Source organism: Gymnogyps californianus, chromosome Z (assembly GCF_018139145.2).
Source record: "Gymnogyps californianus isolate 813 chromosome Z, ASM1813914v2, whole genome shotgun sequence".
Classification (NCBI taxonomy): Eukaryota; Metazoa; Chordata; class Aves; order Accipitriformes; family Cathartidae; genus Gymnogyps; species Gymnogyps californianus.
Window position 1 is genome coordinate 67,331,317 of NC_059500.1, and position 72,089 is coordinate 67,403,405.

The following is a 72,089-nucleotide window of genomic DNA, read 5'->3' on the forward strand; positions in this document are numbered from 1 at the left end:
ATCTAGCTACAGTCTAACAAGGTCTTGATGATTCAGCTTCAGATACTGAAAGCTGCTAAGCACCATCCCTGAAACATATCTGAACTGCCACCTCAAGAGGTTTTCAGTCCCTTTTGACTGGTTCTTCCTTTTCCCAGTTCTTCTCACATATGCGTTAGTTACCTTTTCACAATTTGAGTGGATTTTATAAAAAGCAAACCTCCAGCCAAAGAAACTGCTGGATCAGGTATGTCCTTTGGTTATTTTACTGTTTTAGTTATTAACAGAAATAAATGAATGCCAAAGACTGGGCTTTGAGAACATAGACTTAGTTGTTGGAGAAAAGGAGCTGTAAAAGTACAAATTATCATCCAGATTTTTCTTCAGCCAATAACCAACATGGCACAGCAATTTTCAGAGTTTCATTTACTTTCCTTCTGCCATGAAAAATTTTGGCAAAGATCTTCCAGCTGAATAAACCAGCAATTTCCCTGTATCAGAGGCCTTATTAAATATAAAAGTTTTCTTATAAGCCAGAGTATGGTTCAACATATGAATCCTTGTTCCAAAATGACCATCACATTTGCCAAGTAATTACCATGTGAGAATAAGTCAAAGTTTCTCTCTGGAAGTAAGAGAAAAGAATTAGCTTGAGAGAGAAGAGGAAAATACGCAGGATGTTAATAGATGGAGCAGATTAGTCTTAGTTTGTAAAATTTAATTAGAGATACTTTTCCTGAAATTCCTAATTACTCACCAGTGTTTCCAAATGTAAGCAAATAGGACAGCTGATCTTTTTAATATCCTCAATATTCTACTTTCTCATAGTTCGTTATCACTAACCTTACAATTTCTGAAATCTCTCACTCCTACACTTTCAATGATCTACCAAATCCAGCAGTAGTACTTGGGGAATAATCTAGTAGTTGCATATTATTACGGTAAGGCAAACTCTGGAGCACTGAAACCCTTAAAGGGCTGTTTGGTTCTTTGATCGATTGGTTCCTCTAAATTCTGCTTCCTCTTTGCCTTTCCCCCTTCCATTGCTTTGTGGCTTCTGTGTCTCATACCGTGAGTATAGGAAACAACAGCTCCCTGAGGAGTGGTTTAATAATTGTTTGTTTTCTTCTCATTCATCATTAGGTAAGTGTGGGATGTACCATTAGCAGATGACAAGCCCAGAAGAAGAGTTGAGAAAGAATCCTGCAAAGGTATACATCATGTCTTCAGACTGCTTTGAAGCTCTACCCAAGATGACTTGGTGGGAAAGACAGAAGCCAGTCCTATACAGGACATAATGTCAAGTCACTCAAAACAAATCAACTCCATCAGAACCTCTACAATTTCCACTGAGCAAGAACTGATAAAGCTACAGCTAGGTCCTAGATTAGACTGTCCTAGCACCTCCATTCCTGCCAGCTGGCACAGTTTAGCCATAGATTTCTACACAGATTTGCCCCACACTAACCCATCCATGTGGTTTCCAGATGGGTAAAATCTGCCTCACCAAAGGTGCTGCACACCCAACTGCTAAATCTGGTGAACGTGAGGTTTTCTTTTCACCCATTCCAGGGAGAGCTAATTGGAACTACAAACCAGCCCCTTCATACCTAAAGGCAGTCGACATACCCTATTCTTTTCTCTCCCTTCCCCGCCTCCCCCCAAGACATAAGTCTCTTCAGGCTTAACTGGTTCAGATAAAACAGCTTTCAAGCTCCAGCCAATTTTTTTCCCATTAAAAGCTGAAGATCTTCTGCCATTCCTAAACAGCCTTATCTGAATTGGATTCTCTCTCTGAATCCCATCGCTCTGTGCAGTTGTAGCAGGCTGGCAGATAAACAAAACTCTGGTGGTTCAATCTCTCCTTAGAACACACTGGTACTGTCTATCACACCACGCCACAGAACTACAGGTTGCAGCTAAACTTCAAAAGCAGTGGATTTACAGCTGTATAGGCATCACTGTGCATTGACTACTCATATATATGACTTCCTACTTTTTGTACGTGAGCTAAGCAATGTTAGAACTGGAGCACAGAAGGCTCCATCCCATTGCTCCAAGTATATGAAGGGCATTCACTCTTTCAACAACAGAAAAGGCTCCTATCTATACATGGTCCCATATAGCTAGCAGGAATCCTGAGTCTTCCTGTGACACGCAGCAAGGGCTTAACAAAACAATCCTGTTCCCAGTCTTTTGCCATTAGTTATATTTATTGGGAGGTTTTATGATGGAAAATTTTAATCTGAAGGACACTGTACTAGTATTGGAGGACATGGATGGCAGCATGAACATGTGCAATGCTGGAAAATCAACACACAGGGCATTTGACCTACTCCTGCTCTGCAAAAACTCCTACAGCTCTGCTAGCACAGGAAAGCTACAATGATGTAAAGGCTTAGTTGCAGTGACCTTTTTGCATTATTGATACAAACCTTATACACAATTCAACTTTTGCATTAGCTGAAGTAACCATATCTTGATAGGAAGGAAGAAGCAGCAAGTATCCCATTATGGAGACTCTCCTTCAGAGAATGCCACCCTACCAGATTTTAAACTGCAAAATCCAAATTCAGTTATTTATCAAGTAACAAACAGAAATGCGTATCTATTTATATATAGAAGTGGTTTTACTATATATGTACATATATATATATATACAGATTAAAACAGTCTAAGCAATTAAATTGTGACTCTAAAGGCACCAAGCAGTAGTCAAAGTCCTGAGAAGCGTTAGTTAGAAATGGTGCTCCCTGGGCATTGCTGCCCAAGCCAGGAGATTTAGAAAAAGAGATGTGAAAAGCCACAGCTCTCATACAGTATAACCCGGCTGCCCTGGAGCCACTGACCCTCAAAGCTGGGCCCTCCAGAAGATCACCGGCCAGAGACAGGCTGCGCTCTGCCCCAGGCAACCCTCGCTAGGCAAACCCTACCAGAGCCAGCTGCCTCAGAGGGCTGCTCGACCCGAGCTGGTCCTGCAGCAACAGCCACTTTGGGCCAAAAATAAGACAGGACCCAACCTCCCTACGTGCTCCGTCAGCTCCCAGCTATCCCCAGCGAGGCTCCCAGCGGGATCAGCTGCGAGGGCCCCTCTCCAATTAGCCACCGGTGCTCACCCACGCCCTTCTTCCCGCCGCATAAAGCCCGGCGGGGCCGCGCCAGCTGCTACCACGCTAGCTGCGACACATTCTCTCCGTGAAGAGGAACGGTGGTGCCTGCGGCAGCTTCCTGGCCTTTTTCTGCCGGTCGCTGCCTGACGTGTGCCCCGTTCGTGGATCTGGGGCTGCTTTATTTTGGTTTTGATCCCTGCCGCAGCTGCAGCAGCCGGCTCTCCCGCAGAGCCGCTCCGGCCCGCGTGAGGCTTCCTCAGCAGCCGCTGCCCGCGGGCGCTGCGGAGCTGAGCCAGCTGCCTGCGCGCCGCCGGCGGGAGCGGCAGTGCGAGTGCGGCGGCGGTTGGGGCACCATGCCTGCCGCCTTCTCCAGAAAGCGCCCGGGGCAGCGGCTGCTGGTGCTGCTGCTCTGCCTCAGCCTCTCGGGCGGGAGCCCCGCAGGTAAATGCTGCCTCGTCTTGCGGGCTGGGCCGGGCCGGGCAGCCGCCCCGTCCGTCCTCAGCCGTCGGGGTGGGCTGGGGCGAGGGGGCAAGGGGCACCGCCTGGGAGCTGCGGCTGAGCAAAGGTCCTCCCTGCCCCGAAGCATCCCCCGGGCGGGGGGGGGGGGGGGGATGAAGCGGTGGCCCGGCAAGGCGGCTGTCTCTCGGCCCTGCCTATCTAAACGATCGAGGCGTTTCTTCTCCTCAGCGGCCCCGACCCTCCCCGGGGTCGGAACTCCCCAGCGCTGCCCCCTCCCCGGCACCCGCTGCGGGGCCAGCTGCCGCCCCTGCCTCCCCGTGCTCTCTCGTCTTTAGCTTCAAGAAAGTGTTCGAGTTTCTCGTAGGCCTGCTGGAAAGTGGGGATCCCTTGACTGCTGTCCTCTAATGAACGGCAACGTGGTCGTTAACGTTGCCTCCCCGCGTGTGTGTGCTGGTGGGCAGCAGGTATGCTGGCTGCGGTGCTGAACCGCATCCAGTGATGTTCAGTCCCGTGGTCTAACACCGTCTCCTGCTTTCTGCCTCACAAACGGGAGGATTTATTAGTTCACAGGTGCGGGACTTGAAGGTTGAGGCGTAGTGTTTTATTGCTGCCCTATACTTGCCAAGTACAGTATTTAAGTCCTGAAAAAACCCGAATCAGTAAGTTATGTTACTAAAATATCAGTATGCCTAGCAGGTTGTGAGGAGTGTTCCTTGGAGGATTTTATATTGCGTTTTTAAATGTGACATTTAAAATTCATGAAGGAAGAGGGACGTGAGCCTTCAGGGCCCTATTCTTCCTCGAGTGGTTTTCAGCAGTTCAGGAGCAGGCCAGCTACTCCTAAGGAAATAGGAGCTTACTTCTAAAAGTGGTGCATTTATGTTGTTAATCCCTGTTTTTGAAGCATCACAGAGTAGTACAGAATGGTAATGGAAGGAAATATCAGATTGCTGATGTTTGCTGTGCAAGATGTGATTGTTGGAGCATGTCTCGCCAAGGTCAAAAGTTCTGCCAATACATGTATGGGAACATTATTTCTGTGACTTTAATTAACCATCAATGGTTTAGCTGCATTTTCAGTGTGATATGTAAGTAGTTCCATGTTTGTTCGTAGCTCTGTTGGTCTTCCTAATACTGAGAGGAGCAATACTGCTCCCTGTGTGGTGGTAACTTCTGTAAAATTTGTAGCAGTTTCACATAATGTGAAAGGACAGAAAATGTGTTTTGCAGTTCTCAAGGCATGTTTAAAATACATGTATTTATGTATGCACACAGAGGAAAATCTGCTTTGTAGTTCTTAAAGCTTCTTTAAAATATGTATTTGTGTGTGTACATAAATACACAACTTGAAGTCCTTTCTAGTAGTTTATTTCATTGATTAAAGTTTTGTGACTCTAAATGGGCTGATATTTGTAGGAACGTGTGAATCACATTATGGCAAGTTAGCCACATGGTATTTATTTTTGATGACTTACTGCTGAAAACTGTACCTAATGGTGGTTGAAGCAATTCTAAGTTTATGTAAAGCCATCAGTGAAATAATAGGCTCTTCTGGAAAAAAAAAAGTCCTGACTAAAAAAACTCCAACAAAACCCTATTTGTGTTTCCAAAATTTCCACAAATCTACCATCTTCCTAAAGTGGTGGATATCATGTCTGGTTTTGAGCAGACATCAGAAATGAGCCATCTGCTTTAGTACCCTTTATCTGTATAAAGTGAGGCAGTTGTTTTTCAAGCTTCTATTAAATGCTTTTATATTTGTATGTACTAGGTAGGGAGGCTTCATACTGTGATTTCCATGATGATTTAAATGTGAGGAAGAGTATTTTACTCTTCCCTTGGTTATTAACCAAGTGCGTAAAAAGCTAGTCAAGCACAGAGGCTATCTGCACAGGTGCAGCAAAGGGAAGTTCATGCTCCCTTGGAGGGAGGGGAACTAAAACTGTCTTCTAGTGAAGTCCAGAAACAGTGTGCATTCTGGAGATGTAGGGGTTCAGCGGCTTTCTTCAGTCAAAAGAAGTGCTTGCAGTAAAAGCAACCGGAGGGAGTACTAGGTGGACAAGGACTGAGTTGCAGAAAGGTGGGTTGCATAGCCTTCTGCAGCTGGTCAGGCAGATATCACAAGAGGCCTCTTAGATTTTATTTTGAGGGAAGTAGCTTGAGAAGAGTTCTTATTATTCTGTTACTTTTGTCTTTTGGTCTTGTAAGTGTTTAGTTAATTGTTTTGAAAAATTTAAACCATCACTTTTATTCTGTATTGGGTTGAGGGTAATTTCTAGCTAAGTGTCACAACATTGTTCTTCAGAGTTTGCTGCTTCATTTGGTTAGCATTGTGTTGCCTAATTTAGTTGCAGTATGTGCTGCCAGATTCCTTTAGGAAAAGCAAACCCACCACATCTCATCTCCCAACTTCTACCTCTAAAGATACCAAGGAGTTATATGAGTAGAGGATACACCTCATTTCTTGCAGACTTTGCTTCCAGGTTGGATTTTTCTGGTTTGCCCTGAGGGAAGGGCTTCTATCATGGCATTTGGAAGTCCTTCATGTGGATCCTCTGGTGCCTCAGGAGGGCTTAGCCTGCAGCTTCTCCCTCTTCTAGAGGACTAGGAGGTTCTGTTGGCTGGTTTTGGATGCTACTGAATGCTTGTGTGCTTGCATAGAGTATAAAATTGAAATTAAATTAATTTAAATTACATTAAACATTAAACCAAATTGTATCTCAACCTTTTCCTATTCAGCCACTTTTCTGGCTGAAAAAGACAGCAAATAGATTTTAAAGCCTGAAATTGCTCTGGTGATGTCATTTGGTATGTTCACAGTTTATCCCCCAAATACTGGCTGCAGAAGTGAGCAGAGGTAAGGTAGAAAAATAAATTGATGACCTCATACTGTCACCTACTCCTTCCTGCATAAAGATCAGGGCAACAAGAACTCAGCAAGCTACTACACTATTGATTAAATCTAATGCAAATCAATTAGAGGCTAAGGCATGCAGCTATGACTCAATAGTTTGAGAAGTTATTCCACTTGATTTGCTTACATCACTGCCTGGCTTGGAGACTAATCATGCAGTGCTGGGTCATCTTGATCTCTGATGCTATTCAGGAGTGTGTATGAGAAGAGAAGAGCGGTGCAATGTTATCTCTGTGCTGTGTAGTTTGACATATGGACAGGTAAAAACCAAGGTGTGGAAGCAGTGGTGACTAGAAATAACACTACTTGACTGCTTTCACTTGGTATGTGAATCAAGGAAGAAAGCCAAGATGAGAACCCTGTTAGCATGCAAACCACATTGCAGGTTATTGGCCTTCCTTGCAGAGAGATAACAGAGCTGCTGTACAGCTTGGCACTGGGACCTTCTAAATTTATCATCTTTGGGGATTTTAATTACTGTGCAGGTGATGCATGTCCTAAGCTGACACAGTCAGGTGATCCATGACATTCTTAGAGTGCCTCAAGATGCTGCAGATATAAAAAATTCATGGACCTTTCTTCAACCTTACCATGAATATCAGAAGCATAATAGCTCTCCCTGCTCTCAGCACCTCCGTAGAGTAGAGAATAAGACTCAGTCTTCTTACTGGCTGGGTCACAAGCCAGCAGATACTCAGACAGAGCAGATTTCTTAAGTGCTTTGCTTGGGTGAAGGGCTGGGAGGGAACACTTGGCTGTGGGACCAGTGAACTAGTATGAAAAATGAAGAGCCTGTTAAGAACTACTACTGCTTAATTTTTTAATCATATCCTTTGACTACCTTGTTTTACTCTTGATCCAAACTGGTTGAAGTGTGATGGGCAGATTGAGAAAGCAGATGGTGCAAGCCAGGCATGACTGACGTAGTCTGGAGTAACTGTGTGCTGGAGGTGCCAGTGGGAGAGTCTGTAGGTTGTCTATGCCTATAGTGCTGAAATAGGGTAGGAGTGTTAGTAGTGTTGTTTGCTTGTAGGAACTGGCAGGGTGCTGACTTTGCCTGCTGAAGGCACATGGTTCTCAACAAGTTTGAATATGCTTATAGTGTGATGTAGCTTTTCACTTTTCATCTATGCTTGCTGCTGTCTTGGATGTCTAGCAGAGCTTATTACCCCTCCCAGACTTCAACTACAACTGCAAAATGTGTGCTTTTTTCCCTGTAACTACTGGCCAAATCACTTAAAAGCTACTAATGTGAGATTGTTCTGAGTTTGAGGAAGAGTGCATCCTGCTGCTATGGCAGTAGAATATGTCCTGGAATACCCAAGCATGTGAAGATAGGGTGTTTATTTTATGCTAACTAGTTCTGCCACCCAAATGTGGGAACAGAAAGGAAGGAGCAAACATCTCCATTTTTATAAAACATCTAGGGACCTTGAATTCTTAATATGAGTGACACAGCAACATACTCAAACTAAGCAAGTCTTCTGCCTCTTCCCCTGCTGTCCTTTCTCCAGTCAAGAACATAAAGCAAAACCCTAGTGTCTTGCCTGGCTCTTGCAAAAACTGTATTAGAGGAGCAGAATCAGATTTGTGGTGGTGTTAAGGAAAATGGAAATATTACTTGGTGAAGTCCATGTTTGACACAGATGCTTTTTGTTTTGCTCACCAAAGTGATAATAGAAGGAAAAGAGGTTGTTCACTGCATCACAAAACAGGGTAGACATGGAAGGTTGTAATGCGGTCCTTATTCTATTAGTAAGTCTGTTAATCTATGTTTAAAAATAATCAACTAGTGTCAGTGTCATGAGCTGTGGTGGTCTAAGCCCACAAATAAGAAAGGATTTGAGTATGGGTTATAAAGTTTATTGGTCTGTTGGAATATTCTGAAGAATGGCTTTGACTATAGGCTAACTACAGGAAAAGATCTGTATACAGAAATTAGGTCAAATAAATACTGCCTCTGTTCTTAATCTTTTCTTGTCTAAGCTAAAAAACTAACGAAAAGTAATTCTTGCCTATTTTGGCTGTATATGCTCAGAACTTGGGGGAAAAATGGAGGTAGTAGGCTGAGGTGAGGAGGTTCTGTTTGAATTCTTTTCATGAACTAGATACTTCTAACTCAGTTCAACTGAGAGAGAATAAAGTTTCTTTAAAATCTTTTTTTCTTTGTAGATCCAACTATGACAACACAAGATGCCAGTCAGTCTCAGGCAAACTCTTTGACTAAGATGCGAGCTGGACTTAATGAGTCATCTCCTGGTAATTGTTTTATTTCAGTACACCTAAAGCTATAATACTTTTTCCTAGTGATATTAAGTTACAATGTAGAGTTTACATTTTCATACTAAAGTCTTTTGAAGTAAGATTGTGACTTTTCAGAAGGAACAGAGTAAATACATCTAGGCCTTTTAAAGCCACTGCAAGAGCTTAAGTGTTGTAAGCATCTCAAGGACTCTGGAAAATGCTATCCAACTGCCAGCTGAGTGATCTATTGCCCTTATGCATATATGCCATAAAAGCAGGCAATGACCCTGGAGATGGGACAATTCCCAAACTAGAACCATTGCAGGAGGTTCTGTTCTAGCACTTACACCTGATAATTTTTCATGTGAGGAGTCCTCCTTATGCTCTTGTATTAGTGAGAGGTATAATAATGCCCTTGCATCGCTGTGCCTGCTAGCTTCATTTTTTTAATTGTGGATGTGTCAAAACCTTCTGTTGTCCCAACACTTTATTCACCATATTCTGGACCTTAATTGTGATTTTGACAGGGAGCAGAGAATAACTTCCATGCAGGAGAAGAAACTGATGATTGTTGATTCCACCTCTCCTTTCTCCATAAAGATCAGAGCAGCAGGAATTCAGCAGTGTACTAAAGCTCATGTTGATTAGTGCAAATCAAACATGGGCTAAGTTATGTTTATACATGAACTCAAGCAAGTTTTGACAAGTTACTCCATCTACAGTTTTGTTGTTGGAGATGATAATGCTATTTACCTGGTGTTCATCTTCAGAGCTTTTTAGCACAATGTGTGTGAGAACTAGAGGGAGTGCAATAGCTAATAGATTCAATAAGTCTTTCCATACATAAACACACACATAAATATGAACTAAAATACAAAGTATTTTGTATAATATGACCTCACTTGACTATTTTCATTTGATACGTGAATTGAGGAAGAAAGTTGGTGTGAGGTTCCTGTTAGAGTGCAAGACATTTTAAAGGTTGTCTAGTTTTTTGTGGATGGATAACAACTACCATATGACCTGGCACTGGTGCCTCCTGAAAGTATCATCGTGAGGGATTTCAGTTACAAACCAGGGGATGCATGTACTAGACCGACAAACTCAGGTGATCCATGACAACCTTGGCATGCTGTCAAGGTGTTTGCACACACAGACAGAGGAAGATTCCCTAGAACTTTCAGCCTTCACATGTTATTTCAGGGGTAAACAGTTGGTCTAGTTTGTTTCTCCATCAGGCAGAGATCAAGGCTTGCTTGTGCTCTTGTCTAGAGGAACAGGACTTAATGTCTAGTACTAGGAGACAGCTTTATAATTTTTTTGCTTAAAAAGCCATTTTGGACTAGTAGTTGAGATTGACAACAGTCTACTGTCAACAACTGCCAAATGAACTAGCCTGAAGCTCTGTTCTTCCACATCGTCCACCTTAATATACAGGTTTATTGTTACTTAAACTGGTTGAAGCATGAGGGAAGGTATGAAAGGGCAGATGGAACAAGCCAGGCAAAAGGCTGATTGCCTGTGGCATAGCATTCCTTGTGTTGAGCTGACGTGTTGATAAAGAAAAACACTGCTTTACAGAATCGGCCAGCAACTTGGAAGGCATGTGGTACCTCTGCTTATGCTTGCTCAGAGACCTTTAGATGCAGACCACTAACAGGGACCTCCTTCAGCCACAGCCAGATTCTCTCAACTGTAGCAGGGAGGTGTGTGTTTAAGAACTGTACCTCAAAGTTCAGTATTTCATGCAGGACAAGAGAAGGTGTAATTCTGAGAAGATCTAGGCTTTCAGAGATAATCTTTCTACTGCACAGTGATCAGCTCTGCCACCCACTGCTTCTCTCAGCGAGATGACTGAAGCTTTAGCCCAATTTTCTCTATTTTTTCCAAATGTGAGTGGGAACCTTTTCAGTCCAGGGACAGGAGAGATAATGAAGCCCCTTTCCTTCTACAAAAACTAGAATAATTTTCTCCTATAATGCTGTATGATTAGGCAGATTCAATCCATAATTACTGTTTTTATATTTCTGAAATGCATTATAAAATAACTGACGATAAAATTACTTTGCAAGCATGTAAAACATGGGGCTTAAAACATTAGTGCATTGTATCTACCATGGGGCGGGGGGAATCTCTCTTTTGTTTCATCACTAAATTGAAAGAAAATTAATTTTTTTATAACAGGTTTGGTTTTTTTCACCTTTCAGAGCCCATGACAACTACACGAACTGTCAGCTGGCAAACTCAGGGGAGCCCTTCCGATCATTTGACACTTGGACATAATGTATCTACACCTGGTAAAAGCAATCACATGTTGTCTTCTTAAATTGTTAAATTTTGGTTACCCTAAGGTTCTACTTTGCTATTTTTTAATCAAGTGGTTATGGAGGATTTATATTAGTTGATAATAACAAACACAAACAGTTTGATGTTTAAAGCTGTACAGAAAGTAACTGTGGAAACTGAAAAAATGAAAATTGCTATAACTGTATTGAATTGACCTTTCCTTTAAGCATAACTTCTAATGTCTTTTCCTGCAGTGTGCTTCAGTATACTAGGAACTTGTATGCGGATACTACAATACTAATGAAACAACTACGTGTGTAGCTGTGGAACGGTGATGCTTCCTTAGCTGGGCTACATCTGTTGTTAAAGCTGTAGCTTATTAATTTGCTTTCTTGCTCTGTTCTTGAAATGCACAGAGCATAAGAACAAGTATAGTGGTGGGAACAGACTGTTTATGCTTACAGTTGCCTGCCTGATAGCTGTATCAAGCTTTGTAGAGCTTTATAAAGGTAGTCTCTGAATAGTACTCTATCCATAGCCCTGCAGAAAATGGATTTTGCTGGCCATATTAAACCTTTTAAATGTAGTTTTCCCTCACAGAAGGAAGGGATTATATTTTAGTCAGGCAGATGATGGTCAATATTGATATTCTTTGTGTGCAGAAGGGCATTCTCTGCAGTATAACAGGAGTTCTGTGGAGCAGTGAGGAACTCTGACCATGTTCCAGGGAGCACAGGGCGTTCTTGCGTCTGCATTCATTAGAACTGCATCTAGATTAGATAGTCTACCTCTGGCTTTCTGGCTGTGTTGTTAAATTGTAGTGGCTTTGGGAGTGGCAGTGTTCTGTCCTTCTGTTTCTTTATTTTTCTAAAGCTTATTACTTTTCCGAGCTTTACTTAAACACTGATGTAGTCCTACACAGTTCTAGGACCCACCTGTAAGCTATAGGTGACTCTTTGAATCAGGCTGTGAAATATAGTTAGGACCTATTTAGAGTATTGACATTCACAATTACAACATTATATTAAAGCTAGAAACCATCTTCTAAAATGGCACAATTACTATAACAGCAACCGCACAACACTGCTGCTTTAAGATTCTGGCTGTTAACACATAAGGTATATGAAAGGATCTCCATAGTAGTCAGCATTTGGCAAGGTCCTTTTTTCCCCTAAGATTACTATAAGAAACAATTGCAATACCATATTGACACTCTGCTGTATGATTACCTTTATAGGATCATAACATATCACTTTGCTTCCCCCACAACCTTGTTAGGTCCAGATCTTGCCACACAAGAGTTCAAGCAGGCAACCAAAGGGAACGTGTCTAATGTCACTTTTGTGGAGTATGAGGTACTCCTACCTGGTGAGTGTTATTTTCTCTTCCAGTTCTGTTATATTGAATGTCTATGATTACACACAATCTTTTGTATGAGTTATAGAAGTATCTAGGATGGCAACTTCTTGATAAAGTTAAGATGCTCACAGTGAGCATGTGATAAGCTCAGTAAAAGAAAAGATGAATAAGTTTTGTTGCACTATTGAGTATTGTGTTCTATTTTGCAGTGGAGAATGAGATTCTTACTTTTTTATTAAAACCACAAATAAAAACAACTCATAGCTATCTGTTCCCCCAAATCAATTCAAGTGACAATTTCTTTACACTAGTGAATCCACTTGGAGAGATGATGTAAGCTAGGGTACTTGTTAACCAGCAGGTGTTAAACAGCTTTGCAGTGTTACATGAGTTAAAGCATGGAGAAAAGGCAAGATAAGGCTCTTCCTGAAGTAAACATGAAGTTCCCAGTTGCCGAATAATCATTTATAACTAATTCCTTGGACAGCTGGAAAAACTGATCTAACTGAAATCCCTCTTGGTTGGAGGAGATCAGTTAGAACTCCTTTGCAAAGTACTAGTATGATATTTTAAGGACATAATTGCACAGCATTTATGCTGTATTTTCTTCTAGCTGGAAACTTAAGGTAGTGTCTTTCTTGTTCTGGTACGTGTACTTTTGGTACAGAGATGCCCCAGATATCAGTCTTGCTAGTGGTTAATCTTCAACAGCATAAGGTTTTCATGTTGCATTCATTTAAAGTTTGGATTTATTATTAAAGTAATCTCAAAAGGTATGAATTCTATTTTTAGCCAGTGTAATTAATGTGACTGTAAAACTTTTGCTACTGTTAAACCAATTCCATTTGTAAAATTACTTTGAGCATAAACAACCTCAACAAGGTGAGTTATGCTTGGCTCACTGAGTGCAATGACTCTAATAAATGAGTTGCAGTAACTGACTGTGCTCTACTATGAGAGACCAAAGTGTTGCATATCTACGTTTAACTCCAGTTCAACAGATCCATAATATTTTGGCTGGGACTTGGAGTTCTGGGCATGCTGTTCTGCAGGCTGTAAATGTCTCTGCCAGACCAGTAAGGTTCAAATATTCTATGGGAATATCTGGTGCTTCCACTTCAGCCAGACTTTGCTGCTTCTTAGGTATGACTTGCATTACGAAGTCAGTGAGCTGTACCTTAAAACTTCCTTTTCTCTCAGAAAGAATTTGAGCTGTGAAATACAGCTGCACTTTTTTGACCGTCAAGTACTACAGGGTAGGTCTAGGATTGAGGTGAGGCCTGGAATAAATTTTCATGGAGTGTTCGGACTGACTAACCACAGTTGTATCTAGAAGGCATGAAAGAAAAGACCAATAATGAAAATGTCAGTGCTGACGGGTACAAGGTCAGAGGTGTCTTTTTATAAAAGGCTGTTTGTATGGAGCAGTTTCAATCTACTGTTGAAACTTACTTTTTGGATATGCTCATTTTATGCTCATGGAGCTTGTTAAAAGCAAAAAAGTGTCAGGTTTTTCTACTGTATTGGAATGTTTTCACATTGCAATTCTACTGGCTTGCCACGAGGAAGGCAAAGGCAGCCATAAATGGGTTTGAAAATGATTTGATTTCAAGTTGAGTAGCTGTAGCATGAAAGGCCTGATCCAACAATGTTAAGGCTGTGGATTTTATAAACAACTTCACTAGCACCAAGACATTACCTATGATCTCACAGTATCATAAAAATCTGCAGCTGGGTAAAACCTGGATGCTTATAGATATTTACAAGTCTGAATCATTTTGGTATTATTAATATAACTTTTTATATACTTACTGATATTTTTAATCCAATAATCCTACTTTTTTAATACCAAATGTGAAGCCAAAAAGGAAATTTAGACTGAGAGCAGACATTGTTCCCTCTGGTGACCCCTAAGTACTTAATATATTTTGGTTTGGGTTAAATTATGTAGAAGCATAAGTCTATCTTGCTTTCAGTGAAATGAATGTCTATGTTTCTATATTAGAGCCCTCTAGGAAGTTTACCTACAGAATGGAGTGACTGTGTCACTTTTGTAATGGATGTGTATCATAACTCAATTATGGCTTAAGAAAATTACTGTCAAACACTGATTGTCTGATTTTTGCAGTTGTTTTACCCTGGGAAGTATAACAGCAGCACACTGTATCACCTGTAATCCAGCATATGTAAAACACAATCTTCGAATCTCTTCTTCCCCCAGAATGAAGGAATATGTTTTTCATAAATAATTTTTTTAACTTCTTTTAGGTGTTTCTGGTACTTCCATGGAAAAAAATATCACTTTGGACAGTGCAACTGGAATTGAACTTTCATGCAGATTGGACAACAAATATTCTAATTCGAACATTTTTCAGGTGATTTGGAAGAAGGGAAATGAAACAATCAGACACATAAATAAAACCGAAAACAGCTGGAGCATCCAGTAAGTAGTATTCTTTAGTTTGACTTGTGGGTTCTGAATTATCACATGCATATACACTGCCCAATACTAGTCATGTATATATTAGAAAAGAGCCAGATGTGGTGATTAATATATGCCCGTAATTGACGTACTGAAGCTGCAGGAAAGGAGAAAGGTTGCAGTTAACCTCGAGCCCGGAGGAAGAGCTCCTGTTCTTCCTCTAGTGCTGGAAAAACAAGGTTTCTGCAAGACAATAATATAGAATAAGGACACAGTTCTTTGAGGTCCAGTAATTCTGTTCAGTAAGTGAAGTAGTAATCTCAGTCTGAGATTGCTAAAATACCTCAATTTCTTTTTCCGCTCCCACATTTTCCACATTCTCTTTTCCACCTCAGTGCTGCTTTGCAGAAGTCTGAAAGGCATCAATGGCCAGGTTTTTTCCTTCATAATTAGCAAAAGAGAGAGAAGAAATTAGCTTTACAGTAAAGATGTTTTGGATTGTTTTAAAGGATTTCTTAACTCTTTTGAACCTCTACAGAGACTCAAGAAATGTTGTAGAAAATTTTCTTCAATTGATACAATTTACTGTTGGACTTTAAAAGTCTGTAAATGGGTTAATTTTAACCAGGTAGTCTCCAGTTGATTTTTGTATAGCTTTGGTTTCTTAACATCAATAATATTTATATAAAAATTTCTGTGGTAGAAAATGTGATGAAAATGTACTGTCACTTTTCTGCTACTCCATATACACAACCATGTAAATCTTTTTCAAAGTGCCTGTGAAATGTATAGTTTGCCAGCAGAGAAGATGCTGGACTTCATTAGGTGGCAGTTCTTTAAAATTGTTTTGTGTTGAAGCTATGCTAGCTGTTGACTGACTGGCTTTAGAAAGAACAAACCATTCAAATAATCTCTTCTGAAGTCCTGCATAGGATATGCTATATAGTTCACATGGTGAACCCACGTCTAATTTGGTAACCTGTAGATCATACTGCTTAAAGATGTTTGGCCTTCTGTGAGTAACAAGGGTAAAAACTATATTTATGTTCCCAGGTGTGCTTGTGCTCTTCTGTTTGCTTAAAAATGCTGTGCTGTTTCTACATTGCACTAAACCTGAATCCTAGTGTTTCAGCTATGTATGTTCTCTGCTCCACTACTAATCTCTGCCAGTTTCTTTAGAATGTTAATTAGCAGTCACTGATAGTTGTAGGACAAAAGAAAATACAAGCAAAAAAGCAAATTGGTGAAACTTTTTTTTTCAAGATTGAGGATCCTGAATAACAGTAAGCTGGGAAGTTACAGTTGTACTTTGAAAGGTGAAGAAGAAATCAGCGCGGTGTTTCATTTACAAGGTAATTGTATTTAATTTTTATTTTATTTAATTATTTAATTTTAATTTATTTTAAAATTTGCTTCACTTGACCATTGAAATCCTGTATTAATATGGTTTCTGGATAGTATGGAAATTGCAACTTAATTTGATAAGCAGTGACCAATATGGTCAACCTAAGTGAGAATCACTATCAGGCATTTCTGTAGCACAGAGGGAAGAAGAATTTTGAAGCAAAAACTAAAAGCTTTTTAAAAAAATTTGCTAACAACCAAAAAAGCATATAAGCCTACTTTTTTCCTAAAAGAGTAACTGATTTCCCCTTTCCTCTCCATCCCTATAGCAGGAGTGAATACTCATCACTTTCTGGGGGGTGGGAGGAAAGGATGGTGTCTCTAAATTCTTCAAAAAGCAGAGCCAATGACTTGAAAGTTTGGCCTGACATTTTGTGTTACAAGAGGAGCAGTGATTGGCAGAATGGAAGCAGGTTTGAACAAATTCAGTTGTATTTCTGAAACACCAAATTATTGCTTTAGTCCATCTTTCATTTTACATAATATAGGAACAGCACTTACATTAAAAGTTAATGTGCTTCATTGGGCAGTATGAGTGCCCTTTCTTCTCTTTGTATTCTCTTCTCCAGTAATGTTGCCCCGACAGTAGTAGGCAAAATCCAGTTGAATGGAAGACATGTGGAAATGAAACAAATACAAGCTGCTGAGAACCTTCATCTCTAATGAGAGCTATTCCCTTCTCTATTCCCACCATCCAAATTTTGCAAAGGGCAAGCCAAGCATTTGATCTGTGAAAGCTCCACAGACTGTGATACATAAGAAAGATTCTCCCTGAACACAAGCTCCTAAAAACCCGAACTCTTCAGATAACTACCCTAACCTCAGCTGAACTAACCAGCAGGGCTTTGTAATTCTCAGTGCTGCAAGCTGCCTTTGTTCAGTGGGATATCTGGTCCTATGATTTGAGGAAACTCTCATGTGTGTTCAAATCTTGAATAGTAATGTTGATATCTGCTTTCAAACCTTCAGCCAGGGGAGACTAGCTTGCGATACTGAAGAAAGACAAAATTGTAGTTTATTCGGATGTTTTAATCTCTGAAAACTATTATATATTTTTCTTGTCAACATGTTGGTAAGGTTTAGTTGAATGGCTACCCAAGTCTGTTTAGATTAAAAAAAGTCGAAGGAGACCTTATTCTTTTGAAAGTATACAATAACTATTTCAGTAAGGGCAGGAATGACTCAATAGGGAAGTCATCTTTTCCGGAACAGTGCATAGGACTGATTGATTTATTACAAAAGATGGGAGAATTGCTTCACAGTGGTTGAATGCTGCCACTTCTAATGCCATAAAAAGTACTGGCTTGACACTTTTTAAGATTAATGCAAGAGTGAAGGAAATGGGAAAGAGAAGTCCTTGAATCTTCCAGTCAATAATGTAGAGAGAACAATTCTCAAACTGAAAGATGAGTAATGTGTTTTTATAGACTCAGTGGCTAAAGTCATCAGTGCTGTAACTAACTACAATAGCTTTTCCACTAGGCAGTTAGGCATTACTGGATGTGTTACCTCTCTTCCCCTTCCCCTCCATCCTGGCTTGGCATAACCCTGCATATTTTGAGGAGTTAGGCTTTTACCCAGGTCTGCAGAAAACAATGAGATGCTTATAGGAACTTCAAATTTTTAAATATGGAGACCGTTCATGGATATTTTAAAATGGTGTGAAGTGTTGTAATAGCTACATTAAAGGGTAGAATAGATTAATTTGTGTTTGCTCTTTGTTCAGACATCCTTAAGCAGCTGTCCAGGTACATGCACTATGAAACAATTCTGGTCTCTAAACCAGTGTGGAAATCTGACTGGTATAAATGATCACCTGTCTGTTCGTCTCTTCAACAGTTTGTTTTTTCTGTGCAGCAGCAGTGTTTTGTCACCAAATTCTGGGTGATCTACTTGCAAAAATACCTAGGACAAAGCATATTATTTCCTTGCACGCATTCAAGGATTAACCACTCTGTTTCAGAGCCAGATCCCAGAACTCATGATGGATATTCATGTCCTTAATCATGGCTAATGTGGTCACATGTATTGCTGGTATGCCTATAGCTGTGCTTTGACACTGATCAGCATGGCTAGATCTTTTTGACTACTACATAACCTTATACCCAGCGCAACTGTTTTTTATTTGTTTTCACATGTTCCATTCTTTTTTTCCAACCTGCTTTTGTTTTTCTCTTCTATAAATTGCAAAGGAGGTGGCAGCAGTTATTAGTAAAGTTGTCCCTTTTACTGACAGCAGTGAAGATACTCTACCACTACTCTTTAGAAGGATAGTGTTTAATGATTAAAACAAATACATATGGAGTGAGAAGACCTCACTAGTAATGAGGCTGGATTGGTATATGATGCAGCAAATTCTGAGGTTGTAAGCAGTGTTCTTATTAACAAATTGGTTTCATACATATTTCTGGAATGGAAATCTTTAAGTTTGAATACTCATGAGAAGTGAACTTTTTGGGAAAAACTGATCTGTGCTCAGCCAGTCAAGAAGGGGAGGGAACAAGAACAATCTTGGTTTATACCAAATTGTTCCATCATAACAACTGAAAGCAAATTCTTGGCCTGTTTAGTCTAATGTGACCAATATAATTTGAAAGATGTACTGGATCTGTAGTTACAAGATAGAGCAATGAAACTTGAAGTAAAATTTAAAATAAATGGATCTTAGGAAAACATGCTGGTAAACATCCTAATAAAGAGGGAAAGAAGAGGGAAGGGGAAATACATACTCTAGCATGATATATTTGCTCAGCTCTAACGATATCTGTGGGATGCCTGAATATATTCAACAGCCTTTTTTGGGCTTTTGCTCTTGGAAGGCTGTGGGGCATCTGAAGTTATAATGGCTGGGACAAGTACCTCTAAACTTCTAAAGTGATGTCTTGTTTCTTATGGCCATGTTCTGTCCTTAGCATGATTGGACCAAAAGTCCTTTTTATTGGCATGCACCAAAAGTCATTACTTCAGCTCAGAAAATGTTTGTAACTACAAAGCTCCCTTAATCTGCAGTTTTGTTTTAATTACAAAAAAGTTCTCTGCATGTGCAACTTGCCAGATACCGTTATGTGGTAGCATTATGACTGCAACGGACTTCTATCAGTTTTTGCAGACTGAGTGGAATTGCAGAAAAATTAGTATATTTGTTTCTAGTGTACTAGATGAAGCATGTAGCTCAAGGCTGTCAAAGGGAAAGAGGAAATGGGCAAGGGTAGAAATCACAGTCTGTTGGTTTTCAGTATTAATTGGTAACTTTTAAGACCCTGCAGGAACTGAGAACAGGATTCCTGTAGTCTTCTGCACAAATTCTGTGTATGGAATATCAGCCTGAAATGACTCTTCATTTAGATTGTGTCATGAATGATAGAATCATCTATGTTTTTAAGGGAAAAGGAAGTGAATGGACTACTATAAATACATATCTAAATATATTTTATCTTTCTGTAACACTGTAATTAAAACCTGTAGCTCTCACTTGATGAACTTTTTCCTTCTTGTTCTTAGTACCGAAAATTGAAGGAAAAGAAAAACCCATAGTCAGTTATGAAGGAGATACAGCTGTAATGGTTTGTAAAAGTTTTGGCTATACTCCCATTGCTTGGACCTGGTATATGACCAATGGAAGTGAACAGGTAAGGTTTCCATCTGTTGGCCAAGCAAAATTGTGGCAAAAAACAAGTACAGACACTTTGTAAAGTGTAATGACTTTTCACTGTAGGCTCTACACATTGCATTTCCGTTAAAGTTAATGTAAATCTCTGTACATGGGGAAAAAAATCTGTGATATTTAGAAGTGTTCATTATTACAGGAACGTAGTTTTTGTTCTGGTTTGTATGATGTTTCTTTTCCAAAAAGTCCCTGCCATACTTTTACAGCCCAGATAAGAGTAAAACAAATCAGGCAAGTCTTGAGATACTTGTTTTTACTATATTAATGATGGTCATATTGCTCAAATCTTACTGCTTGATACCAAAAAAATCTTATCATAGCAGGACACTCTTTTAAAGACATGTAAGGTATTGGAGCCTTGAGGGAGAACAGGAGCATGTGTCCTCTCTTCCTCCTCCTCCAGGTACAAGTAGTTCTGTATTTCCCAGCCTGTATGACCTCTCTGGGGCACTGGACCTGAGGGAGGTCATCCTGTGGTGGAGAGTGCTGTGCCACTTGGTTCTGAAGGAGCTGAAATCTCTTCTCACTTCTGCTCTTGCCTTAAAGGCTGTGAGGAAAAATCTTGCTCAGCAGTTTCCCTCCTTCACACCCCCACCTTTCAGGATCCCCCTTAGCCTTGGAAGCATAGCCACTTTGTTCTAGCCCTCTTCTGAGGGAAGCACTGTGAACTGACAGGAGGTAAATAGATCTGTCTCTATACTGCTAGAGAGTGGCACTGACTTGTAAGATTATCAACATATGTCCCAGTGAAGCAGCATTCCCAGTTCAGCTTCTTTGAAAGTGTATGCTTTGTGCTGTGGTAAAAGCTGGATGTTAGATCCTGACACCTGAGGCTGCCTTTGTCAGTGGAGAGTCAATAGAGTCAAGGGTGCCTTTCATCTGATCTTGGACTCAAACAGCTCAGACAACTTGCTCACTAGAAGTGCATATTTTCCTCCATTGAATGTAGAGGGAACCAGGGTGGCCAGCTAAGATAAAACCTTCCCTTGGAGGTGGACTAAACATGCTTCACAAATGCCACTTGTTCTTTACTTATTTTACATCTCCCTATATAGAACTTTCTGTTGATAATATAATTTGATTGAACACTTTTTCATTGCATTAATAAGACTTGTAATATATTTATTTTCAGATTGCCATTAATGACTCTTTGCTGGCAGACAAGTATGTAATTAATAGAGTATCTGCCAATGCAACCCATCTGAAGATACTGAAGCTCACCAAGGAAGATGATGGTGCATATTGGTGTGAAGCTGCTTTTGAATTAGGGAGAAGTAAAGGAAAGCTGACACTTAAAGTTCTGTCCCTCATGGTGCCTCTCAAACCCTTTCTAGCAATTGTGGCTGAAGTTATTACTTTAGTAACTATTGTTTTCCTTTATGAGATGTATTCGAAAAAGAAAGAGAAATGTGCAGGTAAGTCTTTTTAGTCTTTTCTAGCTTTCAATTGAAATTGCAGCCAAAGGTAGAAAGATATGACCCATAGCACTTCATATATGAATTTCAGTGTGATTTTTCACAACTGTATTTTTTTCTGATAAAATACTTTCTTCTAGAACACTGCATTATTTTAGATTTTTAAATCTCTTCCATGAGTCTTGAATTCAGGTACAAAATGCTTTCAATAAGCAATAGTTTCTCATAAAGGGTTTGATATAGTCCTTATTTTTTTCCTTACAAGACAAAGGAATTTAGAGGCTATACTTTTTTGGGGAATGCTTAGGAATGGAAGCAACTGTTAGTAGTCTTGATGGGAGACACTTCTGTCAAGAAATTGAGTAAGAAGGAAAAATGCTTTAAAACAGAATGCACTAATACTGGTTGTTGAACCTAAGGCACACATAGGTGAGCTGAACTAGATGTGCAAGATGTAACAGAAGTGATATATGGATAAAAATCCTATGTATATATGTGTCTATGTATTATACATGTATGCATATATGTATTTTTCTATATTTTATACATGCATGTATATATGATATGTATTAAAATCAGATTAATAGAACTTGATCAAAGTAAGCTTTTTGACAGATTTGCAGGTAATTCCATTGAATAGAGGAACAAGATAATTTGAATTAAATTTAAGAAAACTAATAAAATAAAAAAGCTTTTGTTTTGCTTAGACATGGAGTAAATAATATAATTAAACAGAACTTTTCTAGTGTTTGTTAAATGGAGACTTTATATAATCCTTTTCCTGTTATGCAGAAGACGAAAAAGAATTTGACCAAGTTGAGCAACTGTAAGTAAAGAATTTGTATACTGTGGTTAAATATTTGCTCTTTTGCATGTTAGTCTGTTGTATAAAATTATAACTTGTTGACCCAACTGGTAAAGGTTAATAATGAATGTGAAAGTACAGTTTATTCCTTTCCTTAAGACTTCCTAATTCCAGAGTGTGCAGAATGCTGTTTTCTACCTGGCACTTAATTTGGTGTTTGGAAGATATTTCACTTCTTTGTGAGAGCACCATGTGTCACTATAAACTCATTCTAAAAGGCTGTAACTATGAGGAAAATCACTTTCAGGTAGAAATTTTACAAAAAAGGCTTTGATATTTTCTCATACATATCTTACTTGTCCATGTTAACATACATTTCTCTCACTTGCATGTGGTCAAAGCCCTAACAGTCCTAGGTAAGCCTGTAGTTGCTGGGGTGTTGGGAGCTGGTGGTGTTGGTTGTTTTGGTGGTAACTCCAGTCTCTGTGGGGGGCTTCTCACTGTGCTGATGGCTTGGGCTCCCTGGGCACAGGAATGGCTGTACTACTGGAGCCAAAGGAGCAGGTGTAGGCACTTCTGTTGCTGTTCTGCTGCTTGAGGGTCAGTGCTCCCATGCTGGCTCCCCCTGCCTTAGGATGATACATTTCTAAAGGCTTGCTTGCTAAAATAAGCTATACTTCTCTCTCTCTGCCTATCCCTTGAAGCCCAGTCACTTCATTCAGCCTGTTGACTTTCCTTTTGTTTTAAGATGCAGCCTAGCAGTTCCTCTTTTTAGATGTGTCCAGTGTACTCCAGTTTTCTTCCCCTCAGTCCCTTTTCTCCTCCTACATTTATTTCTTTTTTGTCCTTCTGAGTAGCGCTGTCTTTCCCTTTTTGAATTTCTTGCTGCAGTGCCCTTCTTTGTTTCCCTGTGTTGTATTCACTGGAAAAAGGAATGGGAAAGTGCTAGCTGAAAATATATTTTAGTGCTTTTTCCCTTATCTAAACAGCTTTAAAGCTGTAATTCGATTATACTGTAAAGTGGGGATATGTCTTGGGAATATAGTATGCTATTATACCGCTGAGTGCTTGGGAATATGTCTTGGGTTGAAAATTGAAGAATTGTCCTTGTCTCACAGCCCTGCTTCTTATAAACATGCTGAAACTGTATTACATTCCTATTGTAATACAGTATAGTGTGCTAAAATAATTTTTTCATGCTTGATGAGATTTGGGATGTGGTTTTGATCAGCTGCTTGATCTTTACTTTGGAGTTTTATCTTAGGTAAACTCATATGAGGAAAATTTATTAAACCATGTACTTCTTGCCTGATTTTAATAACTGAAAGTTATTTCAACTACTGGCTGTTTAGAAGATAGATTTGTGTACCAGAAGTGGCTTCAAAAGAATGTTTCTGGTCTGTTATGTCAAGTGATGACTAATATACAGCTGAACTTGGTTGAGGCTATAATTAAAATGTGACATCCAACAATGTATTAGGTGGGAGGCTAGTGATTCAGAAACAGAATTTTTTTTAGCAAGAGAATTGTTAATTCAAGTCTTGATTGTGACCAACACCATATAGCTAGTTGTAGGTACTCCAGAAGGAGCAATCATGTGACTGTTTCAGCCCATGTTCTGAGGATGTTCAGCTGTTTGCTTGTATATTATTTGAGCATTCACTTTGTATACAAATTCTATACACTGAATGAAATGATAGTACAACAATCATTTCTGGGAATACTATCACTGTTAAAACTCCTGTCCAGAACTTTGTGGGATTTTTGAGGGGGATTGAGTTCAGCCTTTAGTACTTGGCTGAAAGACTTCAAGAGTCAGTATTTTGGTTGCTTAAATTTTTTTAATCTTTCTTCTTATAACTTCACATGCTAAAAGAGAGAAAATAAAATACATTTTAGATGTGCTCTGTGATTGGATTGCAGGAGTGAAATGACTGTGCTCATCCTGTACTGAAAAGTTGAGTTTTGGAATTTAACCTCTCTTTCTTACAGTAAATCGGAAGAAAGCAATGGTCTGGAAAACAGCAGTGCTAGGCACAGAAGAATTTAATCTGGTTCCTAAAAAAGTAAGTAAGAGATGAAACAGAGACCAGGATTTACTTTTCTCTTGAGCACCCTAATGCAAGGACAAAGAAATCCACTGTGCCATCCCAGTCTGGTTTTTTTGATGTGGGAACATAGTAATAGAACCACTGTTTAGATAAAACAATGTATAGTCATTCATGATGTAATATCAGCAAGAAAGTAATTCCAAAACCTTTTAATTCAATGCTGTCATTGCGGTTTAATAGTTCTGTTCACCCACGCAGTCCTTAAAATAGGACCCAGATTAACCTGCTTAATCTCTTGGCTCCTGATGATGAAACATTTCTGTGAATGCCAGGGCAGGTGCTGAGACACATAAGAATTGCTGATGTATCCAAAATCCTGCTGTCGGGGATCAGCTAAATCAGGCTGTATTTTGGGTGTCGCGTAAATTTATGGAGGAAGGATGCAAGTGTAATAGCAAGTGGGGAAAGTGACAGTACCAGAGATATGAAACAAGGGATTATAGGAGTCTAGGAAAGACAGAGCTTAATAGATGGTGACTGAAGGGATTAGTGGTAGAACAAGGAAGCAGAGAATATGTGGCCCTGTGGAAGCTATATAATGAACTTCCCTGATTCTCTGCTGTCTTTACAGTCTAATTACAGGCTGCTTCTACTTATGCCAGCTGGAAATGCTTGTCAGATGATGGTCTGTCAGTTGAGGACCAATCCTACACACTCTAGCTATTTCCCCTTGTTATTCCCCCTCTGCACCTGGCACCCCAATCTCTCATCTCAAGATGAGAGGTGTGAGTGACTTTGCATTCATGTCACTGCTGCTACTGTTTTTCCTCATCACAAGCCATCTACCTGAAGGAAGATTGTTTCCATACCCTTTGTTTTAAAGAACAGAAAGAGAAGTGTCAGGTAAAGTTCATATAAAAAGAAATTGTTCAGAAAACAATCAAGAACAAATACTTTCCAAGAGTGTATTGTCTCGTCTTTCCTGCATGTTATTGTACTTGTTGCTTGCTGTGATTTAGGTTCCCAAGGATTTATCCCATATTGGATCTAAGGTCCCATTCTTGTAAAGTCCTTTTGGCACATGACACTCAGTGAATCACTAAGGATTCAGATTTGCAAATTAAACTTCATTCCAGTTTATATTTTACAATTTTTTTGAATGGTCCATTTTCAAACAAATATGGGAAAATGTTAAGCAGCAAAATAATAGAACTCATGTTATAAGGAAATGTGTTATTCTTTTTGAATTCAGGAGATTTAAGCCAACAGAAGTGGAAATCATCACAAAGCTACAGAAGATGTATGCGGCTCTGCATTTTAACAATCCACTATGCTTCTAAGTAAACTACTCTACACTTAGGAGAAATAAGATGCTTTTAAAATAGCTGTGAAAGTGCTCATTTTATACAGATGATAATGTATTCTGATATACTGCATTTAGACCTTTGCTGTCTGCAACATTGTTTGTCATTTTACTACTCAAAGGTGGGTTTTATGTGATCAGACTTCCTGTTGTTTTATGACTGATCTGTTTGATTTTATGTCCTAAATTGGAACTAACCTTGCGTTCACTGAATGAACAGGTAATATAGAATGGGCCTATTATCTGACTGTTACAAAGCAGGACTTGTAAGATGAAAAAAGTATTTCCACCAAAGAAAATGCCTTTTACTAGCAGATGAAGCAAATGTGACACAGCCATTTTTACCAAAGAAACGGTCAAAGGGAAATCTTTATCATGATTTAAATGAAACATTACCAATTTTGCAATTTGCTCTGAACAATAAAAAGTCTTCGTTCTAACTTTCCTTAGCTGCATTTAAATAAGAAAGAAATATAGGTACGTGCTGAATACTGAAGATACAAATTTTCTTAAGAAGTCCTGCCATATGTCTGTGCTACTATACTGTAATGCCAGATAGGCTAAACACTTAAATACTGTACAGATCAGATATTTCAGCAGTATTTCAGAGTAGATGAAAGACGCAAAGGGGATACAGTACCATATCAGAATATAACTGAAACAATTCATTATGCTTGCACAAGTTACTGCAGGATCTGAGGGCTGCAGGACCAGTTTTGCGATTATAATCTATACAGAACACAGAAATTTCACAAATATACCTATATGGTTCTTATCATACATCCTGTCTAGTTGGTACTTTTACTTCTTGTGGCATACTGTATTGTTCCTTCACCTCTGTGCTCTGAGAGGAGTTTGTCTTGAGCAGCTAAAATTTTCAGGGTAATAGGATAAAGCAACATGAATACCATTAGTTCTCTTATACATAAAATTGTGACATTGCTGTTAAGACTTATGATATTGCTTTAGAAGAGCTAGTTGCCATAATTTTAAACATACCATTTGAAAAATGTGCAGCTAATAGAAAAACAGTTGATTGCATTAGTTGCCTTTGCTTGCTAATCCAAAATAAAAATAAGAAAAACTTCCATTTTAAGAAAGGGAAAAGTAAGGTCTTCAAAAGAATTTCTTCTCTCAACAAAAATGTGAGGAAAAAAACAGGCAGCATTTCCAAACTCCCTAGGGAGGTGAAAGGAAAAAGCATCTAAATAGAATTTCCTCAAACTGGTCATTTCTCTTTGAACATGGATAAAGGAATACAGAAAAACAAAAGATAAAATAGATTTAATTCCCTTCCTTTGTTTTTGTTCTATTTTACTGTTCTTATGGGTTTGAAAATATCAGAAAGCCTAACATTGGCTGTTTTGTTGGAGATGGGGGACAAAATCCAGTCTGATCTATGCTTTTTTGGTTTTCATAGTTTATTTTGCAGCTTTAACAACTACAAGTTGAAGTCCAAATAAAAAACAATGGGAAGTACATAAGCATTAAGTGATTGACTGTAAGGGCTGAACACTGATAAAGATTTCCCTTGCTAAGTTACTGTGTTTATTGTATTTTGCCTTGGAGTTTCTATGCACTATAAAAACCAGAATGCATTTACACATTTTTATATGAATTTATTGTTGATATAACAGCACTTTTGTTGTAGGAAGTAAACGTTTGCAGTTTAAAAATATTTACTTCTGTATTGATTGTTTGAAACATTTTATTTTTTGTAGAAAATAGATGTTTTGTAGGAAATTCAGTAGTAAAAGTTAAGCTTACTGACAGATCTAAGAATTAGATTCTGAGTAAAGCAGAATTAATATCTTTTGCAACAAAAAGGAGGCTAGGTACTATCTGGAAAAAAGCCCACCTTTCAATCAGAAATGGTAACAACTTATTTCTATCTTCAGTGAGCATTCCTACCTGATCTTGAAATTGTGGTGTGAAGTCTTGGCCAACATAGGCAAGGTACATGAATAGATACTTTTTTGGTGTTAGCAAACAAGGGCTGCACTGAAGGCAGGCAGGAACTGGAGAACCTGGATTAAGCATGGGTTTTAGATCTATGATGTGTTCCTTGTATCAGGATTGTATGAGACTTCGGTCAAATTGGCTGCTGTAACTGTAGTTCTGTCTTGACCTGCCTCTAGCATGTTCTGTTTGCCATGTCTGCAAGGGGTTTGGTGTGTATTTTTAGGTTGGTGAGTAGTTTTTCATCTTGGTAAGTGGTTTTATTCCTTGTATGTCTGCCTAGGTTCAAGACTTCCTGGGTTCCCCTACAGGGGGGGAATAATAAATAATATTAAATGATAAATATTAAATAACTGGCATAATTAGTGGTCATAACATCAAAAGGCATAAACTCTACTTTTTTAGTCCAGATACCACACAGGAAGCTCTGGAAATATAGAAATGTGTATTTTATGAGAAATACATGTTGTATATGTTCAAAACATTCCTACTGCAGTTGCTTGGTATATCCGCTTTATTATGCGAACATAGCCTTCAATAGAACAAAAATTTGGCAACCTTAAAGCCAAAACTCTAGGCAATGATTTTTTTACCTCGTTCAAGCCAAGAGATACCAAATGAGAGCCAAAACAATTCTGAAGATATTTTCTTTAAACAGCAGTTAGAGCTAAGTGTAAGGATCCACAAAATTAATTTTAATAACAAACATTAATCTGTAGGCTGAGTCTAACAGATTTGTTTGGCAAATCTTGTCTTCCAAGATAAAATCCTTGTTTTCTTGCAAGAGGTGATATGTTATTGGTTTCTATACCGACAAAAGTCTTATCCATTTCTTAGAGGAAAAGATTAAAGTCTGCAAAAGAATCCTGAAGGGTTGTTTCCAAATGTTTGAAACTGGTCACTGCAAATTCCTCCTTTCCATAGGTCCAAAGTAGGCACAAGCAGCTGTGAGACCAGATTCCTAGTGGAGATTGACAAATATTAGAAGAGTTTCCAAACTGTGAGCTCAGATAGAACTGTATGAATATTTCATTAGGATGGAGGCCTGTACCCCCTAGTGGGCCAAGATAATTAAGTGATCAGCTATAGGTCATTTGACACATGTAATCCCAAGGGAGAGAGGGAAAACCCATCAGTATTGATGATGATACTGAAATCAGCATCCATGTGCCTCTAACTCTTTTTCAGCCAAAGAAAGTGAGGTTTATATTCTGCCTTTAAATTCACCCTCAACTTTTCAACACTGACTGCTAAGCAATTAAAATTAGAAAGAAACCGATTGTCTTCAGTGTAGGGGGAGTTTTTCAGTTGAGTGGTTCTCTAAGTGTTGAGCTACCCAGCACATGCAGGCTGACCACAATTAGCCATGTCTTGTTGGGAGTTCTAGCTGGGAGCTCCCCAAAATTAGGAAGGGGCAAGGAGTGAGGAAGAAACCAGTTGAGCATGGTTGTAGGGACATGGGAAGGACCTGCAGGTATTCCATAGGGGTCCTGAGCGACAGACAGCAGGAGCTGAGATGACTTGCAGTTAGATGTGTACAGGGAAGATAGAGTGCAGATCTGTAGGAGAAAACATTTTTTTACCTGTGCCATTCAGAGTGTTTGTGTAGGAAGTTCTGTGCAGTGACTGAAAACAATCTGCCATTGCTAAGCACTTGCACAGGTGAAAACACAAAGCCAAGTGATATGTTTCCTAAGAGAATCGGAAGTTAGATCCTTGGAATATTCTTCTCCACTGGTTTTAAATAGTTTTGCGGTCTTGTTACTTTCTTATGCCAGAATGTGCATATATAATGCATTAAACAATTCTTTATGGAAAAAAATAACCCAAGTTCCAAACTTTACAACTCGTGACTAAAACTCCTTGAATTGTTTAAATTTACTGTTGATAACTGAGTTCATTTTTGTAGTTGAATTTTGTAAGACTTCAAACTTGTAATGTTTGTTCCATCTTAGCCAGAGTGATTGTTTTTCTTCTATACAGAAACTTCATCTGATTTGTTTTTCCATTCAGCCTTTTATTTAACCAAAGACTTTTGTTCTTTTTTATTATTAGGGTGATATTTCTATCAACTGACTTCCTGAATTATTTTCAAATTGATATTAAAAGTTATGTAACAGTGCCTTGAAGGAATTTGTTTACTGTAAAGTTCATTTTTCTCTTTTGCAATATGTTTGGTAAAAGTTTCAGAGGAAACTTGACAGCAAAATCTATTTTTCTAGTGAAAGACTACTAAGCCTAATGCTTTTATCATGCTTGCCTTATTTTACATTCTGGTTTTATACTCAGTGCTCACTCAACTGTTTTATTGTTTTGCTTGAGCAGTAAGATGTATACAGAAAACAGAATAGCCTCTGTAAGTTTGATGTATATGAAATAACATGGAGAGTAGTTATGACTAGTGTGAACTGATAATATTGTACTTGCAAATAATTCCAATAAATTTAACCATGAAGAATCCATAAAGTGGAGAGAACTTATGCCTGGTGTCTTAGAGAAACAAAATCACTCTCTCATTTCTTTTTAGTTGTCCATACCCACAGATCTTGTTTTAGACCTGAACTGTTCATTTGCTTGAGTACCAAACTGTCTTTACTCAGATCTGTAACCTTCTAGGTAGAAATTGCTAAAGATAGTGATGTCCAAGTAATTCCTTCCTAAATGCACATAGTGCATCTGGTCTCGATTAATCCCTTCTAATCTGGACCTAAAAGTTAGAAACCTGTCCCCTCTGTTTCCTCTGTTAATGGGGTGTGGGTCTCAGCCTCTGAGATAGTGTTAATTTTTTGTAAAGCACAAGGTATCAGAACATACTTAAAATGGTGTTAGTCTTCCCATGAAGACAAATCTCTGCACTTGGCTTGGAAATTGAAATATATACTAGTTTCTCCTCTCAATTGTCATTTTAAAGGAGATCTAAGGATATTTCATTAGGTTGCCTTCCACTATGATCAAACAGACGTAATCTCACATTTTCTTAGTACATATTAATGCTGTCTCTACTGTGTTAAGTAACACATCCTTGCTAATTGCCCTATTTGCCTGAAGAGTTCAAATGAGATTAAATAATTAAACTGCACAGCAGCAAGTATACATTCAGTCTCCCTTTTGGCAGTTGTTTCGAATGTTTGTGAGCATCTGTTTCCCCCTAGCACAGGATAGTCAGGCAGGCAGACGTTTGGAAGAGGATAGAGTACCACTAGCTATATTTCTGCCACTTGGAATTTCTTGTACAGAAGTACTAGTCTAGGCAAAAAAAGACTAAAGTTAACTGCTACCAATAAATAGTCACATCCTAAGCAGATGTAGGATGTGCAGCCAAGATACTTGGATAACTTACTGCAATAGAATGAGAGAGTGAAGCCGTATGTTTGTAATACCGAATATTTCTCTATTGTCATCTTAAAAAATCTGCCATAGCAATTTAAAAGGCAGTATGTAGAAAAAAGTAATAGCAGAGGGAGGCAGTTTGGAGTTCTTCCAAAAAAGAGGACTAAGAGGACTTATATTCTCTGCTGTTGATGGTCATAGTGTCTTCAAAATGCATGCGTACTTCTGAAAACCATGAAGGAAAATAATAGAACAATACTGTTCAAAAAAAGTTGGAAGATCAAACACATACAATGGATTGGAAAGAAATCATCTCCACAGTGCAAATAAAATACTAATAGCCTTTCCATGTTGTTTAACAACTGTTGTTTAATCCCTTTAATTCTACTGTTTCTGTGGCTACAGAGCTGATAATCATGTCCAACATTTTAAAATACATTAGCCTTTAGATTACTTGATAGATGGGCACCTACACTGTTATCCTCAGCTCCCATTAGACTGTCAGAAGGAATGAGGTCATGCAGGTACTCTCTGAAACTTGGGAATTGCTTTGGTTTTATGGTGATGTGGTTCTCTTGATGAGCTAATCTCAATTTGCTACATAGCTCAGCCATTGCATGCAATTGGACAATTAGGACTTGGGATTGTTCTAGGTTCAGTTGCAATGGTTCTGCTCAACAGGTGTCCATGCAAATCTCTGGAACCATTAACTTTTATAACACAGAAATGAAGGAAAGATGATGATAAAGAATCAGGAAAATGCTTTGAAGAAAGAAATCCCAGGTGATACAACCCCCAATTCAGAAAAGTTCTTACTGGCCTCTTTCCATCCATATATATATAGATATTACTTAGAAAATATGATGCAATTTGACATGGCCTGCTTTTGGAGAAGTAAATAAAAGCATTTCTGTCAGATCAGTTAACTTGGTGAAACTAGCTTCCTGATCATTGTTTGTATGTCAGGCTAGACAGAAGGAACTGCAACTGTCTCCAGCACCCTCAGATGCCATCATGAGGAAATTAAGATACTATGGTTGAAAGCAGTTCAGGTGATTTTCACTTTGACCAAACCTCAGTTATTGACAGTGCAGACATGAACTAATGAATATTCTGAATTGCTTCCTGTAACCCTTTAGACTTCCATACCTTTGGAAGAGTTTTACATTGCTGGGCTGTTTTCTGGCATTGGTAGTAAGTAATAAAAGTGTGTGCAGAGAAGGGAGAGCAAACGTTCTCCTAACTCACGTTTTAGAAAGAATGACATCAGCTGCTATTTCAGCTTGTATTGATAATGGAGTACGTCAGACCTAGTAAAGGATGACATGCTCATTGTTCATCCAACAGGAGCATAGGTGTTATGTCAAGTTATCTGTGGGCTGCTTTAGGGCACTGTATCTTACTGCATACAAAGGAAAGCCTGCATACAAAGGAAAAGGTCCTAGAAAATGGGGGGATAAGGGGAAGAATTGTGGCTTTATAGAGAAGGAAAAGTTTATTAGGGGCTGTGCAGCAGTCACCTCTGTGCAAAATTTTACTGCAGAAGACATGACAGTTTACTACTTGATGAAATAGATACCAAACTTAGACAATGAGGCTAATAACTTTTCTGCCATGTCCTATGTATACAGTTACACCATATATTAGGTGACAGTTACACAGTACATTAGGAAAAGCTATCTTTGCACATCCTAATGTCCTTTTCTAAAATCATGGTTGTAATATGTATGTTGAGTGACAGAAAAACAAACCAACCAACAGTGGATCATTTGACTTTTCCTTTGAATCCAGAGAGATTTTATGTGTGCTTTTGCAAGATCACAGATACCCTTTACAAAAGCTGAACGATGTGCCTTTGGTCTTGTCCTCCTAGTGACCTCTCCCCCAAAAATGTGTGTGGAAAGTATACTCTGTGATGTTGAGCCATCACAGCATGGATACCATGCTACAAGTGAACCATGCTGCTGGCCATTGTCTCAGCAGATAGATAGGTAAGGCAAGCAAGAGAGCATAACCTGCAGGAAAAGAGAGGAAAATTAATGTGGACCTTAGGACATCGTAAGTGGGCAGAGGGGCAGAAGTGACAGGATGTCAAGAAGGAGAGCGAGAGCCTGAGAGAACAGGCATGGGCAAAGATGTGTGTCAAAGAAATGGAAGTTGTTTGATAAATTTCTAGGGAGATGAATGGCAAAAGCTGACATGGGTGGTGAATTCAAGCACAATTCCTTTAGAAAAGTTCTTCCTGCTACCAGACAAGCTCAGGAATGCAAGAACAAATATACCAGGTAAGACACGTGGGCAGCACATCTGTCTCTGAGAGACATGTAAGAGGCAGATACAGGAAAAGCTGTCCTCCAGATCAGAGCCTGCGCTGTTCATTAATAATTAAAGTTTGGAAGGCATCTGGAAAGAAATCTTTCGGGTGATAGACAGGTCTTCATGCGTAAATTGATTGATACGTCAGTAAAAAAATAACAGACATGAGTATAAATGATACAATGAGGAAGAGTCAGCATAGGAGTAGTGTCACCACACAAATCTGTAGGAGTTATTTGAAGGAATCAATAAACTTGTGGAAAGAGTGGAATGGTGTACGTGGACTTTCAAAAAATTTTTGACGAGGTTCCACACCAGCAAAGTCTGAAAAGACTACAGGAAAAAACACTAGACCTATTATAGACCAGTAGTTGCTTTAAGAAACATAGAAACGTGAATAATGTTCAGCTTTCACAGTGTAAGGAGGAATCAATGCTAAGATCCTTGTTGTTCAACATATTAATAAAAGCAAAAAGGGTGCTTAGTGAGATGAGAATGTTTGCTGATAGTTAACTATGAATCTGAAAATGAGTTCTCAGAATTGTAGAATAACATTTTAAACAAGATTGAGTGGCAGGTAACAAAATTTGATAAAAGCAGAATAGCTAGTTTATGTACATATTGTTAGGTTGCAATTCTCCCATGAGATGTCATCAAACTGAGAACTAACTGCTGTAGCATATTGTGAATATCAAAGTTTAGAAAAGCTTAAAAAGTAATTATGTAAATTCACAAATTGAAAGTCTGCCAGTATCAAGTACTGATTAGAGCCTTTGTCTCAAGGACAGTCTAATCCAAGGATGGTTCAAATCGTGGCAGATATCCCTGAAGCATATCACTGAGTGCCTGCCATGCTCTCATACCCTTTCCTGGTGATCTGCTAAGGGCTACTAGCAGAAACATGCTGAATTTTTGGTTGTTCTCTTTCTTATGGGTTAATACTGCAATAATTATAGAAGAATTGCATAATACTGATTTGTTTGTTTCAAGATTGTGTTTGTCACCACACAGGACTAAAAGATTCTTGTCATCAAGAGAAACTAAGGTACAGTTTGCCCATTTTTTAAGTTTTCTAGATGAAAAATACCATCTAGCAATCATTTATATAACTTAGCAAGCCACCAGTGTTTTTACTGATGTTAAGTATGACTCTTCACCCATATTTGCTTTATACTTCTAGTGTTTTTTTTATATGAAGATAAGTGGTAGACTAAATATTTCAGAAGACACAGTTAAAATGCTATCGATTTTCTTTTCTTCACTTATCTTTCCTATGTTAGAAGGGCTGTATGACGGGTACATGCCCCAAAAGTCTACACTTTTCATGTTGGTAGGTAGTCAGCTGTGGGGGAGGTTTGACCCTGGGCAACAGCCAAATACCCACACAGCTGCCCGCTTACTCCACTCCCCTGTGAGACAGGGAGGAAATAGAAGGAAGGCAAAAAGACTTGTACATCAAGACAGTGACACTTTAATAGGGGAAGCAAAGGCTGTGCGTACAAGCAAAGCAAAAAGAGGAATTCATTGACTACCTGCCATTGGCAGGCAGATGTCCAAATGCTTCCTGGGAACCAGGGCCTCAGCATGTGTAACAGCTGCTTGGGAAGACAAATGCCATAACCACAAATGTCCCCACTTCTTCCTCCTTCCTCTGAGCTTTTATTGGTGAGAAGGACGCTATATGGGATGGAATGCTCCTTTGGTCAGTTTGGGTCAGCTGTCCTGGCTAGGTACCCTCCTAATGTCTTGCCCACCCCAAGTTTACTTGCTGGGGGGGCAGAGTGGGAAAGAGAAAGCCTTGACGCTGTGCAAGCACTGTTCAGCAATGACCAAAATACTGCTGTGTTGTCGATTAACACTGTTTTAGCCACAATTTTGAAACACGGCACGATATGGGCTGCTATGAAGGACGTTAAGTCCGTCCCAGCCAGACCCAGTACACCAAGATCTTACAAGGCTGAGCTTCCTTTCCAACACTGGCCCTGAAACAGACCACAAAATCTCTTTTTTCCTATATAACTCTCATGAACCTATCAAGCTTCTTGCCGTCTGAGTTAATTGACAGTAAATTTCCAGCAGCAGTCAAAAATCCAGAGGTCTAAGTAATGAGAACAAGTATTTAAGAAATACAATGAATATTCCTCCCTCTCCCCCTGAAAACACTGAATGTAAAATGTATCATTCCTTAAAGCATTAGTCATTTAATATTTGGCAACAGGTAAGGCAAACATGCTTCTTTTGGGATTTTACAGTTTTTCAAATAATCTGTATTTGCCACTGGTAGTTTTCAAGATTTGGGGGATTTCTAGAACTAAACACTTTTCACCCAAGATGAAGCAGCAATATAGTGGATGTAAGCCTGTTACTTGCTTTTTCATGTCTCTTCCACAAACTTTAGCAGAAGATGAAATATAATCTTCTACTTTAAGGCCCAACTGGGAGATTGATCTGTGGTCCATCTTGTAATGTAGTATTTCGTAAGTACCTTCCTGCCAGTCAGCATAGAAAAGAGCTAAATTATTATCTATATATGTGGGAGGGTATCAAGCAAAATAAACTCATAATTTTGTGCTCCACATATGGGAACTCAAGATTATAATTTCCTTTAATAAAATTATGAATACAAGCAAATTACCTCACATTACACAGTGCTTTGAAGATGTACCTTGTAAGTGGGTTTTGCTATCTGATTATAATTAAATCACAGAAAAGGCACCTGAGGCACTGGTGCAACGTGTTTGGTCATCAGTTGCTTGCTAGATCTTGGACATAAAAAGATAAATTCAGGCTTGGAGCTGGGTGGTATAACTCTATTGATTCATTTGTCAATCCAGTGATTTCACTGGCCAATGAACTCTATGTTTAAATGTATTTATCCGGAAAAAATTTTTTGTTGTTCTGGAGAAACTGTAGAAGAACTATTTCTGCAATAGTCAAAAAGCCACAAAAATTCACTTGTAAAGAGAACCAGACCTTTCTCTTCTCATGCCTTGCCCCTGCTAGCCATGAGTTGAGTAACAGGTGACTCCCAATCTCTGAAAAGGAAATTCCCGTAGCACAATGCTGGGTGCTGCAAAAGGGTACATGGCAAACTGTGCACACCCAAACTGCAGGGACCAAGTGAGCCAGCTGAGAAGTTACTTTGACGGGATGAAGCCAGTCAGCAAACATGATATGACACTTGATGTGAATTTCTCAGGAAATTGTTTAAACTGTTGGACAATTAAACAAAAAGTACCAGTGAAGGAAATCCTACGTCCTGTTTATCAAAACTTGGTAACTGAAGTAAAAATACTGCTTCCTTGTTGTAACTGTAACACTAACGATGGTGAAGAAAGAGCTGCCCAAATTTCACTGGCACACATGTCATCACTCAATTTCTACTGAAACCATCCAATATCTCTTAATTATAAAGACTTGTCATCATCATCACTGAATGGAAGGAATCACAGAAACATGGTCCAAAGACAAAAAATGCAGCCTAGGATGAGATGTGGTGCAGTGATTTTACTGAAAGAGAGCAGATAGAGATTATTGCTGCGAAGAATAGAGCAGAAGAAATTTCTGGAAGCAGTCAATATTAACATAGCATTTGGAAAAAATCCTATAAGCAGAAGTGAGATTTCCATAGAGTGGTTTGATGAATAATTGAAGATCCCCAAGGGGAAAGGTATATAAGGTACACCTTGCTGAAATTAAGGGCAATGGCAAAGCACCAACATACCTAACTATGAGCATGATCAAGGTCTGTTATTTGGTTATCAATAAACTACTAAAATGGATTGGTGTTCTTTTTCTTTTGGGGGATTTTTTTAATCACTGACATCCCCAACCGCCCTACTTGTGAAAAAGTGAGGTGCCTGTTTAATTTTCCCCCTTTCTGTTGTCACATCAGGTCAAGTACTCTAATGAAAATCACCAATTTGACTCAGTTATTAAGTGCCAGGCCATTTTTAAGAGAACAGTATTTTTCCATTGCAGCAGTTCATAAAGTCTCAGTTGATCTAAAGGTACAGAACTGACACATCAGCTGAGTCAACCAACAAAAACCCTGTTATTAAATTCCCTCTGCTCTCACCACCAATTCTATTCATCCATGTCTATACTGATTGGTAACATTTCAATCAAGGAAATCTTATGGTGACTTTCTAAGGACTTCCAGTAAATTCAGTAGGTAGAAAGAATAATATAAAGTTTATCTGAACTAGATTGTTCTGGCACACTTCAGACACTCAGGACACTCAGGAGCCTAACCTGTCCATCTGTTTTCAGACAGTGAAAGAAACTGAGTGTTGGAATTTGCCATCTGTGTCATAATCTATGAAACCCCACGTTGCATGAGAAGTTCAGTCTGTGTCATACTGAGCACTTATTTGCTTGCCACATAGCATTAAGAGAACGTAATGAAGATACCGTTACCATACATCACTAGAGATGTATTAATCTCTCCGTTCCCTTAGGTAATGAATATTCATTAGGAGTTTTTTTTTTAAACAAGAAGTGGTTGAAAAAAGTGTTTTTCCCTTCTCAAGAGTTCATTTATTCAGTTCAGCCCAATTCTAAAACATCAGTGGCCAAATACCAGCAGTAGAGCATTAAGATTGCCAGCATTAGGAGGTTCAATGATACCAGTGGAAAGCAATTAGGTATCAATATTTTAAAAGCAAACGGAGACTGCAGGAGAGACAATAATTAGTCCCTCGCCATCCCTACACCACCGAGCTAGAGAACTGTTTGGGGGTTGTCAAATCTCTTCTTTGGCCGGAAGGTGTCACTTTCTCACCGTTGTTTGCAGCCCTCCAGGTGAAGGACGAGCCGGTGTCGGTCTGCGGAGCCCGGCAGTGTTAGAGCCCGGCGACTCGGGAGCGGCAGCCGTTCCGGGAGCCGGAGCCGGGCTGCCCTGAGCACCGGGGCTGCCCTGAGCACCGCGGCTGCCCTGAGCACCGCGATGCCCTGAGCACCGGGGATGCCCTGGGCACCGGGGATACCCTGAGCACCGAGATGCCCTGAGCACCGAGATGCCCCGAGCACCGGGGCTGCCCTGAGCACCGGCGATACCCTGAGCACCGAGATGCCCTGAGGACCGGGATGCCCTGAGCACCGGGGCTGCCCTGAGCACCGCGATGCCCTGAGCACCGGGATGCCCTGAGCACCGGGGCTGCCCTGAGCACCGCGATGCCCTGAGCACTGAGATGCCCCGAGCACCGGGGCTGCCCTGAGCACCGCGATGCCCCGAGCACCGGGGCTGCCCTGAGGACTGAGCTGCCCTGAGCACCGGGGCTGCCCCGAGCACCAGGATGCCCCGAGCACCAGGGCTGCAGCCACCGGCCTGCAGCATACAGCTGGGCCTCCTGACAGCAAAGGCGAAATGGCACTCACACTGGAAGCGCGCCCATCCTTCTCATTTCTGATACTTTTAAGGGATGTTACCATTTTCTGATCTGAGAATTATGTAATATCCCCAAATTTCTATACCCGTTTTAGTACTCAGTTTTCCTTCTGCCAGCATTCAGAGACTGCTAATGGCAACACACACATCATAGGAGACAGGACTGCTTTCTGTACAAAGAATTAAGTTACTTACTTAAGTTTCTGCATAATTTTATTTTGTTGTAAACTACAAGGGATAGTGTTGCTCTTGACAGCTAACAGATGATAGGGAAGTCTGTGACGGAAGAGAGCAATGTCACTGAGAAGCAAGCAGGATGTTAGAGAAGTACAACAGCAGCAGTGGATTGTCAGACCAGAAGTTTCCTCTCCTAACTTTGGGCATTTATCTCAGCCCCCTGGCTTAGACATTTGTTTACCTTACTCCCTCTGCATTTCATGGGAGAGACAGAGAGAGATGCTTCCAGTGGCAATTCAGATTTAAGATAGCCTTAAAGTTGCCCTCCGTCTATAGAGCAGCCTGAGCCGAAGGATTTCTCTTAGTTTGGCATCACAGTAAGACGCTGGAATTTAGCATCGGAATGAATCTGGACCATCTTTTCTTCACTGGCCCTTTTAAACAAGGAAGGACAAGGATGCAAGGCTTGAAACATGAACTTGTATCAGTCATAAAAGGTGTAGATCTTTTTCCCTGGCAAGGCTCCACTTACTTCCACAACTGTTTTCCAGCATCACAGGTTTTATCCGGACGGAACATGGGTACCCAGCAGGAAATTCCAAGTATCAGATCTGTGCAAACTTCCTTGCAACTGTTCTGGGGAGTAGCAGTTTTTAGATAATCACCTTCTGCACAGCCTTCACACACTCTCCCTGTCAGATCCGATTAGAATCGCTGTGAATAACACTACTGTGTTATTCCAACATTATAACCCACGATCACTAACCGTGCTAGTTCATGATGTGCTGTGCTAATAGAAAAGACATGACCTTCCAGAATGGAGTTAACAAAGCATTAGGCAAATATACTCGTTCTACAAAAGCAGAAATATGTAGCATATACCGTACAATATATGCAGAAAAACTGCTACTTGGTATGCTTTCACTCTTTATGATAAATAACAACAAAATGGCTCCCTATATTTCAATTTAGGAACAACAATAAAGTTCATTAGGTATGTTTGCTCTTCTCTATTGTGATAAAGAAAGTGGCAAGTTCTTTCTCTAGCTCATACTTATATTAAGACAATATCACAGAGCTCTTGTAATTCACTATTTATCTTAAAGAATTCTTTATGGAAATGTTAAATGGTGTGGAAAAAATACAAGGAAAGCATTGCCCTTATGCAGTGTATTAAATATCAGGCTCTCATGATTTTTCCAGAGAGAATCGTGCAATACCTCAAGCTTAGTTTAGGGTATCTATTTCTTAAGGTACAATAGGTCAAATCTGAAAAATATTAGCATAACCAACATGTATTTTGACCCCACAGCATTCCACCAGAGAGACTGTAAAACGAGAAAGCCACACTTTCCTGAGGAACTCTCAGGAGCTTCTTCCTTTCTGAGAAAGATAGCAGCTCCAAGGCGCTGCCAAAACGTGGCCGCTTCGCAGCTGTCTGCAAGCTCACTGGAAAACGGACTGTGTTACTGTATGTACAGTGCCTGGCATAATTTGCTGACAACTACTGTAGCATGATTATACCAATGTATATCATGTGAACTATACAAATTTTCTAGTTCATTGGCTAAGAATGTGTTATTTGAAACAATCATAAAGCCAATCTATATTGTGTAAACAATATATATTTTCTACTGTATTGACTAAGCATGTGTTATTATTTGAAATAAGTACTGATTATTTTAGCTTTATTCAAGCTTTTCTTTAGTCTGCAATATCTTTAGTTCCAAAATGATTATGGAATTTTTTTAAAGTTTGCTTTATGTGTTTTCCTCTCAGTCCCTTGAGAGAAACACAATTCCTTTCCTATCTGAAGAAATCTAACACCAAGTTTAAGTTTCTGAAAGAAATGAAGACACAACGTGGTCCTTTTTTGAACACAGCTTTTGACTCGGTTTGGGTCGAGTATCCTGGCTAAAGGTCAAAATATACTCTCTTCTGGCAAAGAATCTAAAGTTTCTGCTCTTTTTCTTCTCTTTCTTCCCATTACAAACTCTCTTTTAGCAATCTAAATGGGAAAAAAAAAATTAAGATAACAAAAGTTGTTGTCTTAACAATGTAGATAATTTAGATGTCTATCATTTTAGATTAAGAAAACTTTTCTTTATGGCTAATATTGATGGACAATGGAAAATTAAGAAAGCAAGTTAAAATGCATATAAAATCTGTGTTTTAAAAAAAGAAATGCATGTAATAAAGTGAATATTGTGGGACCATACTTTGTTTTTAGGTATGGAATATATTCATATTGTGCTTCCTTTAATTCCTTTAAAAAACGGGGTTGCTCTGCCAAAGTCTTGACAGTAAGCTCACTTACCTCCAGTTGGTCTCCCAAATATAAGCGGATATTACTGCCTTTTATCGTATGTCTACACTGGGATTTTGTTTTTCACTGACGATTAGGCCAGACCGAGGTTAATGAGGAACACAGTGTGCACAGAATGTGACCTTGCAAAGCTGTTTTATCCCCTAGCAGCTCACAGAAAACAGTCCTTTCTAGTTTGCAGTGAGTCATTAATTTTATCTGACAGACCTGAAAGCAGCATAGATACTAGCGTGCAGCCTGCAAGCCACCTCTCTCTGCTGACTTAACCAATGAAATCACTCTAATTTCTACTGTCTTCTCCAATTAACCAGCAGTTCAGAAAAACTTCTCCACATCCCCAGAGACGGCTTTTCAAAATGACCTGAATCTTACAGCAGTATGTTTGTAAGGGACTCCCAGCTGTCCAGCCTAATACGCAGGAACAGTAATTAATATTTTATACGATGCATCAGCAATTAAAGAGGGAAATATCAAATTGGTAATAATTTATTGAAGAGAAGCTGAAGTTACTCATAGGCTTGAGGGGTTTTTTTGTACTGTTGTTTCTCCATGAGGAAAGAGGAATTGGACAATGATTAAAGGACTTTCACCATCATTCGGTAGTATACACCACTCTCACTTATTAGTCCTGATGTCTTACATTCTCTTCCTCAGTGTCCCACCAGGTATCATATTATTTGTTCAAAAGCTTTAATAAAATTACAACATTAATATGCATGAGGCTCACTTCAGATAGCGCTGACAGCTGCAAGGAGTAGTGTACATTGATTAAGCTGCATGATTGATAGCTTTGTCAATCCAAACAAATGAATCTGGAAAGGACAAACTGAGAGAGGAAGTTGAAACATCAGAACAAGGACATTATTTTCTGACTGCAGAACTGAAGAAGCCAGATCAATTGACAGAGATTAATTTCATAAAAAAGAGTTCAGATAGAAAATTTCTAAGTTCACAGATCAAATTGTCTGTCTGTAAGATGTTTTTAAGATGTTTGTACTTCCATTTTGCCATTATCTTTTCCAGTCCCTCAAAATTGGAGTTTTGTCTCCATGGGAAAGTTTATATTATTTCAGTGTATATAGGGCAGTAAGAACAGATATGTCTTGTTGCAGGTCAGGAACCACAATTAGGCTGTGGACAGCGTCAATTCCCAAAGGCAGAGGTTCCTTTTTCCTCATTTGCTTCTGCCCAAATTAAACAGATTAGCTTAGTTTATATGGGTGTCTGAGTTCATCTCACTGACAGTTCTTGCAGTGATGCATTTTGAATATGGTAGCAGCAAGTTTCCAAGTACCACTGTCTTCAGTATTTCCTAGTAGAAAGCTTAATATGTCCTATGGGGTGCAGGTGTTCCTAACTCAGCATGATGAATTTTTCTGTAAATTTCTTTGAGGCATGTAATGTCAACGCTAAAAAGCAGACATTGCAACATCCAGTGCTGCAGGTACTAAGCCCTCCTGTAGGTCTAAGCTTCCAGGTAGGCTTAAACTGCTGACTGCACATTTGTAACAAAGCCGGCAGAAGTAGGGACGCCTAGAAGTGCTATTGTGTACACGGTAGCGGAGGTATGCCGAGACATGATAGAAGCGCAACTATGAGAAGCCCTGTCCTGCTCATTAGCTTGTGATGTCTCTGTCCCTGACCGCTGTAGCCACTCAGGTAGAAGGCTCATAAAAGTATAGGGAGAAGGAAAAGAGGAGTTCTGGCATAAATAATGATATATAGAGCTGTCTGCTTCTCTGTGCAGGAAGATGCAAACAAAGATGATAGAAACAAATCAACGGAGTCTCCATATACTCTGGTCCTGTAATGAGGAATGACATTCTTAATCATTATCTTGATCGAAAAAGTTGATTTTAGGCTTTTAAACCTTGTCTGTAATACACAGCTTTGTTTCTTAGGGAGCTCAGAACATAGAGATATACTGTATCATTCTTTATGCGAATCCCAGTTTTTGGAGTGCCTGAAAATCTGCAGTACATGCTTCTGCCAAGGTTCAAGAACGAAGGCTGCAGTATCGTAACACAGGGTGCCATACTTGGGGAGTTAAATTTGTCCTGAGAAGGATTAACTAGACCCAATGTGCTAATGAGAAGAAAATGCGAAGAGAGCCTAAAGTAGTTCCTGCAGTTAGGTAGGGTGCAGGCTGATGCTCTGGCTCTGATGACCTAGCTGCCACAAATGGGATGGTCACACCTCCCTGTTTCTGACATCACCCTTCCTGCCCCACTGGTGCTTCTGTGAGCTCTCAGCGAGCCTGTTCAGAGAGTTCATCCAGCAAAAAATAAACAATCACTTTGTTCTGCAGGGTTAGTTTTCTAAAAGTGTCTGTCTGTGAACTGACTCACACAGGCAGTGGTCTCCAAAGTGGGGGGCATGCACAGGAAAGCCCATTGAGGTTTGGGAAGAAAACATTTTTTGTACTGTTAATAAAAAAGATTTTAAAAATTTATTTTAAAACAAGTGTTTCTTTCCTTTTAATCTCATCCTTTTTAATCTCGATTTTTGTTCATGCTTTATAATGTATATAATATATTAGTACAGTAGTAAATGTATATAATTTATTAAAAAATAAAGGTATCAGGGGAGTGTGCTCAAAAAGTTTTTACTGATGGGGTGCATGATCAAAACAGTTTGGAGCCCTGCGCTAGGGAGTCAGACAGTTGATGAAAATCAGGGGAATGAGGGTGCAGCACACACGGAGGGGTTGGCACCCCTCTTGACAGTAGCTGGCTAGAAGGTCAGCTTCGCTGCACTGTCAAATCAGTCCTCAGTCGTGAAAGTCATCCACCACTTCCTTTTCTCATTAGTGAGGTTAACAGGATGAAAAAAAAGAAGTTGCATCTGTGGCCTTGACTTTTTAAATGACAGACTTCTCAGAGGCAATAACCTCTAACAGAGTAGCTTGACAGATGTGGGAATCGCAGTCTCTTAAACAGTTCTAGCATAAATGGCTATAACAGGTAAGTCAAAGATTTTCATAGTATTTATGTAAACAATTTTTTAAATGCACCCTTATTTTTAAAATAATGATGTTTGTTTTGCTTCAAGCTTTCAGACATCAGATTGCATGTGCCTATTTGGACATTATCATTCTCTCCTCTCTGGCCAGGATCTACTACACTCAGAGTGCCAATTATAGTTACAGGATCGGATATCTAATTTAAAACGGACAATGAAACAATGCTTAACAACGTTAGCCTCCTGAGTTATATTTAATACCTGCACTGGAGGAATCACCATACAAATTGCAGTTTTAAGAAGACATAATACGTCAAAATCTACTTGATGGTTTCACAGTATTTTACGAATGTCATTTTCTGTCGCAACAATACAGCTGGAATTGAAAATATTAGGCAAATAATTTTGTAGAAGGATAAAGCTGAAAAAAGACTTATACTTACATTATTATCTAGTAAAACCTAAGAAATAATACAATTAGGTATGTAGAAAGAAAAGGCATTTTTCTGTATATCGAGAAACCAGCATCTGTATTTGGATTTGTACACGTTCTAGTTCTTGCTAGACCTATAGGTAAGTTAAAATGCATCCCATTAATTTTAAACTCTTGGAAGAAATAATCACTGACAGCAAGCTGTATTTGAGCTGTATTTGCCACATGAGAGTTTCTAGTGTGGAAAATTTTCATTATAAGAAACAGCAACATTTGCTGCAGTAATTCTGAAGGGCAGTTTTGTTTCAAAGATATTACTGTCTGCATCCACCCTTCACAGGCAAGTGACCTGGCAGAGAGAGGAGCACATGTTGCTAAAGGGATTTTTCAGTTAAAAGACCTCAAATTAATTGTGCTGGCAGCTCCCACTTCAGCTAGAAGAGTATGCCCACTTTACGGGTCAACAGACCAAAACAATTCTGCAATCTTTAGAAGGCAATTGTCATCCTAGATGTCCCTGATAAAAGACTATGATGCTAATCTGAGTTTTCATGTTTTCTTAATTTTGGCAAAAGCTTACAGAAAGTAAAGTCAGAAGAAACTAAAATGATGCCAAACTAAAATCATGAGAATGCTGATCCAAAGGGCTGCATAGATCGGAGGTCTATCTAACCCATTATACATGCTCTAATAGCTGACCATAGTGGATGCCTAAGGAGGAAAATTAGAACAGAATGAGCATACAGTACTTTTTCCAAATGCTCTTGTAACCTTCAAAAACATGCAGGTCTAGGGCTTACCGACTGAATGCAACGTCTCGGTATTCATAGGTCGCAAGGGATTTTCTTCCCAGTGCTTTGTTTATAAGCTTTTCGAATCCATGCAAACTTTCACTGTCCACAGCAGCTCGTGGCAGTAAGATCCCATAGTTTAACTGAACATTATGCAAAAGACCACCTCCTTTGGTTTGTTTTCAGCCTTTCCACAATAGCTTCATTCAATGTTTCCTAGCATGTACATTGGAAAATAAAATGTCATTCCATATTCACTCTCTGTCATGATTTCACAGACCCACCATACGTTCTCCATAGGCTGGAGAGTTTTAGTCAACTTAGTTGTCCCTGCTATACCCATTCCTGGATTTCGAACAGTAGAGAGCATTTATGCTAGGGTTCCTCAGTTCAGAAGTGACTGTTAGAAGGATGTGCTGGAGACCTGTATGTAAAACTTGAATCCTGAGTGGCACAAAGAAGGCGAATACAGAACAACTATTCGTAAGCTCTTCCAGTATCAAAATTAGGGTCATTGTATAATTGTAGTCGAGCTTTCAAACTTCTTGATCCAAGATGCTGTAGATGCTAAAAGATACAGGATCTGTAACAGCTGAACAAATATTTGTTCAAGAAAAATGCATCAAGACACTATATCTGAATCAGACAGACCTTTAGTTATGAAACATCCTGGGGAACTGCTACCCAGACTTCATCCTGTTTCTTCTTTGCTCCCCTCAGCATTTGCTGTTGAGCTAGGATTTACTATTTTCTCAAAGGAAAAAAAAAGATACTAAGGCAAAAAGCTATACATGTTGTATCTTTTCTGGTTATTTATCTGTCTGGTTCTCTCAAACAGTTATTTCTTTTGAGAAAGAAATACCTTTTGATAATCTGCGTTACAGGGTTATGGGCTCTTTGAGGCCTCAAATAATTTTGAATAACTCATATGAGTTTACTAAATAGTGATTTCCTTTGACCATTTTTCTCTTGCTTTCCTAAACTAAAATATGCATGGCAGGCATGGAGTAAAAGTACCAATAACCTTATCAAGAGCAATAAAGGACAGGGCCTAATGCATCATAATTTTTTTGATCATTTGCAGGAATGGTGAGCAAAACAACAGTAAATAAGTTGAAAACTGTGTTCTATCTATGGTATATGTTGTCTCTTATCAAGTTTATCTCAACAGGAGGGAAGTCTTTCCTCCCTAGAAGGGATTATGTCAGAGATCTTTCTTTATATATGCCTACTGAGTCATTAGGAGACCACATAGTTCTTGCACTGATTGAAAGTTAGTAGAGAAGGTATATAACAAGGAATGTAAACATAATCCTTTAGTCTTCTTTTTCATCTTATTTTTCAAATTTTTTTAAAAAATTCATTTTAATATAAAGGTTAGCATAATATGCTTTATGGGAGAGACAATACTTTGATGCTTTTTGCAGAAACAGAAATACCCATGGGTTAATTTTTAAATTCTCTCTCCTTATAGTTCTGCAACTAGGACAGCAAATTGTTTAGACATTTCTATTTATTCTGTATCTCTTTTAGAACTACTGTGTGACTCAATCTCAAAAGCAGAAGCAACTACTTCAAATCAAAGACCTATTTAAAAGCTGATGAGCTAAGAAACTGAGTCATATTTTTTGTCTGTTTTCTGAGAAGCAGCTAGAATGCACTAGGAACATGTCTAGTAGTTCTGCAGAACTAAATTTTTTAATAGGACTCTCCTGTTACACACTCTTTTGTTAGCAAGTACAAGATCTTGGAGGAAGATTACTGATGGTTAAATGTCCTTCCAAAGACACTTGAATTACAATCTTACCATGAACAAATGAAATGAGAGGGCCACTTCAGAAAGAAGTTTAGCTAAATCACAGGCAAATAAATTGTTTCATAATGAGTAAAGAATTTCCCTTCAATAGTTTCTCAATGATAAGCAACAGGTAAATAGTCTAGGTGTGAGCAGTGCATTTATTTATTCAGAGACAAAATTGTACCACGTAATGCAATTAATATGGAAAGAGTTTGTCTGATAGGAGACAAGATACAATTATTTTGCAGTTAATCACATTAATAGCTTGTGATAAAAAGAACATGATGTACACTGGATAGGTTAATGCTCAAATGTAAACAGGCTGAAGTTTCTGCTACAAGCAGCAATACTGAAATAGACCGTAAAGGTGGAAGATTTTGTCTGGAAAGATAGCATAACTACAAATATTTCTGAAATACAGAAGAACTGGGTGATCTTTAGAAATGGAGTAACATAAATGTTATAATATAAAGTCTGAGGGTGCGCACATAGGGACTAAAAGATCTGGGATCTTGGAAGTAAGAAAGAGGAGGAAAGATTTCAGATCAGGTGACAACAGAGCTGTAGAAAAATCGAAGCTCAACTCTGAATAAACCAGGTTAGATATATTCAAAAGAAATAAGGAAGTAAGACTGTGTTTTTAAAAAAAGCCTCACATATTCTTTTCTCATGAGTATTCCGAGATATTCACCTAATACTAAGAGACCTTGGTCACAAATTCACACAGTTTCCAGATGATGTTTCTCTTTATCTCACAATCATGTTTACTAAAGATACTAATATTTTTAAGTTCTTTTAAAGTAAGTGAAAATATGTCCCAAAACTGTGCTACAAAATAATACATATTGTAACAAGTAATTGACACTGGTGGCAAACTCGGTAAGAGAAGCATTTATTGTGGGCATAATTGTGCTAAACAAAAAAATGATGAAGTCAAAATCATGTATTTCATAAGCACACAAACACTCTTAAAGGTACGTTGATCTGTTACGTTCCTAATTCCCTTTTTTTAGCTGATTAATCTCTTTATTCACACAAGGGTCAAACTGATTTATATTTACATCTATCTATATATTCTGTTCTGTATCACTGGAATAAGACTTTATTAATCCACTCAGCCATCTTGCTAAGGACAAGGTTGCTTCTAAACCATTTCAACAAAACATCAGTAGATTATGTAATTCTGACTTCAAAATTGCTTAACATCTCAAACCAATCGCCAAAAACCAGAGAATAAATTTTAACTTTTCCATGTACAAGTATTGGAAACTTCACAGGTGAGTGCACACACACACACACACACACACAAATCACCAGCAGATCTCTAGTTCAGTCAAAACTATCCTGATTTAATCTCTGTATCTAGTCTGATGCATGCAAAATGTAAAATTCATTGCCTCTGTACAGAGGACAAAAAAAAAATGCATACCCTGTGGACTGAGCATTTTCCACAATTCCTGGTGGAAAACAGGGAGGGTAAATGACTCAATTTAATTTATTAAATATTGTGATAAGACTTAAATGCCTATTCCTAATGCCTGCTTAGAAGTACAATATCCTAAACATATATGATATACAGATATATGAAGGAAAAACAAGGAGTAGGCGACTGCCTTAGTCTTCCAATGCAGTTCCTTCTGTACAATATACAGCAGAGAAACACCAGAAGTTGTGAGAGATCACAAATCTTTCTGCAAGCGTGTTATCGTATTTCCAGTGTCTGTAATGAATCGTGGAAAGAGCTGTTACTGATCCCTAATATCATTCTACAATTAAATTCCCTCTATACCACAGAGCTCACAGAATGTAAAAGCAACCAAGTGGAGAGCCCGTTGGGGAGTGGGTATGGGCGAAGGCCAGCTGACAGGCTGTCAGAAGATCCCTTCATTGCCTTTCATCCATAGAAACTGCCACTGACTCCTGCGAGGCCATCCAAGGAGAGTTGATCTGCCATTCCCCACCAGCCTCCAGATGGACAGCACCTACTGTCTTTAACAAAACATGTTCCATATGGCTGCTCCTGTGCATAACCAGCACAAGTCTGTCTGCAGCATCTTAAGCAATGCTGGAATCCTTAGACAAAAGCTCATTTGGGAATGTTATTCATCTAATAAGGCACGGTTGCTAGACATAAACAACTGCGGTTTTACTTTTTTTACTAAAAAGTGTGACAGCGCTTGTGACTACCTGCTAGGGACTAGGGTTTTTGTTTTCAGCACAACTTCCCCACATTTAAATTATGGTAGAATTTAGCTATTGTATGCAAGTTTTGTATCTGCACCCAGACATACATCAGTCTTTAGATTATGTTTGCTTAAACAACTCCTGGGAACACTTTGGAAGGTGATGGAATAACAAATCCTGGAAGCCATTTCCAGGCACATGAAGAACAAGAAGCTGATCAGGACTAGTCAGCATGGATTCACAAAGAAGAAGCCATGCTTGACCAACCTGATATAACCTACGATGAAATGACTGGCTTGGTAGATATGTGGAGAGCAGTGGATATTGCCCACTTGACTACCTAGACTTCATTAAGGCTTTTAACACTGTCTCCCATAAGATCCTCACAGAGAAGCTGCTGAAGTATGGGCTAGGTGAGTAGACAGCAACGTGCATTGAAAACTGTCTGAATGGGTGGGCCCAGGGGATTGCGATCAGTGGCATGAAGTCTAGCTGGAGGCCAGTAACTAGCAGTGTACCCCAGGGGTCAACACTGGGTCCAATGCTGTTCAACATCTTCATTAATAGTCTGGATGATGGTGCAGAGTGTACTGTCAGCAAGTTTGCTGATGATACAAAACTGGGAGAAGCTGCTGATACACCAGAGGTTTGTGGTGCCATCCAGAGGGACCTTGACAGGCTGGAGAAATGGGCTGACAGGAACCTCAAGAAATTCAACAAAAGGCAGTGCAAAGCCTTACACCTGAGGAGAAACAACCCCAGCCACCAGTATATGCTAGGGGCCTAACAGCTGGAAAGCAGCTTTGCAGAAAAGTACTTGGGGATCCTGGTGGACACAAAGTTGAACATAAACCAGCAATGTGCTCTTGCCTCAAAGGCGGCCAGCAGTACCCTGGGCTGTATTAGGAGCAGTCTTAACCACACATCAAGGGAGGTGATCCTTCCCCTCTCCTCAGCAGTAGTGAGGCCACCTCTGGAGCAGCATGTCCAGTTCTGGGATCCTCAATATGGGAGAGAGATGGAGATACTGGAGAGAGTCCAGAGAAGGGCCACTAAGATGATGAAGGGACTGGAGAATCTCCAATAAGAGGAAAGGCTGAGAGAACTGGGACTGTTTAGCCTAGAGAAAAGAAGGCTCAGGGGGGATGTCATCAAGCTGTCCAAATATCTGAAGGGAGGGTGCAATGACAACTGAGCCAGACTTTCTCCAGTGCTGCCCACTGACATGGCAGGGGGTAAAGGGCACAAACTGAAACACAGGCGGTTCCTCCTGAACATCAGGAAACACTTTTTCCCTGTGAGGGTGAATGAGCACGGGAACAGGTTGTCCAGGGAGGTGGTGGAGTTTCCATCCTTGGAGATCCTCAAAAGCTGTCTGGACATGGTTCTGGGCAAGTGGCTCTAGGTGGCCCTGCTTGAGCAGGACGATTGGTTGAGATGACCTCCAGAGGTCTCTTCCAACCTCAATCATTCTGTGATTCTGTGAACTTCATAAAAGGGACTTGTATAATCTGTTGGGTTCTATTTTTAATGCTAGAGCTTTAATTTTGTGCACTTAAAAAGAGCTACAGAAGTTCTGAATTGAACGATGAAAGCAGAAAAGTGCTGGCAAATAAAGGCATCGGAGCTCTAATACTGTATTTAGTCAATACAGAGTTTCTTTTTCTTTCTCTCATTTTAAAAATTTAAAAGTAGGGATTTATCCTCTACTAACCTTACTGCTTTCACTTTTCCTATCTAGTATTAAATATGTATGTATCATTTCTTATTTAGGTTTAGAGATGCGAAGGAATAAAATCTTCAGTATAGGCAGTACCTTTCACCTCCGGGAAATCGCAGATTAGCCCTATACAGGATAGATTTAAGGATTCTTTAAGTGGAAATACTCCTAGAATGAATATAGCACTGCTTTTATGAAAGGTCTCTTAATAGTCTAGTTAAAGAATTAACTAAGACTATTGTACCCATTTGAAACTGCCAATAAATTGCTAAATAGAGTGTAAACACTCCATGTTTGAAACTGCTAATAAATTGCTAAATAGAGTGTAAACACTCCATGTGTAATTTGGTCAGGTCACTATGACAAGTACTATAAATTTCGCAGACAGGATCATAATCAGAGTAACATGTTCTCGTAGGTTAGGAGACACGGTTTAATAGTTACCCAACCTTAAAATATCTAAATCTTTAGTAACCACAAGTGTTAAAGGGTATGGATTAATCTACCATCCAAAAAATAGCAAATTATGTACGACTCCCTGTCTTATGCTGGTGAATGTATTAGGTTTTATATATCTCAAGGGAAGAATGCTACCTGATATATCACAGCTTCCTGCAAACTACGCCTTTCCATTCAAGTCCTGGGCCAGCTGGGCTATCTTGCAAGCATCACAAAGAGCTTGTCCTAAAGTAATCCGGAATAGCATTACTCACATATGCTTCTGTTATCTTAAATAAATATACATGTCTATTAATTTAAGAAAATGCTATACTGCTCTGATGGCCTTTTATCAAGATGCGACTGGCAGGGACCCTCGACACCTCACAGCACAAGCCTCTGTTACTTGAGTAATTAGTGGGGTCTATGGGCATGAGTGCAGAAAAAGGCACTTCAGCTTACTGACCTGTAAGATACCACACAAGGTGGGAGAGACTGCTGGCACACTGGGTCTGTACGCAACAGATGTGCCTCCAAATGACAGGGGAAGAGTCCTGAGGTAGTGAAGGGCAGCTGCCATTAAAATCTACCTTTTCGCAGGCCTTTCAGAGAGCACAGGATCCCACTGGAAGCCCACCTGCTTCAGTCACACAGTGTCACTTCCCTGCTCGGTGACCCATGTGTCACATAGGAAATGTGGGAAGCATCATGTTCAGAGAAGTAACTCAATGGATATGCAGAATAAGGAACATAAAGCACTAATTATCCATTTGTTCCACTGTATAAATAGTTCCCATTACTCCTCTAGCCTCTAGAGAATCAAATGGGAATACCTTCTTTTCCATGTTTTGCTTTTTTTTTTTTTTTTGTTATGGTGCTTCTGGGGATGTCAGTCATGCTTCCTTCATTGTTGTTTTCCTGTTTCACCCTGTTTCTCCTCTGACAGTTACCCCCAGTTTTGTTCTCTGAGTGACTGTAAGTAAGCTGGCTAAGATCTAATTTGATTTGTTCAAAACCATTAGCTGTATGCAGATTATATACTCAAAGTTTGCCCATTCCTCATTAAAACAGAAATAAACTGTTTGTTGAGAAAACATCATCTTAGGTATTTGGTCAGTGCCTAGACATGATCTTAATTATTTCTAACTCTTGCAATGATACTGTACGCGCAAAACCAAAGTGAAAGTCTTTGAATACCTAAGACAAAACCATAGAATCTGATTTCTTTGACAGAAAAAGGAAGATATTTCCTTGAGGGATATTGCTGCCTCCTAATCAAATGAGTCCTCATACAGACACCTGGGGGCAGTAAATCTTCATTTTCTGTCTATCTAATTTATGCTTATTTTCTCAAAGTAAGACAAATAAAAAGACTCAAAAAGGAAACTACTAGGTTATCTGTAGTCATTTTGCATATCGGATATAGAGTGCTGCAGGCTTTATATCGTTGCTAAATCATGCACAGTAGTCTCATTATTTGTAATAACTCTACTGAAGGTAGATACAAAATGTTTATGCATTCTTTTATTGCCACTGAAATGGTTTCAGGTGGTTCAAATATATTCGGGCCTATCGTAAGATCCATGAGAAATTAATTCATGTTCCTTTAAATGTTACATGACCTGTTTTTAATTTTAACCTTCATGATAGATGTATGTGCTCCGCTGTGCTTTAATCATGAGCTTTTCCCTTGAGTACAATGCACTGTCTTCCAGGTAAAAATGGGGTGACGTGTCAGTATACCCCACACGCTGATATTGAAGACATATACCATTACTAGAGGATTGCCTCCTTTGAAAGATTTTGTAGTTCTTTCTATTACAAAGCTTCATCTCCTTATAAACCAAGCTGCCTTGTACCACTATTCCAGACATATAATAAATAAGAGGAAATCCTTTAATATGTTTGAGGTGTCTTTAGAAATTACTGTTAATAGTTTTTCTACAAACATCTTCTTTTAGATCCGTTACTTTCAGAATGCAGTAGGTCTAGAAACAACTGTATGGATCTTAAATATGTTACTTCCTGTTTTTAATCCCAGTAACCATATAATATGATTTATAAATGGAGGAAACCCCTATGGCATAGGCACTCAGATGCAGTCAAAAGAAGCTTGAAGTTTTCTTAAGAAATGGAAAAGGTGAAGCAAAAATAAGTTTTGGGAGTTAATATTAGTTACTATAGCATTAGAGTTTGTTGTACTGTATCAGTTCCACCACTTTCTGAGTCCATACACAAAAAGCAACGACGACAGACAAGTTTCCGGAGAATTTGTGCTATAAAGAGAGAATGTCCCATTTGAGTATGATCTAATATTAAAGAGTTACTCATTCATCAGCACAGATTCTCAATAAATTTCTGGGCATTGTTATGTTTGGAATTTTTTGTTTGTTTGTTTTGTTGTTTTTGTTTCTGTTTAAAATAACCAGGCTTAGACAATTTAAAGAACGATGTGAGAAAATTCCCAAGCTCTGAAACAACATACTTGCTTTTTCAGTCTACACTTTATATTCCTTCCAAATTGTCTATACCTTTGATTCTCACACTTCTGATATTTTGATCAAGTCTGTACAGTCTCTGATTAAATTGTTAGCCTTGAGATAATGCAATTAATAACCTGAGAAAATGCAATTTCAAATCCTTGCCATTAATTAAGAGATAACCACATACAAATAATTAGATAATTAACATCACTCACCAATATGGATTTATAGCCATTCTTAGCTGTAGCAATTACATAGAATGGTAGAGAAATAACAGAATCATAGAATCGTAGAATAGTTTGGGTTGGAAGGGACCTTTAAAGGTCATCTAGTCCAACCTCCCTGCAATGAGCAGGGACATATTCAACAAGATCAGGTTGCTCAGAGCCCCATCCAACCTGACCTTGAATGGTTCCAGGGATGGGGCATCTACCACCTCTCTGGGCAACCTGTTCCACTGTTTCACCACCCTCATCGTAAAAAATTTCTTCCTTATATCTAGTCTAAATCTACCCTGTTTCAGTTTAAAACCATTACCCCTTGTCCTATCGCAACAGGCTCTACTAAAAAGTTCGTCCCCATCTTTCTTATAAGCCCCCTTTAAGTACTGAAAGGCCACAATAAGGTCACCCCGGAGCCTTCTCTTCTCCAGGCTGAACAACCCCAACTCTCTCAGCCTTTCTTCATAGGAGAGGTGTTCCATCCTCTCATCATTTTTGTAGTTCTCCTCTGCATCCGCTCCAACAGGTCCATGTCTTTCCTGTGCTGAGGACTCCAGAGCTGGATGCAGTACTCCAGGTGGAGTGTCACCAGCGCAGAGTAGAGGGGCAGAATCCCTTCCCTCGACCTGCTGGCCACGTTTCTTTTGATGCAGCCCAGGACAGATAAAGGAAAGTTAGAAAAAAAAGAGAGAAAGACTAAGGGCAGTCCATCATCAGAGACAGTCAAAACCCAGCTGAACGAGGCCCTGAGTAACATACATAGTCAGATGCAGAAGTAAGTCTTGCTTTAAGCAAGAGGTGAACAAGATGACTATGAAAGATCCCTTCCTATCTCAGTTATCCTATCATTATAATCTAAAGATGCTATCATAGCTTATACAGAACCCATAAAAAATTTTAGGAACTGGAGGTTATTCTGGTCCAAGCTTTATGAAAAGACATTGTTGAGAAGACTGCCAAGTCTTGAAATAACTCCTCAAACACTTCAACAACATAAACTTACTCTCTGTGCAAGGCACTGGGCACTGCCTGCCTGGGCAGCAGCTCAGCAAAAAGGTCCCCAGGGCTCTCGGGAAGGTGAGCGGCACAGGAGCCACCCTGAGGCTGGCAGCAGTAAAGGCCAGCAGCATCTGGTGCTGTAGGAGTAGGAGTACAGCCAGGAGATGGAGGGACATGATGATCCCACTCAATTCCATGCATCTTACACCACATCTAGGTACTGTGTCCTCTGGTTTGGGGTCCCCAGGCCAGGAAAGACAGTGCCAGGCTTAAGTGAGCCCAGCAGAGGCCCACCAGGATGCTGAGGGAACTGGAGTACCTGCTCTGCAAGGAAAACCTGAGGGGTGGGGCTGGTTCTGCCTGGAGAAGGGAAGGCTTTGGGGGAACTTCAGAGTAGCCGTCTCCTACCTATGACCTTGCACGCTGGGAAGACGACAGCCACGCTCTCAACGCGAGAGATAGTGGGCATACATTGAAACAAGACAAGTTCAGACTGGATATAAAGGGAAAATTTTTCCCCATGGGGACAGTCCAGAATGGAGCAGGTTGAGAGAGGCTGTGCAGCCTGCCTTCTTGGAGTTTTTCAAGACCAGGCTTGAGAAATCCCTGGGCCACATGGTCTGGCCTCCTCAGTGATGCTGCTTTGAGCAGACAGTTGCACTGGGGACCTCCTGGTGCCCTTTCCAACCTGAATTTTCCTATGAGCCTATGATTACCCTTCTCTTCCCACACTGCTTCCTCTCCCATCCAGCTGGGCCCATCCCATTCCTTCCACCTTTGGGCCTTCCACAAGACATCCTGGGATTAGCGTCACACATTTCCACAAGCCCCTGAACAACATCCCCTCATAACATTTGTGCAACCCCAAATGCTCTTGCCCTGCATCCTGCAAAGTCTCCCCCAACCCTGGAGGCAGCAACTCCTGTCAGCCTGCAATATCCCTGCACAGCGTTTCTGTGGGTGACCCATCTCAGCTCTGAAGAACAGCATCTGGGGATCCTGGTGGACACAAAGTTGAACATAAACCAGCAATGTGCTCTTGCCTCAAAGGCGGCCAGCAGTACCCTGGGCTGCATTAGGAGGACTGTTGCCAGCAGGCTGAGGGAGGTGATCTTTCCCTTCTGCTCAACATTGGTGAGGCCACCTCTGGAGCAGCATGTCCAGTTCTGGGATCCCCAATACAGGAGAGAAATAGACAAATTGGAGGTGGAGTCTGGAGAAGGGCCACTAAGATGATGAAGGGACTGGAGAATCTCCAATAAGAGGAAAGGCTGAGAGAACTGGGACTGTTTAGCCTAGAGAAAAGAAGGCTCAGGGGGGATGTCATCAAGCTGTCCAAATATCTGAAGGGAGGGTGCAAAGGCAACTGAGCCAGACTTTCTCCAGTGCTGCCCACTGACATGGCAGGGGGTAAAGGGCACAAACTGAAACACAGGCGGTTCCTCCTGAACATCAGGAAACACTTTTTCCCTGTGAGGGTGAATGAGCACGGGAACAGGTTGTCCAGGGAGGTGGTGGAGTTTCCATCCTTGGAGATCCTCAAAAGCTGTCTGGACATGGTTCTGGGCAAGTGGCTCTAGGTGACACCCTCAGGTGTGGAAGGCAGCCCACAGGGCTGGCTGCCCCACAGGGCTGCTGCTGCAGCTGCTGCTTTTCAGCCCTCAAGGGGACCCTTTGGGAGGCCCTGACCTCCCCTCTCCCACCACTTGCTTGGGTTTTCTCTGCTTTTCTCTTCCCCTAGTGTGAGGAAAGCTCAGGCACACTGCACGTCTGTCTTTGCAGGTCATGGTGTCAGATGCCGAGGAAGCTCCAGAGGAGCGTGGCTCTGCCGTGACGGCCAGCGGGAGCCAGCTGCAGCAGGCAGGGCCGCCAGAGGCCTCAGAAGATGACCCATGCCCCATCTGCCTGGGAAAAGTCAACAATGCAGCCTGCGTGGCCTTGTGCTTCCATCGCTTCTGCTTTGGCTGCATCCAGCGGTGGGCCATGATGAGAGCTGTGCGCCCACTCTGCAGGAGGCCTTTTGATCGTATCCTGCAGGTACTGCCAGCAGATGATGAGGAGGAAGAGGATGGAGATGGCTCTCCTGCCTGCCGCCAGAGGAACGTGGGCAGGGAGAGGTCCCGGAGCAGATCCCCATGGCGGTGCTACGCCCTGGCCAGATCTGCCATGAATGATGAGCCCCCAGCTCGGAGGAGGAGGCCTGTGGGGAGCAACCGAGCATTGAGAGGTGACAGAGCTCCAGGGCCCCCAAACACCACCTCCCAGCAGGCTCCTGTACCCAGCGCTTCCTGGGCATGAGCCCCAGGGGACTGCGTGTCAGCCCTGGGGATGGAGCCTACGTCCACATGGGCACGCTGGTGCTGCCACCCCTGCACGTCCAGCTCTCCTTTCGGAAAGCCCAATAAACATCCAGTTGCTTTACACAGAGTGTTTTTTTCAAAACCAAAGAGCAACCCATTGCAAGCAATACTTTTCCAACATTGTCTCAGCAATGTAAGAGTATTTCCTGGAGCGCATGGCCATGTTATTTAATGTAAGTGCTGCAAGATGCTGTAGGCATCACTCCTACTCTCCCAGCCATCCCTTCCAAGCACTGGGGCTGGAGTGTCCAAGCCCTTTGAGCAGCAGCCAGGCTGAGGGTCCCGAAGACCTGCTAATCCAGGTGCCGTGACCACTGTCTGGCTGACAGCCCTGTCCCTGCTGGGTCCTTCTGCTGGTGCCTCTGCACCCAAATGGGCCCCGTCATCCTCCAGTCACACCAGTCGGAGCCCTTCCATGACACTTCTCTACAACAGCAGCCCTGAACCCCGTGGCCATGGCTGGGAGGCAGGAGGGGGTTGCTGGTGTCTTCTGGGCACAGGCTGGCTGGTTCCCAAAAACCACTCCAGGCAAATGAGGCCCTTTGTTGAGCCCCTTGCCTTGGCTTGATCCCTGTCAGGAAGACAAAGCTCCAGACCCTGGGCATCCTGGATTTCAGTAGCAATCCACGAGCAGGCTGCTATTTGAGGAAAGAACAATTTTTTCACAGGCCTGATGTGTGGAGGAATTGGGTTTGAGAAGCAGCCCTCCTGAGTCTGTGTTTTGCACCAGGAGCAACTGGTCTGTTATGATCCCAGTAAGAAAGTAAATGACTCTGAAAAGTGTCATTTAAAAGTCTCTCCATTAGAGCTACCGCTACACAGGAAGAAAGTGGTAGCGATGATCTTCAGTCCCCTTAGAAAGAGCTAACACAGGCCTTTCATCAGACAGTTTGCCAGTTTAGAAGGCCCCTAAAGGAGAGAAGGAAATGGGTCTTTTCCAGAGAGTGACAGAACAAGAGAAGAGGAACAAGAGCATCAGCAAGGTCCTTGAGCCTGCGGCTCGTGCAGAGCCTACAGACTGCTGAGCAGGGTGCAGACAGCCAGACCTCACAGCAAGAAGCTGCCCACAACCAGCGAGAAATGAGCAGAACTTGGAAAAAGACAGAAAGCCACCGGGTTGTTTGAAACCTTGTTGGAAAGCAAGTACTTGCCCTGCAAGGACACAATGGGCAGAAGGGAAGTTATTTATAACCTCTTTTGATTTCTGTTCTCATTTACTCACTTTGAATTTTCTTTATGCCATCTCTATAACAAAAGCTAATGAATTTAATTTATGATCTAATAAAAACTGTCTTTGAGTTTCTACGCCTTTTCATTTTCTTTGGGGAGGTCATTAGAAGAACACAGAGGCAGATCCACCTCATCACACTGTTGAATGTGGGAGATTGGACACAATGTGCAAATATATTTAGGCCAGATTTCTCAGATGCTGCTATTTGAGCTCAAGCACCTGGCAATTTGTAGATAAACTATTGAGTTTTCTGGCACCTCCAAAGCCAGTCACATTAGGATCTAAAGTTGTTTTTGTGAGAATTTTCTGAATATTTTTAAAAAGTGAAAGTCCTTCTTTTTTTAATTTCCCACAAAACAGAGAAGTGACTTTTCCATAACATTGAAAACTCCCTCAATTGTAGACTCTATAATCATTTCTCAGAGCTGTCCTGGAAAAGGAGATGACTAGGGCACTGGACTGAGATTCAGCAGATCTAGAATTGTCTACTGATTTTCAGAGATATTCTGTGACATGGTCATGGGCAATTAATTAATTTTAACCTTTGGTTGTCCATCTATAAAATGGAAATAAATGATACTTCCCAAGCGTTCTGGCAGATTAGGAAGAAAAACCTATTAGCGCTTGTAAGGTAATCAGATAATACTCAAAGAAGGTCTTAGAAAGCACCCAAAGAAAAGCAGTTGTTTCTACAATGCAATTTGGAAGGTGCAAAGTAATTACGACCTGACACTGCATATCAGACAACAATACATTATAGACCAGTTGCCTCATTCAGTGAGTAGGACTGCTCTTTGTAGTACCATGACATAGGGTTGCTTCATGAATAATAACTGCCAGAAATATAATAGGATATTTCACAATATGTACACACAGGCAAAGGAGAAGACTTATACATAAAGATGATCAAATGACAAGGAGCACAGAAATCCTCCATATATTCAGAGGGAGCCTCTGTATATTTCCATGTGACAGGAGAGATGCCATCAAGTATCTGACTCACTTCAACCAGAGTCCCACATGGATTCCTCCAACACACACGCTCCAGCTGCATGGATGAACGCTAACAGAAGTTCACGGACTAAAGGTAGTAATAAGGTTTTGAACTCACAGGTTAGGTGTGTGTCACAAACCAGAAGGAGAAAGCAAGATCACCTTTTCCAGATGGCGTATTTCTTCACAAATCAGACCCAACCCAGCCATACCTTCTCTTATCTGTCAGCAAATCATTTTCTATGCAAGATCGTTATGCTGATGAAGCACTTGAAATTGTGGGGAGAAAATACTGAATGAAGGTCCATGTATGCCATATTACATTTGTATTACATAGTTTTGGGGAATAAGTTCTGTTGTCCTTTTATGATGGATGATGATAGTCTTCATAACCATGATACTTAAAGCTTTTCATGCATCAACCCTCTATAAATAGCAAGTAATCAATGCTCACTATTCTATAGAATATTTTTTTTCGTCATTATATACATACCATGAGAGAAAAATGGAGAAGAAAATATTGTTTGTTTTCCTGGTTTTCTATCAATTCTGTACTACATTTAATATTTCACAGCTTTTTAATGGTTACATGTAAAACATTCACAATGAACATATGCTGTTGCAAATAAACAGATTAAAATTCTGGAAGAAGTTTACTTACATACATATCCAGATAAATAGGCTGTTTATTAATTTTGACATCTGTGATGCTTGACACTACAAGAAAAACATTTATAAATTTCCGTAGCAAGTAAAATAGTTATCATAATTAATGCTAAATATGTAGTGTGTACTATTAATTTATTATCATATATTTGCTCAGAATAGCTTTAAAAATGTTTTGTTGATTTTCATATTTGCCAGAAGTTAAGATATTGTCCATCAGGATTAGCAATTGATTAGTTATTTTTTGTTTCAGGAAAAAAACAGGTTTAAAAAACAGGGAGAGTTGGTGAGACAACAGGTAAGTGTCTACCACAGCTACATGCGTTCTATAGCCAGTGGTCCACACTGACCAAAATTACTCCAGTTTACTGCTGTTAAAGACCATGCATTAGATCCCAAGTTTAATAGCTCCAGGCAATACATGTTTAATTGCAACAATAACAGAACATAAACCTCAGCTTATTTTCTATTCCCAGAAATTTAATTGTCCCAGAATTTTTAATGAGGATTTCTGTATCCTAAACCTAAGTCCTTTTAGACAAAGAACTGTTTTTTATCTTTCTTATGGTTGGTTAACTGGGACAGACAAGTGAAATCAGGCAAGAAAACTATTCAGTCAGCTTCACTCTGCTGCCTTTTGACACATACAAATAGACTAGATCAGTGAAAAGAAAGCTCACACTGGTGTATTCATGCACAACAGCTGTTTCAAATTCGAGATTTTATAAAAATATGCATAACAACTACTGGCCACAAGCCTGATTTCTGCTGCCCTTTTCCCACAGAACACACCACTCCCACATGACCCTTTCCTGCCCTCCTTGACCACTTCTGCAGAGCTCCTGTTCTTAATAAGCCTGTGGTAAATGCACACCGTGAGGATTGCCTATGAATGCCACTAAAAGGCAATGCTGTACTGGCAATACATAATATTCAAGCCATGCATTTGACTCATCAACATCTCATCCATAGTACAACTTTAGAAAATTTATTTCCAAAAAGTCATTGTCTCTCCCTGTTGTTACTACTTTGAAATTGATTGGGGAAACCCTCCACATCTTATTTTCAAAGTCTCCAGTGTAGCACCAGAGGTGTTCCCCACCCCCCTTTTTTTTTATTTTAAAGAGAATCCCAAATTTAGAATACCACCTTTGAAAATCTTGTTTATTTCAACTCTGTGTTTTTTTGTAATAAGATAGGCTTGGGTGATTGCACTTACACAATGTGAATACACACAGTTTACAATCAAATCGTCCTTTTAGTATTCCTACCTGAATTAAAATACATTCATACACGTTTCTGCCCTAACTATAAGTTCTTCATATCTGGTTATGCCAAACAAATTTCATATTTACATAAAATGCAGAAAGATAGCTAGAACAGTTGGTCAACCTTAACAGGTCCACGGCTGTGAGACAACAGTTTTGTTCAGACTCAGTATCCCGATGGCATCTTTTTTCTTGAATTCAAGAAAAAGGACCAGTATTACTTCTTAACATTTTGGGCTCAAAGTACAGACTTCAGAATATCTTTCCTTCCAGTTCTGAATAGAGATGTCCTGGTTTCAGCTAGGATAGCGTTTATTTTCTTCCTAGTAGCTGGTATAGTGTTATGTTTTGGATTTAGTAGGAAAATAATGTTGATAACACACTGATGTTTTTAGTTGTTGCTAAGTAGCATTTATACTAAGTCAAGGATTTTTCAGCTTCTCATGCCCCGCCAGCAAGAAGGCTGGAGGGGCACAAGAACCTGGGAGGAGACACAGCCAAAACAGCCCCAAACTGGCCAAAGGAATATTCCACACCATATGACATTATGCCTAGTATATAAACTGGGGGGAGTTGGCTGGTAGGGGTGGATTGCTGCTTGGGAACTAACTGGGCACCAGTTGGTGAGTGGTGAGCAATTGCATCGTGTATCACTTGTTTTGTATATTCTAATTATTTTAGTATTATTATTGTCATTTTAAAGTTATTATTATTATTATCATTATAATTATTTTTCTTCCTTTCTGTCCTGTTGAACTGTCTTTATCTCAACCCACAAGTTTTTTTTGGTTTTTTTTTTTTGATTCGCTCCCCTATCCCACTGGGTGGGGAGAGTGAGTGAGCGGTTGCGTGGTGCTTAGTTGCCGGCTGGGCTTAACTACGACAAGAGTCTCGTATTTCCACTGCTTCCAATGATGAGTAGAATAGCGTTTAGTTTCATATATTTCTTTTTAGATTGTTAAATTTTTATAAACTAATAAACCCAAGAAGGTTTTGAGAGAGGAAGCATCTAAAAATCTTGCAATTAGATACATAGCAGCAGCATATACATCTACTCCATAGGTCCCTCATATTACCAGGAAATCTGAATTCCTTCCTCTGCGCCCTCGTGGGTCATTTTCCTTTGCAACCCACCAGAGGCTTCAAACTGACCTCGTCCCCATCTTTCCACAGAAGCCATTTTCCTGCTGACCCAATCCTGCATTTCTTGGCATTATCCTCCTGTTGTCATCTAAGAACAATGCAATTTCTGAAGCTTTTATCTGTTGCCTCTCTATCTGATAGCTGATCTATATTATGGCCTTTACGAGCTGAACACAAGAGTCATGTCTGTTAGGGACAGCTGTATGCTTTCCTTTTTGCTCTGTACTTGCACAAGCTTGTTGCTATTGCTGTAGTTTATGTAATCTTCAATTCAGTTATACCCATACTAAAAACCCTACTGTTTAATTGATACTTATTATTCAACAAGCACTATTTCTAATCTTGGTAACACTGCAGTTTGGGATCAGTCTCTTTCACTTCTCTAAGTGATCGCCGTAGGAGCAATTGTATATTTTTACAAAACTGAACGTGAACCTTGGTCCATCACATGCCTTCCTCTGCCAGCTATAAAGCAAGCTTCAAATGTGTGCAAGTCATCACCACATACTAAAGATTACATTTTTTTGGCAGAGGGAAAGAGAGCTTCATGCTCTGACCTGTGCTCTGTGCAGTTATTGGAGTTTTATACTTTTGTTCTCAGGAGGACTCCACTTCCTCCCCTTTATTGGCACTGTAACTGTGGAAGCAGAGGTTAATCAATGTTCTCAAACAAGGTCGCGTATAGGACCAGATTCTCAGTGCCTGTACTGTTGTCCTGAAATCTTGCCAAGTTCGAAGGGAAAAAGACATTTTGTACAAACGCAAGGCCACATCTCAGATCAGAAGCAGTTTATTATGGAACAGACAATATACTGTCTCAAGAAGTGGGATTAGAAAGTCTTGAGGGGGTTCTCATACTGTTCCTCACAGCGACAGAAAAGGCTCAGAGATATCAGGAAAGCAAGATAGAATATTTTCTTCCCTCCTCCTGTCTTTGAGGGTCATTTATTGTTTTTCACTAAATTTCCTTGGCATAACAGTAATGACAGAAGTCCAGGCTGGAGCGTTGAGGCAGATCTGCCTGCCTCCTTTTTTAAAGCATACCAAGATTACCGAAGACTGCCAAACCCTTAAATGGCTCTTAGTTGAAGATGGATGTTCTAGGCCTTTCCAAAATAATGTGAGCAGCTCAAAATGACAAAAAAGGCACTTTTACACTCAAAAGGCAGATTTTATCTGAGCAGATGTCACAAACAGAACATTCCAAGTGAAGTAAAAAAGACCAAAGAATTTTCTCCCTTCAATTCATAAATTATCTTTTTTTTTTTTGGCTTCCTGAGCCACTGACAAGTCTACATTGTCCCATCTTTCCCTCAGACCTGAAGGTCTGTGCCTGCTTCTGGTGCTCCTCAGCAGTGTCCCACTCTTTGCTGTACTACAATCTTCCTTCTCCCTACAATTTATTTTCTGCTTCTTATGTCTGTCTGCAAAGTTTTCAAGATTGCTTTGAAGGAAGGTGGAGTTTCCCATTTTTTTTCCTACAGTTTCCACACACACTTTGGCCAAATGAAGGCTCTGCATCCTAGAAACATCTTTTCAGGATGTGGACAAGGAAATAAAACAGATGTGCCCATGACAACTACAAAGCTAGGTTTCATTAGAGCAAAAACTAGAATAATGATGTTTTAAAACACTAATAAGGAGACAGAACATAAAAGTGACAATCACATTTTGTATTTGTGTTGGTAAGCAGAACCCTTCCCCCATCTTGTTGCCAGTCCAGGAGCCGTAGTGTGGAGTAGCAATAGCCCCTTTCAAAGCCCCAGCAAAGAGTCCCCTCCTCTGCCTTCAGCAAGACGCTGGTGCCTGTGGCCCCATCTCCCCTGCACACTCCCTGCCTGTTCTGCCTGTTGCTTTTCTGCCCATTTTATCCTGTGCTCTCAAAAGCACTCCCTGGTGACTGCACAGTCGCTCCAAGGTGCCCCACTCCAGTAGTTACATGACCCAGTGGGCAGACTCTGGTGATAAATGATCTTAAACTGCCTCGGCTGGAGTAGTGCTTTAGTAACTTGACACTAGTACACTTTGTCTTTATGTAGCACCACTGTTTCGGGGGATAGACTTGACACTTTTTAACAGTTTTGGGTTTTTTGGTGGGGAGAGTGTTTTTGATTCCTTTCATGCCTTCTGAAGAGCATTTCACAAAACTTTTTTAACAAAATCTTTTCCCATTCTCTATTCTGCCCACCTTAGTTTGCTCTTTCTTTATTACTGCACTGATATAGGATAATCTGATCTTCTAAGTTCACCAATGTACAGAATCCCTCATCTTTCAGCTCCATGTTGTATTTAAGTAGTTCATACATATTTGTTTAAAGCCCAAATGTTTTTTCCACACAGTGCTTTAAATGCAATATGTACATCCAGAGTCAGACATTTCCCTAACTGCTTGAAAAATTCTCTTACCAGTCTATAAATGTATTTTTACCCTGCCTCTCACAGCCTGTGCTTACAAACAAAGCTTCTCTGGCATCTCCTGGAACAGTCTGGAGCAGAGAGATAATATGATGAAAATTGGGTCTTGGCTGACAGGCTAACCAAATGTTATTGTCCCAGAGCAGAAATAGTTATGAAATTAAAATTTGGAAGTAAACATCAAAGTACCACAGCTTTCATGCCATGTCCTCTTAGAAGTCACCAAACATTGCAGCTGCAGCATATGTCCAGTCTAACGCACCGGCTTCAGGAGAACTTCTGTCTCCATCAGACCCTTGGGAAATGTACCCTGGCACTCCCCTGTGAATAACCCATTACCTTGCAATGCAGAACACAAAGAAGGTGGCTATCTATTCACATCACCCTAGATCTGTCCACATCATCACAGAGATAGCATCAGAGTACATGAATTATGTCCACTTTTGTCAATATTGATCCACAATAGTAAATAGATGTTGAAACCTTTGTTTTTGAAGTGACAGACAATAGCCAGAGCAAGATCCACATTAAATGAAAACTGCTGATAACATATCAGATTAAATAATTTAAAACATTATTGAAGTTCCTAGTACGGCCATTTGTATTATCTGTTCACTCAAAGAAAAAAAAAATATCCTTCCCTGTTTTCTGCATTAAAAAAAAAGCATGTCTGAAAAAATGCAGGGCAGACAGCAAAGGTGAAGTCACTAAATATAAGCATTCCTAAGAGGAAAAACACTTCTAGAGAAAGCTGACAATTAGAAAGTGGAAACTTGTCATCCATAAATGTCAGGTCTGACATGGAAAAGCTTAGGGGCTGAGGAATAGATTATTTGCACATGAATAAATGTGAGCAAATGCTATTATAACTTCTCATGATATCTTATCAAGGCTTCTGTTCTACCCTAGATGAACAAGTTAGGTGTTAATCTGGAAAGGAATAGATAAGTAGGGTGTCAGAGTCTAACAAATTAAAATCAGAACTTAAGTTTTTTTCACATCCATGGTTTCCTGATGTAATATCCACTCACACACACATTAGAAGTAGATTAGATTCAAATGCAATCTTCTAGTGAAGAAGCTTAGATTCAAATGTAAACCTATTCTAAAGAAATCTGTTGCTCTCTGAATTCAGAGTATTAGAGTTATGGACTCGATGATCTTAAAGGTCTTTTCTAACTTAAATGATTCCATGATCTCACCTGGAAAAACATTACCTCTTTGCACTGCCTTTGTGAGACTACTTCTACAGCTGCACTGTTATAGACCCAGAAACTAATCTCTCAGAGCTGCAGGATAAGCAACAAAGCATCAAATCAACCTGGTATACTTTCTGATCAAACTGAAGATCTGCCACCTGACAATAAAATGAGTGATTTCTCACGTTGCCAGAAAAGCCTGCAGGAGCCTTGCCAGATGGTGCACAGCAATCACTGCAACATCCTAGATAAAGCCACTGTCAAGTACCTTATGTCTTGAGATGTGAGAGCGTGCACCAGGATCTACTAGAGCAACACTTCATTGTCTGATGAAGAGGAACAAGACACGTGAGTCGGCTTTCTGGAATTACTCAATGGCATCAGGACAGGGACCAGTGTCCAGTCAAAAAACAATTCTCTCTTCTCCCTTTTTTCTTTTCTTTTCAGAAGAACAAGTATTTTTATCTGTGGATCTTATGTTTCTGAGCAGACATGAAATTCAAACTACATTAGCTTCCTGTGCTAATAAGCCAGAAGAGAGATTATACTTTAAAAAAAAAAAAAAATCCACCAGGTGATCCCAGGTATTGGAAAATCACCAGGTAAACAAGAGCATTAGATTGAGAAGGTGAAATTAGAACCACCCATCTGTATTGTACATTTTTTTTACATTTAGCAAAGTGAAAAAAAAGGGTAGAGGAAAACATTAAGCATATGTGCAAAAGGTTCAGTACTGTTGCTTGATTATATGAACTATAAAGCCATCAAAAGGTCACAGCTGAAAACCACACAGATAGATTTGTGAGCAAAGAAAAACTTATTTGGAAGGACAGGTAGTCTTTCCTCATACCTATGGTCTTTTTCATATATATACACGTATACACACACAGTGTGTGTTAATTACTCTTTGCAGTCTGTGAAGACCTACATGACTGTGAAGAACAAAATAGAGATGAATTAATTTACATTTCTTTGCCCCAAATGAGAGTAATCAGTTGATTGCTCATCTAATATCAGATAACCTAAATGGGAGGAAAAGCTTACGTGCTGCCCCAGCCATAGAAAATGCTTTGTTCAGACCTCACACTTGAACCTGTGAACCTTTAATCCGTAAGAAACAGGGCTTACTTGAGACCAGCGTTCACAGAACCATTTTATTTCTTTTCCCTTCTGTGGATACCAGAAGGAAGTTTTATTTACTGATTTGGAAGACAGGGTAAAAGAACAATAATGACATCTGCTTAGAGCACACAATAGTTGTGCATTTCCTTATGTAGATTTACCCAAAGTTTTCCCACCTTGCTGTATCTGTCAAGGTATTAGAGACTTCAGTTAAAAGGTTCAACATTATATTCAGTATTTTTTCATTCATTGCCTGGAATTTCTTTTCAATATTTCCAAAGATAATTTGGTTATTCCCAGGTGCCTTGATACTACAGATTTTTCTCAAATAGCAGGCATTTTTGTGTTGTTTTGTTAAGTAAGGAACAGACCAGTCAGCCCTCAGAAGTGTTGTACAACACATCCATCCATCTGCAGTGTTCATCAAGCCTAATAAGATTTATCATATCTGCATCTTACAGTGGTCTGGGGCTTTTTTCCCCAGATTGTATCACTTGTCTTGTAATCACAAAGTAGTTGAAAAATCAAGTATTTGTACTTGGATCTGTCCTATCTAGGGAAAAAAAAAAAAAATCACACTGTGCAAGAAGGGGAAAGTTCACTTTGTTCTTTAGTTAACAAACCACTAATATTTTAGGATTTTCTCAGGAAATCTCTCATTTCACACTACTACTGATAACCTTCAACAAGAGATCTAAAACTACATAGTGCTTAAAAACAGTTTCTATAATCCTTGCTCTCTGAGGTGGGGATTTTCCCTTTTTATAAGAGAAGGCAGGTTTTTTTACACACCTGTACTTTGGAGGCTTTCAAAATGTGAGAGTTCAAAACTAGATTGGTTGTACCTGACAAATTCTCTGTGGAGGGAAAATTCAATGCTGCGAGGCCTCCCCCCCCCCCCCCCCAATTCTCAACATGCTTGTCTGGGGTTTTTTTATGATTTTATAACAGAGTAATTATATCAATATTAAATTTTCAAGCTTCTCTAAATAAATAGGAGAGATACCTGCCTCAAGTTCTGCAAACTCACTTTTACAAAGATGCTTTTGTTCAAAGAGTTAAGTTTTGTCACCTTCTTTCTTTCTAAGAAAAACTATTAAAAGGAGGATGATCTATGCATATGTCTCCAAGAAACACAGAAATAACCTTTACACAGAAAACAGTGGTTCTCACTAATTAGGACAAAAATCACTTCAGTCTACCTTCAGCAAAGGGCAGGTCTTGGTTAAGCATATCTTTAGTCCGTAGAAGAAAAGGAAGAGTGGTAATTAAAGACTTGGTATGTTCTACCTAACTCTTCAGTCACTTAGGAACCTCCAGAGGTTCCTAAATTCTCAGTTCGTTACTCAGTTTCCAACCTCCCGCACCTCAGGCTACGCGGCTGAGGAGTGGGTATCATCAGCTACAACCATTAGCCTTACCATGCCATGAATTAGGCTATGGCTGTTACTATTTTAGGTCAGTCGCCGAGGCGAGCAGCTCCGGTGCCGGCAGGACCGGGAGCGGAGCGCTCCGGCGCGGCGCACAGCGGGGTTTCCCCAGGCGGGGGAACCTGCAGGGAGCGGAGAGACCCGCCGGCAGCCCGCCGGCAGCCCGCCGCTCGCGCGGCAGCGGCTGACGAGACCTGGGCGGGGCCAGGAGCAATGGCGGCCGAGCCCCGCCCCGCCCCCGGGGAGCGCTGGCGAGCGGGGCGGGCAGAGAGAGCGCGGCGCGGCAGTCGGGGCGGGAAGGGCGCTGCGGCTCGGCCGGCTCTGTCAGGGAGCGGCGGTATCCGCCCGGCAGCAGCCCGCGTCCTCCCCGAGCTGCCCGGGCAGAGCTGCGGTGGGAGCACGCTGCCGCCCAGGCGCCAGGCTGCGGGCCCTGCCCGGCTCTGACGCCGGTAGCGGCCGGCTGTAGCGAGGTGCGCGGGAGGTGCGCCCGGGCAGAGGAGCTCCTCCGCTGAGCGGCAGAGCCCCGGGAGGAGGCGACTCGGTTGAGGAGTACCAGGGAGTGCGAGAGAGAGAGGGGCTGCCGGGGCCGCACCCCGCCTTCCCTGGCACAGGCCTGTCGGGCAGACGGGACGCGTGATACGGAGGATTCCCCGTCCCCTCTCCGCCTGGCTGAATGCGGTGCCTTAAGGGACGGGGGGCAACGGCGACGAGTTCCTGCCCGGCGCAGCGGGCGCATCTCCTCTGCGGCTGCCCCACCTCCCCAGGTGCCCTGGTACAATGGGTAGGAGGCTCTGCAAGTGGAACCAGACAAGGATGAGGACGATGGTCCCCCTGGGTTGGAGGCGTCACCAAGGTGAAGTCGGCCTGCACCCCGCATCAAAACCACCTGCATTAAGAAAAAAAGACGGGTTGTTGTCATAGGAGACTATCTTCTGAGGGGAACAGAAGGCCCAATATGCCGACCGGACCCACTTCTTGGGCAAGCCTCCTGCCTTCCTGAAGCCCGGGGTAAAGATGTGACGAGAAAACTTCCTACTCTGGTGCGGCCCTCGGGTTGTTATCCGTGATTGCTTTTTCATGGAGGCGGCAACAAAGGTGAGGTAGGAAGTCCAAGGCCAATCAGGAGAGACTTCAGGGCCTTGGGACGACTGGTTAAGGGATCAGGAGCACAAGTGGTGTTTTCCTCTATGCTTCCAGTTGCAGGGAATGATGTTGGAAGAAACAGGAAGACCCAGCTGATCAATACCTGGCTCTGAGGCTGGTGTCACCGGCAGAATTTTGGGTTTTTCGATCACAGGTTGGCCTACACGACACCAGGCCTGCTGGCGACAGATGGGGTACACCATTCTCAAGGGGGAAAAGGATCTTTGCGCAGGAGTTAGCAGGTCTCATTGAAAAAGCTTTAAACTAGATTTGAAGGGGGAAAGGGATAAAACCAGGCTCGCTAGTGATGAGCCTGGGGCAGGACGCCAATGTTGGAGGGACGGTGTGCTAGTGAGGTCCTTCAGTCTGCTCCATGATGTGCTGAGTACACTGGAGCAGATTTGAAGTATCCCTGTACTAATGTGTGCAGCACCTTAGCCATCTCAGTGGAGGTGGGGGATGGAGATCCATGGAGCAGCAAAGATGCAACAGTTGTGGATGCATTAGAAGCCACAGAAGCACCTGAGAGCAGTCACACAGGAATTAGGACTTCTCCCCAAGAAAGGTGGCAGGATCCATAGCCCAGCTGAAGTCCATCTGCACCAATGCACACAGCATGGGCAACAAACAGGAGGAGTTGGAAGCCATTGTGCAGCTGGAAAACTATGATGTAACTGCAATCACAGAAACATGGTGGGGTGACTCGCTGTCATCATTTAACCCCAGCCAGCAACTAAGCACCACGCAGCCACTCGCTCACTCCTCCTCTCCCTGCCCCCAGTGGGATGGAGAGGAGAATCGGAAAAGAAAAAAAGTAAACCTTATGGCTTGAGATAAGAACTGTTTAATATTGAAATAAAATAAAATAAAATATTATAGTAACTAATGCCACTAATAATTGTAATGAAAAGGAAGATAACAAAAAGAGAGAAAAATAAAACCCAAGAAAGAAGTGAAGCACAATGCAGTTGCTCACCACCCGCTGACCGATGACCAGCCAGTCCCCAAGCAGCTATCGGGGCCTCCCGACCAACTGCCCCCAGTTTATATAGTGAGCATGACGTCCTATGGTATGGAATATCCCCTTGGCTAGTTTGGGTCAGCTGTCCCAGCCATGCTCCCTCCCAGCTTCTTGTGCACTTCCTCACTGGCAGAGCATGGGAAACTGAAAAATCCTTAACGTAGGATAACCACTACTTAGCAACAACTGAAACATCAGTGTTATATCAACATTGTTCTCATACTAAATCCAAAGCACAGCACTGTACCAGCTACTAGGAAGAAAATTAACTCTATCCCAGCTGAAACCAGGACCCTCACACAACTGGAGTGCTGCAGTGGATGGCTATAAACTCTTCAGAAGGGATAGGCAAGGAAGGAGAGGCGGTGGGGTAGCCCTGCATGTTAGGGAGTGTTTTGATTGCCTAGAGCCTGATGATGGTGATGAAAGGGTCGAGTGTTCATGGGTAAGAATCAGGGGAAAGGCCAACAAGGCAGCTATCCTGGTGGGAGTCTGTTGTAGACCACCCAACCAAGATGAAGAGGCAGATGAAATATTCTGTAAGCAGCTAGAAGAAGTCTCATGATCACTAGCCCGTGTTCTCATGGGGGACTTGAACTTACGAGATGTCTTCTGGAAATACAATACAGCAGAGAGGAAACAGTCTCAGAGGTTCCTGGAGTGTGTGGAAGATAACTTCTTTTTACACAGTTGGTGAGTGAGCCAACAAGGAAGGCACCCCGCTGGACCTGTTGTTTGTGAACAGAGAAGGACTTGTGGGTGACGTGATGGTTGGAGGCCGTCTTGGGCACAGTGATCATGAAATGATAGTGTTTTTGATTCTCAGCGAAGTAAGAAGAGGGGTTAGCAGAACTGCCACCTTGGACTTCCAGAGGGCAGACTTTGGCCTGTTTAGGGGCCTGGTTGACAGAGTCCCTTGGGAGGCAGTCCTGAAGGACAAAGGAGTCCAGAAGGGCTGGACATTCTTCAAGAAGGAAATCTTAAAGGCGCAGGAGCAGGCCGTCCCCATGTGCCAAAAGGTGAGCTGGCAGGGAAGAAGACCAGCCTGGTTGAACAGAGAGCTTTGGCTGGAACTCAGGAACAAAAAGAGAGTTT

General features: G+C 40.6%; 1 protein-coding gene across 3 annotated transcripts; it reads left to right on the forward strand.

Annotated features, from left to right (window-relative positions):
- The first annotated feature begins 3,471 nt into the window (after nt 1-3,471).
- On the forward strand, nt 3,472-29,895 carry EMB (embigin). Of its 3 annotated transcripts, none has more exons than XM_050913545.1 (12): nt 3,472-3,530; nt 8,635-8,721; nt 10,914-11,003; nt 12,271-12,360; nt 14,620-14,794; nt 16,037-16,125; nt 19,679-19,806; nt 20,977-21,259; nt 22,052-22,085; nt 22,466-22,480; nt 24,057-24,130; nt 25,368-29,895. In XM_050913545.1, exons 2-11 carry the CDS (start codon nt 8,643-8,645, stop codon nt 24,112-24,114), a joined length of 1,041 nt encoding a protein of 346 aa, XP_050769502.1. In that variant the 5' UTR covers nt 3,472-3,530; nt 8,635-8,642; the 3' UTR covers nt 24,115-24,130; nt 25,368-29,895. The 3 variants fall into 3 exon arrangements, with proteins under 3 accessions (XP_050769502.1, XP_050769503.1, XP_050769504.1); XM_050913546.1 differs by lacking the exon at nt 25,368-29,895 and adding an exon at nt 24,747-24,778; XM_050913547.1 differs by lacking the exon at nt 22,466-22,480.
- Nucleotides 29,896-72,089: the final 42,194 nt, after the last annotated feature.

What these genes read in the sequence shown, in the direction of transcription:
- EMB (XM_050913545.1), top strand. Translation starts at nt 8,643, where the DNA reads ATGACAACACAAGATGCCAGTCAGTCTCAGGCAAACTCTTTGACTAAG. An exon ending in TGACCAATGGAAGTGAACAG is followed by an intron (nt 19,807 to 20,976) that starts GTAAGGTTTCCA and finishes ATTTATTTTCAG; the next exon opens with ATTGCCATTAATGACTCTTT. An exon ending in AAAGAAAGAGAAATGTGCAG is followed by an intron (nt 21,260 to 22,051) that starts GTAAGTCTTTTT and finishes CCTGTTATGCAG; the next exon opens with AAGACGAAAAAGAATTTGAC.